The 72,089-nt window shown below is 38.3% G+C and overlaps 2 protein-coding genes across 2 annotated transcripts; one reads left to right on the forward strand and one right to left on the reverse strand.

The window, feature by feature from the left end:
* Positions 1 to 22,009: 22,009 nt before the first annotated feature.
* LOC113324870 lies at positions 22,010 to 23,014 on the forward strand. Its single transcript, XM_026573152.1, has one exon. It carries the CDS (start codon positions 22,010 to 22,012, stop codon positions 23,012 to 23,014), a length of 1,005 nt encoding a protein of 334 aa, XP_026428937.1.
* A 37,867-nt stretch (positions 23,015 to 60,881) lies between these two features.
* LOC113323745 lies at positions 60,882 to 62,241 on the reverse strand. Its single transcript, XM_026572084.1, has 2 exons — positions 61,693 to 62,241; positions 60,882 to 61,353 (listed from the first exon to the last, which is right to left on the reverse strand). Exons 1-2 carry the CDS (start codon positions 61,823 to 61,825, stop codon positions 61,103 to 61,105), a joined length of 384 nt encoding a protein of 127 aa, XP_026427869.1. The 5' UTR covers positions 61,826 to 62,241; the 3' UTR covers positions 60,882 to 61,102.
* Between the last annotated feature and the right edge of the window lie 9,848 nt (positions 62,242 to 72,089).

Below are 72,089 nucleotides of genomic sequence, written 5' to 3' on the forward strand. Positions count from 1 at the left end.
ATTCCTTGTACCAATCAGGCTATTTTTTAATACAAAAAATACATACTTTTAAAACTAAGGGTATTTTCATCAAAAACCACTGTGAGCTTGATTTTTCTTTAGCATGATAGAGGCATGGAACTTACCTAGGCATAGTCACGTCTTGAAAGAGAGATTAGCGCTTCTGGTTCTGCTTTTGGAAATCATGAACCCGAATTCCTTGTTTTGAGCCAGATTCCCTTTATTTTCCCTGAAATTCTGCTTTTCTGGATTTCGTTTCAATCCCGTTCTTCTTCGAACACTTAGAGAACTCAATATTCATGTATATGAGGCCATTGGAATGAGTAGATGAGATCTTGGTCGGTCCCTAGCTGTATTAAGGCTTTTTTATTTGAAAATACTCAAAATCGCAATATAAGGGTATTTTGGTTAAAATCTCCTATGAGCTCGTTTTTGTTGAAGATTAATGAGCTAAAAGGGATTAAGGGAGACTTAGAGAACCGTCCAAGAGAGTGGGAGAGGCTCGGTCACCTCTCTTTTAGAATAAATCATTTTTTTCATTAAATTCTTGAAATTAGGGCTATTTTCGTCAAAACCCTAATTCTCTTCGACTTTGATCCCTCTGTAAAAATTCCGAGAGAATAAATCACGTCCCAATGTCCTAGGAGAGCATCCTCATGCATGAAAATGGGTTGTCCGGATTTTTTTTTTGAAGAAAAGACCTTGGTTTTCTTATGTGAGCCAAATTAGGGCTATTTTCCTCAAAATCCTAATTCTCTTCAACTTTGATCCCTCTAAAAAAATTCCGAGAGAATAAGTGACGTCCCATTATCCTAGAAAACTATTATGACGCATAGGAAGGGATTGGAAATGACTTGGAGGAATTTTGAAAGGAGAAAGGACCTTGGCTTTCTTATTTGACTCAAGTTCCTTTAATTTCCTCTTTTAGTTCTAAATCCTTTCCCTTTTGCTTCAAGGCTTCCTTTTTGAAATAAAATTGAAAATAGAAGTAGTTTTATATGTGGTAATGTATAGAAACCGGTCCACCTCCTCCCATGAATTCTACTTGCACTGAAATTCCTTGTTTGAGCGGAATTTCTATTTCGGTTCTAAGTATAACTGGTATTGCGGGAAACTGTTTTAGTATACTTAATGTTCGAATTTAATTATTGACCAATGAATTATAACTTTGGCATGAACGTGCTGAACATATTCCTCTTGCTTATATGATAGCTTTTTTTGTCTTTCAGAACGATATTAATCTTCAAATTGATGATGTAGAAGCTAATAATAGTTAATGATCTTGAGTTTGTTGATGTAGATACCCATCGTTCATTCTTCATTGAAGCATCCTCGGTAAGTCTTGAAATTTATCTCTCTTTAATCGTCTTTGTACTTCTTCGACCATTGAATTAATATAAGTAGTCATATTTATCAAGGATTCTCTTCGTTTAAGTGTTTGAAAGACTTGCATAGAATAGCCATAAACTCTTCATTTGGACTCCGATTTGAGTCCCCGGCCCCAAAATTTAAAGGTAAGAGGATAATATTTATAATGCAAAAAAAAAATCACTTGATTTAGAGTTTGTTTGGTCAATCATATCTGTGTATACTTATGACTTCAGAAATCCCGTATAGAAATTTCAGGAGTTTTCAGATTGCACTTACTTCGGTGTTAGGACCACATCTCCTAGCTTGTATGTATGTTTGAGGCGCCCTTTTAGTAAGTTTCTGGTAAGATATATAGGAACATATTTTTTTTAGGAAGTACCCCGAAATTCCTTATGGTTTGGCATAAGTTTTCAAGTCTCTGCGCTGCAATGTACATCAATCTGAATTACCGAAGGAATCCTTGTTTCAGTTGGACTCTTAAAGTGTTTTGTTGCTTCAAGCACAACCCCTTGGAGAATTATGACTTCACTAACCTTCCTTAGCTTGGTTTAGATCGTGAATTTTGTATCCTTAAGTCAGAGACATTCCCATCATTTGATTTTATGTTTATACCCTTTGTCATGAAGAAAACGTATTTCCCTTGATCCTTTGTTAAAGTGTGGACCCAACCAAATCCACGAGTATCTATTGAGATGTGAGATGGATTTATTGATAAGTATAGGACTCTAGGCATGAGGGTATGCTTGAAGGGATTAGGAGTAGACAAGGCTTGAAGAGATTAGGAGAGGACAAGGTTTTAGGCGAAAAGACCAGTCTTCATGTAAATCAAACCATAGTCATGTGTTGTTGATCCATTGATTTTAACTTATGTAGTTTGAAATTTGCAGCCTTATCTGAACTTCTCTTTGTTTGTATAGTACTCTTCATGGTGAGAACGAGTTCGACCTTGGTAGAATGCGGATGAGGCGGGCGACGGATTATATCGTGAGAATGATAACTCCGAACGGTCTTGCTTCTGATGATATTGTAAACCTGGGAAACTCGGTGACGACCCGTGAGAATCTTTGCTCTAAATATGAGGTGGTTGCGAGAGTGGCTTGATTTTGTCAGGGTACGTTTGGGTGAATTGAGTTCAGAGAGGTTCTTAATCTAAGTTGCGTATGGTAGATGAAGAGCTGGAACATGCTAAGCAGGCGGCTCGAGATGCAGAGGCCGAAGTGAAGCAGCTGAACATGAAGAAAGAGATTTTTCTAGGGGCCTTTGCTGGATGATTTTCTTCAGTGTTGATATTTTCTCTCTCTGAACCTTTCCCGTATGCATCTGTTAAAGGAATGGGACCTTCATGAGTTCGAACTTGATGCAAAACATAGATTGCTTCGTCAGGTATGCGAGTAGGTGAAAACCCTAAGTTAAATTCGAAATAGATGTTCCTCCTTTGTGCGGACTTCACTCCAGAAGTTGTAGAAACTTCGTTTGACATCCGATTTTAGTAGTTGACCCCAACTATCGAACATAAAATACCTGACTTTCATTTATTAGAGTAAAATTAGGAATTTGAGATTGTTTTTCTAGTAATAAACCCACGTGAAGTTAAACCCTGGAATTCAAATATTTAGCAGCAATTCCTTCAAGTGTTTTGATGACATCTCTTGGACCATATTTTGAAACATCATTCCCTTTTAACACGTGGTAGGAGAGACATGGATAGATATTTTTATCAAATGCGCGTTGTCGACTTCTCTACCCATTTTTCCCAGTTCTTCGAGTTATGTGACTAAAGTATGAGTCGCGTCTGAGTAGAGTGAAAACTATAGACTCCTCTTCAAACTGATTGTGAACCCTAGTTTTCTCCTGCATGCATTTATTATTGAGGTATAATTTGAATGCTTCTGCTACTTGATATAGTTCTGGTGCACGCGTATAAAACCATAAAACATCTTATCTTCAGTCAGGATCCGTGACATGGTTGCACTTGCTGAGTAAAGATGTTGACGGAGAAGAATTCAACGAGACCAAAGAGAGATGCGAGATTTCTCTAGATAAGTCCCCTTCACAATTTTAAAGGCCGATCTATAGTCACCTAATCCCAAGTAAAAACATGTTGTGTTGTGGGTTTGAGGAGTTGAATGGTCTTGGTGTGTCCTGATCTTTTGAGACTCTTGCGCTGATCGTTTTTAAATTTGTTATATGAAAACTGGATGTCTGGGCCACCTCCTGTTGGCCATGCAGGTATGTGACGCACGATTATCCGTTAGTCCCCAGTTTGATATAAGACTACGGATTCTCATTGACTCGGGACGTTTGGAAAATGAAGTAAGACCCTTGTAGCGTACGAGATTGAGTTTTCAAGGAGGTCAAGCGATAATCTGTGGGCTGGAGACGTCTGTGGAGAGTCATGTTGAGATACTGCCGCACATGTCTTTGTGGACAAGATGAAGTTTTTGTTCCGCCTCTACAAGGTGTCTTGGTAGGGATTCATGTGAATTCTGTATATTAAAATTATCCGTTGAGATTTATTCTTCTTTTGGGAGGATGCTCAACTGAAATTGAGGGTAGTATATGCCTTCTAGTCCAATTAGGGTAATAGATACATTCAGGTCCAACTGCGCAGTCGATTTTTGTTCGTTTTATTAATGGAAGAGTTCTCTGGGAATCTTCTAGGTAATTCTTCACGTGGAGAAGTCGTTTTTTTGACATGAGGAAATTGTATGTGATCATTATATCTTGTCATTCGATTATCCCTTTTGAGCCTGACTCATGGAATAATCTGTCACTTGGATTTTCTCGATAGAAGAGACTTTGACCGAGGGAACTGCTAGTATATGCCTGAATGAGTAACGTGTATCCCGAATCTATGGTCTCGGATCCTTCTCTTGTTTTACTTCAGTGACAGTATATGGTTGTAGTTGTATGTCTAGTAACGGAGTTTTATCTTAATTGTTGGCACTTCAGATTTCTTATCCCTTGGTAGGTTCAGGTGCGAAAATATTATCCTTCTCCTCCATGGGTGAACTGAGGTCCCATCGGAAAATGATACTGGATAATTGTTGGTGTAGCCGAGATGGAGGCTCATCGAGACTTAGTCGTACAATTGCTACGACTCTTTTTCTTTCTGACGGGACGGGTGTTGAGATAGCATATCGACCGACGGTTTTGAATCTTTATATAAGTATGAGCTTTGGTCGTGCAATATCTTGGAAGCTAGTCTCATTTTATACTTTGCCGCGTTCTGGTCATGATCCTCTGAAACACAAAAACGACAAGATGCATCTCGGCTGGCGATTTATGACCTTATGTGGCTCTGCAAAGCTTTTGTCTAGGTCACGAATTTTTTGGAACCTTTCCAAGTTTTCGCTAAGTTTATCCTGTAAACGACGAAAAGCCAAATCCGACAGAAAAAGAACTAGGTCAATCTGATACAGAATGAGAGAGTTATAAGTAAAATAGTAAAGTGAAGTAAACTTCCCGAGTCCCCTGTGATAAGGTTGATGGCCCTTGACCTAAACGAATTTTGGAGAAAATATTCGTCAGGATCTCCAAGTTTAGAGCGTCATCAGGTCCTTGAGAGTGATAAGGTCGGATGGATGGTTGCTTTTTTGTTCTGTCGCGTTCGTAATGATCTTTATCTTCTCCGGTGAGGCCGATTGCAGGCAAGATCCTGTCAGTGTTATTCTCAGCAGTTTTCGTACTCCTTCTTTAGGAAACGTGTATTCGATCTAGATTTGTTGGATCTATCCCTACTGGTAATTCAAAAGACGTTTTCAGATAAGTCTGGATGTTGATCTGAGATTTTGCAAGATTTTGTTGAGTCTCCGGGAGTTCCCCTTGGTCCGTATCCAACGTTTTCAAGGATTAGAAGTAGATTTTTATGAAAATAGGTTAGTAGGGCGTTTTGGTTATGCAGGAAGAGATCCATGTGATCCAGGACACACTAACCTATTCACTAAGGTCAAACTCGAAGGAGAGAGAAAGTGCTTGTAGGGTTAAGTCTTTCGGCTAAGTCTGTAATGGATTTACAGAGACTAAATCGATGGAACGTTTTTATGTTTGGATTGGTGGAATCGTCTTCCTTCCTAAGAGACCATGATTGATACCTATAACTGAGTGAACAACCTCCCACTGTGGTCGCCAAAATGTAGTTACCTAAAATCGGTGAGGGGCTAGAGATGGGATTTTAGGGTTTTGAAAGTGAGTTTCGGGAGGTTGTGCACGAACAGTCATCGCCTAAACCACGCACAGTGGCCATTCAAAGGATGCTTCAGTCACATGGATGGAGTTTTAGGGCTGGTCTTAGGGAGGGAAGCAGATGAAGAGAGAGATGAGAACAATTTATTGCTCTAAGAGGTTATGAGAAAGATGATCTGTATCTTGGAAAAATAGAGGACCTATTTATAGATGAATTCTCTAATCTCAGGTCGGTGAAGATAAGGATTGCTTTCCATGCCGTGCGGAGAGATTCTCCCGTCTCTTCAGGAATAGGGATAAACTAGGTTGAGTTTATCTCATTATTCCACCGCCTTTACTCTCTTCTACTGTGAGAAATAAGCCGAGTATTCCTCACACGTGTCGTAGACCGCCAGACCAAAACCCTAATTGATATCCCCTCATTTGTTTGAAGCTGAGTTAGTCTTTTTGATGATGTGTTGAGAGAGAAATATTCTCTTTTGCCGAGTTGGCCAAGATAGAGAGATATTCTCGGATTTGTGAGAATGACTAGGATAAGTCACGTGAAAAGGCATAGAATTCCTCAGGAATCGTGTGCAGAGTGTGGGAGGAGTTGAGGCTGATCTTCCTCGCTCCATGGCCGGTCACATATGTCATGTGAAGACCGTATTATTGTTTGTGGTTCCCTTTGTTGAGCATGCGGAGCTCAAAAGAGCTTATCCAAGTTTTTGGATAGACATGTATAGTTCAGGCTCAATTTACTAGCAGTGAGTGTGTTTGAGAGGCTGAGAAATAGGCTTGAGCACTAGGTAAGGCGTGTGCCTATCATGTGAATCTCTCCGTGATTTTGCAGAGAGATATGAATCTCTCCGAGATTTTGCGAACGACTCAAAATCTCTCTGTGATTTTGCAGAGAGATTTAAATCTCTCCGAGATTTTGCAGAGAGATTTGAATCTCTCAGAGAATTTGCAGACGACTCAAAATCTCTCCGTGATTTTGCAGAGAGATTTGAATCTATCCGAGATTTTGCAGATGAATCAAAATCTCTCCGTCTCGCGGGGACGTATACTAGAAATCGTGGCTAAGGATGCCTTGAGGTCCGAGGGATTAATCTATCTCGTGAGAGTTGAATTCTGTCTATATGGTTGAAATGACACTTTTGCCCCTTATCCAAATTTCACCATCTACACTCGCTTACATATTTCTCGAAATATGTGTTTGTAAGCTTTTGCTTTAACCAAGTTCATCTTTTATTCTTGACGAAATTCAAAAAATGATCATGTGAAAATCGCCTGGTAACATCTTACATGATTTGTGTGAGACAGTCATTTGATGGAGACTCAGAATGTTTCGTATTGATCGTTCGATCACTTGAAAATTGCTTTGAAGCTAATAGTTTGTGTGAGACAGCTATTCTCGTCTTCCAAGAATGTTTCAATGACTAAAATGAGATTTAAAACAATTAACCTTTGATTGGATATAACACAGTATGCGTACTTGTATGCTAACTGTTGCAAGAGTATTCCAAGTTCGTGAATTTGGTATGCATACCCGTATGCGTACTGATTCAACAGTTGAAGTCCTGGAACTATAGTATGCATACTCGTGGGTTAAGTTTTAAAATATTCTATGTATGTTTACATACTCATGAACAAATACATTTATATAATAAGGAATGCAATCTTTGCAAACCATGGCTATAATGTTCATGAATTGATTCGAGTGAATCAAAACTGACTTTGCTTCAATTGTGTCTTGTATACTTCTATGAGAATATAAACAATTGAACAACTCTGTAACTAGTTTCATTTGAGTCATTTGAACTAGTTGTGATTAAGATGAAGAAGGTTGATGTGAAAGTGTTCATATGGCTAACTTCGGTTAACTATTGTTGAGCCAACTAAGTGTACACGTTTAGGTATGGCTACCTATATCTAAATAAAGGTACATTTCATTTATGCGTAACAAGCTAAGAAAATCTAACGATTAAAAGATACTAGCTTGAATCTAATCAGGTTTTCATCTAACGGTGAATATCGAATGCTTTGTTACCAAGGTAGTATTAATTGCAAACCCTGATTTTAAGACTATATAAGGGAGAACTCTAGCAACTGGAAAACCTAATCCCCACACCTCATGTGTGATACTTCTAGGATTCAGAGGCATAAGGAACGCGATTGTACCTTAATCGGTGTGTGATTGGTTAGGGCTCAACTACATTCCAGTTCGAAGTTAACTTGTAGTAGGTTAGAGTCTGTAGCGGCTTAATACAATGTGGTGTTCAAATCTGGACTAGGTCCCGGGGTTTTTCTGTATTTGCGGTTTCCTTGTTAACAAAATTTCTGGTGTCTGTATTATTCTTTTCCGCATTATATTTTCTATATAATTGAAATATCACATGTTATGCGTAGTTCAATCATTTGGTGAATCCAACCTTTGGTTGTTGATTGAAATTGATTGACGCTTGGATATTGGTCTTTGGTACCATCCAAGTTATTTCTCATATTAATCCGGCTCACAGATTTCTATCTGTTCGATTGCAGATTGATTTGAGAAATTGAGATATAACTCTTGGATATATTTTCCTTGATTGAGTCTGAATGTCTAGTTGATTCCAGTCCGAAGTTAGTTCATACAGATAGCCGGATTAATATGAGAAATAACTTGGATGGTACCAATGACCAGTTTGGTCATTGGTACCATCCAAGTTATTTCTCATATTAATCCGGCTCACAGATTTATATATGTTCGATTGTAGATTGATTTGAGAAATTGAGATACAACTCTTGGATATATTTTCCTTGATTGAGTATGACTGTCTAGTTGATTCTCTTGGAATTTTATTGGAGTTAGTCCATACAGATTGCCTAAACGAAGTATTGGGTGTGGTTATTAGACCCCCGCTTTTTCAATTGGCATCAGAGCAGGCAAACACGTTTAAGACCTCATAAGTCTGTGTTTGTAGCAATCAGACTCTATGGACAGAAACACTATCTCTGACAAACACATCACCAGAGACAAAAGTTTTGTTTCTATGAAATATATTAAAGAGAAAGACTTGTCAATCTCACATATAGATGAACATTATGTTCCTACGAAACAGACAAGTATTAATATGTGTTACCCTGACTATCTTACCGACGAATCTGATTCTGAAGTAGAAAGGGAAGCAGCTCAAGAGAGTGCAACGATTCTAAAACTTTTTAGTTACCAGGTAGTTGAAATCAATAAGCTGAAACACAAAGTCAATACAATGGTTGGTATGGTAAAAGATCGTGATTCCCAATTAATGGTTCTTCGTGATGAAAATGATGTAGTTTGTTCCTCTCGAACCTTACTCGAGGCTAAACTCAAAGAAGATTCCCTTGAAATAGAACGACTATTGAGTAATTTCTCTATTCAAGATAAAGGTCGCAATGTGGAGTCATTCATACCAATTACTTCTGATTCTGCTGTGTTTTTAGAAAACACGGCTATTTCTAATCATGTTTTTCTAATGAAACCAGTTTCAGAAGCTAAACTACAAACCCTTCCTATCGCTAAAGAGGTGCACACTAATGCTACACACTCTAATCACTCCGGTGATCAGAAAGTATGTTTCTTTTGTGATTTAAAAGGACATGTGAAAATTGCGGGAGTCTAACAACCACACCCAATAATTCGTATGGCAATCTGAGAGGAGTTACTCCAATATACTTTCTAGAAATCAACTAGACAGTCAGACTCAATCTAAAGTAAAGTATATCAAAAAGTTTAATATCTCTAACTCTTAATTCAATCCGCAATCAGCAAAAAGAAATCTGCGAGCCCGATTAAATAAGAGGAGTAACTTGAACGGTACCAAAGACCAATGCTCAAGTGTCAATCAATGTAAATCAACAACCCAAGGTTGGATATTATAATTGATTGATCTTAACGCACAACATGTGATATTTCAATTATATAACAAAATATAATGCGGAAAATAAATAACACAGACACCACAATTTTTTTAATGAGGAAGCCGCAAATGCAGAAAAACCCCGGGACCTAGTCCAGATTGAACACCACACTGTATTAAGCCACTACAGACACTAGCCTACTACCAATTAACTTCGAACTGGACTGTAGTTGAACCCTAATCAATCTCACACTGATTCAAGGTACAGTTGCGCTCCTTACGTCTCTGATCCCAGTAGGATACTACGCACTTGATTCCCTTAGTTGATCTCACCCACAACCAAGAGTTGTTACGACCCAAAGTCGAAGACTTGATAGACAAATCTGTCTCACACAGAAAAGTCTATAGGATTGAATAAATCTGTCTCCCACAGAAATACACAAGATTTTTTGTTCCGTCTTTTGATAAATCAAGGTGAACATGAACCAATTGATAAACCGGACTTATATTCCCGAAGAACAACCTAGTATTATCAATCACCTCACAATAGACTTAACCGACTAGCGAAACAAGTTATTGTGGAATCATAAATGATGAGACGAAGTTTTTTTGTGATTACTTTTCTATCTTGCCTATCGTAGATATAAAATCTCGAGCCAATTATTTCAATTGTACTCAACACGATAGAAACAACAAGATCAGATCACGTAACTATAAAGATAATAGTTGGGTCTGGTTTCACAATCCCAATGAAGTCTTCAAGTCGTTAACCTATAGGGTCTCGAGAAGAATTAGGTTTATGTAACCATACCTAAACGTGTACACCATGTTGGTTCACAAATAGATAACTAAGGTTAGCCATATGATTACTCTCATATCAACCTTATTCATCTCAACCATAGCTAGTTCAAATGACTCAAATGAAACTAGTTAAAGAGTTGTTCAATTGTTATAGAAAACACAATTGAAACCAAATCGGTTTGATTCACTTGAATCAGTCATGAACATTATAGCCACGATTTGCAAAGATTGTATTCCTTATGATTTAAATGTTTAAGTTCATGAACTGACCTATTTGACAAAGTAACCAGCTCAAGTATGCATACTTAAGCAACCTGATTTGAGTTTATTAAGTTTCCAAACACAACAGAAATTTTGGGTTCGAAAACTTCCACCAGTATGCGGACGGGTATGCATACTTAAGGTGACTAGTTTAGGAGTTTGTAATTCTCAAACTCAGCAAATATTTTCGGTTCGAAAAATTCTGCTAGTATGTGTACGGGTACGCATACTTATCTTGTCTCCTTCACCAATTTCATATACACACATATGCATACTCTTGGTTCCCGGTTTGTGGATTTATACACTAATGCGCGAACACACTATATATGCTTATATCCAAACATGGTTACATCCTCAACTCTTTATTTCAATCATTGAAACATTCTTCTATAATGACAATAGCCGTTTTCACACTGTATCAGCATCAAAGCAATTTTCAAGGTATTGAAATAATCATTATCGAAACATTCCAAGCCTACATCAATAATTGTATCACACAAACCATGTAAGATGTCACTCGGAAATTTTCTCATGATATAATATGAACTAGGTCGAAGTGAAATCTTACCAACACATATTTCGAGAAATATGTAAGCGAGATATACTTAGCTGGGAATCTCAAATGTGTATAGAGAAAACTATATCTTAACACGACTTTATGTCTCAATATAGGAGATAGTAGAAATAGACTTTCCAAGTGATAGATGAGTTCAAGTCTCCACATACCTTTGAAGAAGTTCCACAAGCTCCCCTTAGTAGTTCTTCGTCTTCAAATGATGAACTCTGTGAAATCTAAGCTCAACTACACTATCTATGTCCTAGTCCGAGACATCTATAAATAGGCTAGAAATCAAGACTTATAGTTTTGATCACTAACATTGAAAAACATGCTTGAGATAGCAACGCATGCGAGTTTGACCGAGAAGTGCTCTAACAATCTCCCCCTTTGTCAATTTTAGCGACAAAACTATCAATACATATGGACTACAAAATAGATAGAAATTGTAGTTTTTCATCTAAATGCTTGATCTCCTTGGCATCTTCAACGCGACTCGAAATCTTCGTCACTTCCAAGTACTCCATGATCCTAAAGGTTGTAAGTTCAACATCACAGTTGTTGAATATCCGTAGCGATAATAATGAGAAAATAAAAAGCTCTCAATCATTGTTATACAATGTCATAATATTATTACACAGCATCAAAGTTCAATTGTATCACAACTTTGACAACAATACTATGGTGATATGTATCACTCCCCCTTAGTCAATACTTCATCTCAACATGAAAACCACTCCCCCTTACATAATGATCCGTAAACCATATGTATTTGTAGTATCACACTACACATTAATTCTCCCCCTTTTTGTCAATAAAATTGGCAAAGGTACGAAAATTAGTAGGATCCTAATGAAATTTCCGCGGAGATATTTCATGACCAAAGGTGTATTAACATACCAACAAATTTAGATGAAATTATATACCCGAAGCTAAATGCATTCATCAAGGAGTTAATAAATATACAAGATAGCCCCTATAAAGTTCCACAGCCGCACTCCCCACAAAGATATAGCAATTAAGCACAAGTTCAAAATGAACTCTCCCCCATAAAATGTCATTCCCGAAAGAACAACAAATGCGACCTTAATTTCACGAGAAAAGAAGGATTTCTTTGGACAAAATCAAATCACATAAGAACATGAATTTGAATCCAAAGTGTTCAATTGAATTATCCACAAAAGAATTCACGATTAATCCAATCGAAAAGAATACAACCAAATTAGTCATAAGAAAACCCATGATTAATTCAATTGGAATTACACAAATAAATTAACCACAACGTGATCAATTCAATTGGTCATGCTCGACATAAGAAAACTTATGGAGCAACAACTAAAATAACCAAAGAGAATGATCAATTTATCTGGTCATGCTCAAACATAAGGAACCTTACGGAGCAACAACTAAGTTAATCATAAAAGAATGATTAACTCAATCGTTTATGCTCAAACACAAGAAACCTTACGGAGCAACACAGTATATGCACAAAAATGTGGATCGGAGATCGACCAATACTGCGGAATAAACAAGGATTCATTGTATTTTCATCCCTATTTGCACAATGACATATAATAGACTTAATCCTTGTAAACAAAAGTTTTATCCTTTCTTCCATAAAAACAATGACATAAAAGGCTTTAACTTTTGTAATGTAAAAATTTCATTCTATCTTCTATCAATACATTCATACTGACATAATAAAGATAACTTTTGAACAAGTATAGGACAGTCACAGGTTCACGGACGTAAACAACATATCCTATAACAGTTTGCAATATATAAAATCATAAAGATTAAAATTGCAAAAATCATCTTCCAAAAACTTAGAATTTAAATAAATCTAAAAACATTGAAGATGAAAATTGTTGAACATAGCTATGTGTACTCACAATAATGGCTATTCCAAACCCTAATTATTCTTCTAAAAACATAAAAAATAAGATTTACTAGACATAATAAACCAAAACAAACTCAGAAACAAAGAGTAATCAAAAGCCATAATCAGAGTTCCTGTATGGAAGCTTCACTGGTACCATGACCTTCAAACTCGTGACTAACTTCAACTGCATCTTCGGAGAAGATATCCTCATTGAGAAGATCCTTAACTTGTGACTTCATGAGAACAAGGTCAGAATCAACCTTTTTCAACTCAGTTCGTAACAAGTTAAGATCCTTTACAGAGTTCTCGAGCTTCAGTTGAGTCTTCCCAAGATCAGTGAGAAAAACATGAACTACTTCAACAGAGACCATCTCAGCATTTTCTCGATCTTGATGAGAAAATGCATAATAGCATGAGGCACAAGATTCGAGTTCGTCATACTTAACAAGGGTTCTCTTATTCTTCAAAACAAACTCCAAATAAATCGAATCGTCAATTGAATCGGTTGGTAAATCCCAAGAATTTGGAGTAGATCCCATCCTTAAAAGAGCACAACAAAAGTATATGTACTTTATAAAAGGTTTGGTATTTATAGGTTACACAAGAACCAAATTTTAGGGTTTCCAAGTTAGGTCCGTGCTTGAGTGAAAAGAGATACATGCACGTACATAGACTTACCCTTATACCAAACGGTTGTGAAGAAGATATATCACATATTTGCTTGAAGAGTAACAAAACTCAGCTCTGAAATAAATTTGTTCTCACCAGAGAAAAATTTAGAGCATAGAAAGTTGACACCCCTTTTTAGAAGAAGTAAAACCAAAACAAAAACAAAAGATACTCATGCAACAAAAAGTGTTTGTAATTGATAAACCAGCTAAGAACGATAAGACGATAGCTGGAGATTCAGAAACACATTTTGCCATTAAGTATACTTGAAAAATATCTCACTCTGTCAGGGTTATTATTGAGAGGGAGATTTCAACCTTGTGATTAATTAACACAAGTATGAGCCTTGATCTCATTAAATGAATGTTGTTTCTGGTTAAACCTCTTTTTCCTGATCTTTGGAGGAAAACTATTATGATGTGAAAAGTTATCATAAAGCTTACTATCATCAAAATATGATGCATAGTGCTTATTCTTACCTGAAGATTTTTCCCCAGAGGGAATAGACAGCTTGTTGATAATTTCTTTATATCCTTCAATCATCCTTTTTAAGTTGTCTTTCATACCTCCATTTTTGCTTCCTTCTTCTGGTACCTTTTGAAAAAGAGAGGGTCTAACAACCACAGCCAATAATTCGTTTGGCAATTTTTATGGACTAACTCCAATATACTTTCAAGAGAATCAACTAGATAGTCAGACTCAATCTTAAGAAAAGTATACCAAAGAGTTATATCTCAATTTCTCAATTCGATCCGCAATCAAACAAATAGGAATTTGCGAGCCCGATTGAATATAAGAAATAACTTAGACGGTATCAAAAACCAATATCCAAGTATCAATAAATTTAATCAACAACCCAAAGGTCGGATTCACAATTGATTGAACTTACGTACAACCTGTGATATTTCAATTATATAAAAAAATATAATACGGAACAAAAATAACACAGACACCAAAAATTTCATTAACGAGGAAACCGCAAATGCAGAAAAACCTCGGGACCTAGTCCAGAATAAACACACACTGATTATAAGCTGTTACACCAATTTACTGCTACCTATTCAGACTAGATGTAATACCTGCTTCAGCAAAAACTCATAGCACAACACCGATTGTCTTTAGGAATTCTTCTCGTAAATCTTCTAGCAGAACCCAAGGCTCTCTTTAGAAGATACAACAACATGATTGATACGATTCGATTTTTGTTTGCACAAAATACCGATTTGATTTCCCTTTAGATGTAAATCAAGGTTTTGGAAATCTTGTGTCTATTTTGATAAAACAATTACTAGGTAAAAGTAATATCAAAACAAACTTGTAGATTAAGGTTTTATCTTACAATCAATAGACGTACACACAAAGAGTCCGTGAACCTGATTTTCGTAAGTGAACTTGGGCGATTCCAAAGATCAATTTCCAAGTTAAGAAAACCCTAATAATTCTACAATAAGAATAACTAGAATAAATCTAGAGATATCTTGTTTAAAACTTCTTAAGGATTTTTACGAGATACCTTAATCGAAGTTTTCTTTCTAGCTTCCGATTTCGACTAACAAGTGTTGGTATACAATCGGAAACTGAAATCTATCAAAACCTAGGGTTTATGATCAACAACTCTTGAATGGTTTTATATCGGAAGAGAAAACCTTAGAATAGACAAGAGGTGAAAAACCTAGATTACAAGTTGTATGATCAATCACGAAGATTAAATCCAACTCGGATTTGTGATCCCCAATACAATGACTTTTATCTCACTCTTGTTCACGAAGAACAGAAGACATGGAAAACAACCTTATGAGCTTACACCGATTTTCCAAAAGGGGATGAAAACGTGTAGCATTCACGAACTCTTTATTTATAGTGAAAGGTAACTTGGAAGCTACGCAAAGCAATTTTCCTTTTTCAAGACTCTCCTAATTTTGGGAGTCTTTCCTAAATTACAACTCTTGCCAAAATAATTAAATAAATAATTAATTAGCAAATATTGTATTTATGTGAATAAATCACATTTAGGAAAGAATCACAAACACTTTAATATGGTAACCAAATATATTTGGATTAATAGCCAACTTGCCTAGATAAGGAAACATAACCAATTTGACTAAAGAAAACTTCTAGTCACGTAATTGGGCCCAAGTCCGTGAACCGTTACAAGCAGTCCATGTGTTGTTTCCTACTAACGAACTGTAACAGTTACAACAACACTTATAACTGTGACTTTAATAAATCACTCATAACTTCATCATTATAACTCGGAATCGAGTGATTCTTGGCTCGTCGAATTCGTAAGCTCATTCACTATAACATGAGAACCTTTCCAGGGACAAAGGTTATTGTCACAAAAGTCGTGGCTCAAATAACCTCAAGCATATATACATAAGTATACATTTACCGTTATAGGAATTGTTCCATAGAGTGAGCATTTGTTTCGATAGATTAGAAAGATAGAATTGAACAAGAATCCAAATGAAATCAATTACCACATACCTTTGTTGATGAAGTCCTTGATGATGTCTTCTTGTAATCTTCAGTCTTCGTCCTTAAGAATAGTTCTTCTTAGACCTAATCTAGTCCGAAACTATCTATAGTATACTAAATCAGGAATGCGTTTTGGCAACTAAATTTGACAACTATCTTGACATACCAACGCTAGTGGGTTCAACCAAGCAATTCTCTAACACCTTTTTCACATCATGAACAACATAATCTCCCTTCTTAATCGAAGAATATCCATGAGTTCTTCTTCGTCGATATGGCTTATGAAGACTGTTATGTTTTTGAACATTTGAGGAACACATTGAACTGACTTTCCTGGTGGGGTACACGGGGTGAGTACTAAAACCAATAGGTTTAGACATACGAATGTCAGTTACACCTTTGAGAATTAAATCTAAGGTGTGTTGAAGACAAATAATAGAATTGTTATTCAACCTAGAATTCCTCTTTTGTTTACACGGTCCTTTTGAATCAAAAAAGAGACACACTTTCTGATCACTTGAGTGATTAGCCAGAACAGTCTTAACACCATTGTCGGGAGAATTCTTCCTTATGTGTGATGTGGGATTCCCTTGATTAGAAGAAGATACATGCACATCTTTTTTAACAGAAAGGGTTTTCAGTTTTACTTCTGAACCAATAATTTTTTCAGTTAAATCAGAAGCAATTGGTATGGTGAACTCTTTTGAACACTCTTGAAAAGAGAGTTTACTTAAGAGATGTTCAATTTTAAAAGCATCCTTTTTGAGATTTTCCTCTTGAAGAATCTTTAAACGAGAGTCACGCTCACATATCATACCAACAAGGACATTGACTTTGTGTTTCAACCGGTTGACACTATCAGCATGGATTCTAAAAAGTTTTAGAATCACTTCACTCTCTTTGGATGCATCCCTTTCAACTTCAGAGTCAGACTCGTCAGTAAGATGGTCAGGGGAACACTTGTCAATATATGTTTGTTTCCTTTGAACACAAGGTTCTTCTATATTCGAGATTGAAAAATATTTCTCTTTAATAGACTTTAAGGAAACATAACTTTTATTTCTGGTGATGCATTTATCAGAGACAATATCGTCCATCCTCAGATCACTACAAACACAGGCTTGTAAGGTCTTTAATATGTTTGCCTGCTCTGATACCAATTGAAAATGCGGGGGTCTAACAACCACACCCAACAATTCATTTGGAAATCTGAGAGGACTGACTCCAATATACTTTCTATATAATCAACTAGATAGTCAGACTCAATCTAGAGTAAAGTATATCAAAGATTTTAATATCTCTAACTCTTAATTCAATCCGAAATCAGCAAAAAGGAAACTGCAAGCCCGATTTAATAAGAGGAGTAACTTGAACGGTACCAAAGACCAATGTTCAAGTGTCAATCAATGTAAAAAAAAACCCAAGGTTGGATATTCTAATTGATTGATCTTAACGCACAACCTGTGATATTTCAATTATATAACAAAATGTAATGCAGAAAAGAAATAACACAGACACCAGAATTTTGTTAACGAGGAAACTGCAAATACAGAAAAACCCCGGGACCTAGTCCAGATTTAACACCACACTGTATTAAGCCGCTACAGACACTAGCCTACTACCAATTAACTTCGGACTAGACTATAGTTGAACCCTGATCAATCTCACACTGATTCAAGGTACAGTTTCGCTCCTTACGTCTCTGATCCCAGCAGGATACTACGCACTTGATTCCCTTAGTTGATCTTACCCACAACCAAGAGTTGCTACGACCCAAAGTCGAAGACTTGATAGACAAATCTGTCTCACACATAAAATTATATAGGATTGAATAAATCTACCTCCCACAGAAATATCCAAGAGTTTTTGTTCTGTCGTTTGATAAATCAAGGTGAATAGGAACCAATTGATAAACCAGACTTATATTCCCGAATAATAGCCTAGTATTATCAATCACCTCAGAATAGACTTAATCGCCTAGCGAAACAAGTTATTGTGGAATCACAAACGATGAGAAGAAGTTTGTTTGTGATTACTTTTCTATCTTGCCTATCGGAGAAATAAAATCTCGAGCCAATTATTTAAATTATAGTCAACACGATAGAAACATCAAGATCAGATCACGCAACTACAAAGATAATAGTTGGGCCTGGTTTCACAATCCCAATGAAGTCTTCAAGTCGTTAACCTACAGGGTCTCGAGAAAAAACCTAAGGTCAAAGGAGAATTGACTCTAGTTATGCAACTAGTAACACACATGAGGTGTGGGGATTAGGTTTCCCAGTTGCTAGAGTTCTCCTTTATATAGTTTTCAAATCAGGGTTTGCAATCCAAGTTACCTTGGTAACAAAGCATTCAATATTCACCGTTAGATGAAAAACCTGATTCAACCAAGCTAATATCTTTCAACCGTTAGATCTAACTTAGCTTGTTACACACAAATGAAATGTACCCTCATTAAGGTTTATGTAACCGTACCTAAACGTGTACACCATGTTGGTTCACAAATAGATAACCGAGGTTAGCCATATGATTACTCTCATATCAACCTTATTCATCTTAACCATAGCTAGTTCAAATGACTCAAATGAAACTAGCTAAAGAGTTGTTCAATTTTTATAGAAAACATAATTGAAACCAAATCGGTTTGATTCACTTGAATCAATCATGAACATTATAGCCATGGTTTGCAAATATTACATTTCTTATGATTTAAATGTTTAAGTTCATGAACTGACCGATTTGACAAAGTAACCAGCTCAAGTATGCATACTTAAGCAACCGGATTTGAGTTTGTTAAGTTTCCAAACTCAGCAGAAATTTTCGGTTCGAAAACTTCCTTCAGTATGTGTACGGGTACGCATACTTATCTTGTCTCCTTCACCAATTTCGTATACACACATATGCATACTCTTGGTTCCCGGTTTGTGGATTTTTACACTAATGTGCGAACACACTATATATGCTTATATCCAAACATGGTTACATATTCAACTCTTTATCTCAATCATTGAGACATTCTTCTATAATGACAATAGCCGTTTTTTCACACCATCAGCATCATGGCAATTTTCAAGATATTGAAATAATCATTATCGAAACATTCCAGGCCTACATCAATGATTGTATCATACAAACCATGTAAGATGTTACTCGGAAATTTTCTCATGATATAAGATGAACTTGGTTGAAGTGAAAGCTTACCAACACATATTTCGAGAAATATGTAAGCGAGATATACTCAGCTAGAAATCTCAAATGTGTATAGAGAAAAATATATCTTAACACGACTTTATGTCTCAATATAGGAGATAGTAGAAATAGACTTTCCAAGTGATAGATGAGTTCAAGTCTCCACATAACTTTTGTCGAAGAAGTTCCACAAGCTCCCCTGTGAAATCTAAGCCCAACTACACTATTTATGTCCTAGTCTGAGACATCTATAAATAGTCTAGAAATCAAGAATTATAGTTTTGATCACTAACATTGACAAACATGCTTGAGATAGCAACGCATGCGAGTTTGACCGAGCAGTGCTCTAACAACATGTTCAACGGAAGAGCAAACTGAAACTGAATAACAATTACTCTGGTCGACTTCAACACACCTTAGATTTAATAATCAAAGGTATAACTGACATTCAGATGTCTAAACCTATCGTTTTTATTACTCACCCTGTGAATTCTTCCAGGAAAGTCAGTTCAATATGCTCATCGAACGTTCGAACTAATTGTAGTATTAATACAGATCGGTCAAGGAGATTTCATAAAAATCCTTCTTAACCTAAAGTGAAGAATGATGGTCAAGATGTGAGAAAGGTGCCAATAAGTAGAAACAACAATGGAGATATGATGGACAACCTCAATATGATAATTGAAGGATACAAGGATCTCGAGAGATTTCGACCTCTGCGAATCGGTGCTTCGACCCGGCGACGAAATCGGTTTTTTTCCCCACATATTTTCTAGTTTTGAACGTTAATTCTCTTCATTAATTCAGGTGATTCTTATCATTTCACTAACTCAGGTGAATTTCACTTCGATCAAATGATTGGTGCTTCAAAATATAATGGTATTTAATAAATTCTATGTCAGATCGAAATGTTTCTTTTTCTAACCTAGAAAATTTTGAATGGGAACTTTAATTCTGCTACTACTTCAGAATCCATAATGGATACTCTATCTCTATTCATCCCGGATGATGTTATTGATGATAGTTTAAGCGAATGGAGATTCAGTCTAATAGGTAGACTAGATTTTGTCAAACTGAAAATTGAAACAGCTTCAACAATATTGAAGAAACAATGGGTTTTGAAAGGTTCAGTACAATTGGTTCCTCTGGGAAAAGGTTTTTTATAATTAAACTTGATAATGAAGATGACAGAAGTTTCATTTGGAGGGGACTTTGGATGGTTGAATCACAAACTCTGAAACTTAGAGCATGGGAGCCGAATTTTAATCCAGAAAATCAAAGAACCTCTACAGCTTTCGTTTGGGTAACTTTCCCTGGTTTAAGCATCGAATATTGGAAGGAAAGTATTATCTTACAATTGGGAAATAAAATTGGCAGGGCAGTGAAGGTTGATGAAACAGATCTAAAACGAGAAATTGGATACTATGCAAGTGTGTTGGTAGAAGTTGATTTAGCTAAGTGAATATTGAATCAAAGTATGGTAAAGTTGAACAAACTTTTCAGATTTCCAAACGACCAAAATTTTACTTTCACTGCAAAATTATAGGTCATATAGTGGCAAAGTGAATATTGAATCAAAGTATGGTAAAATTGAACAACCTGTTCAGATTTCCAAACGGCCAAAATTTTGCTTTCACTGCAAAATTATAGGTCATTTAGTAGCATAATGCAGAGTAAAAAGAAATGAAGTGCATACTAAAGAAACACCTCAAGTGGTTCCAGTTGAGATACCAAAGAAACAATGGAGAGCTAAGAATACTTCTGCAACAAAAGGGTTTGATAATTGTTTTCCTTCTAAAGATACTGATGTTGAACATATAATTGATCATATTGATGAATCTTTGTTAAGTGATAATGAAAATATTGATGCCATAATTCCACCAATTCAGCACCAGCAAAATTCTTCTTCAGGGAGATTTCATGTACTACAGGAAAACAATGAAGAATTCAGTGCTGCATTAAATTCTTATAAAGACTTTCCAAGTTTTCTAGTTGATAAACTAATTACTGTGGTATCCAGTGCTCCTCCTGCAAAAAATGTGATTCATCTGCAACCTCTTACAACCATTCTAGATGTTTTTTCTACTCCTTTGGTCAAAAATTTGGAAACTATTATACAAGAAGATAAATCTCCAATACAGAAAAGCTCTGAAACTGCAGAAAGTAGCTCAAAGCAGAATGATGCTCCTCCTATTACAAAAGAAATTCCAACTACTTCTGGTGAAGGGATAAGTAGGAAAGAAGAAACTACTAAACAAAAAACAGGCAAGCTACCAAGAATTACCAGAAAGCGAGCTGCATTATTAAGTGGAAATGAAAGTAAAAACAATCAAGGAAAGAGAAGTCATGCAACTTCTCAACCTCCAACATCTAAATGAGAGTATTTTGGAATATCAGAGGCCTGAGGAGATTAAAAGCCAACGATAAGCTCATAAGTATGATTAATTCTTTTTGTCCTTCTTTAGTTATTTTAGCAGAACCAAAAGTTTGGTTTAATTCTACTTTTTTGAAGAGATTGAAATTACAAGGGATGCAATACAAAATAATTCACAATTCAAGTGAAGAGAATAAAGCGAATATCTGGATTCATTGGAGTGCTTCAATAAGTCCACCAATAATTGTCTCAAATACAAGACAAGAAATAATAGTGGATGTAGGTGGTCCATTAATTACTGGAGTTCATGCAACTACCTTAACTGTAAATAGAAGAAGTCTGTGGGAGGATTTGGTAAATTTGAATTCATTAAATAAACCATGGCTTTTGATAGGAGATTTAACACAGTTACAAGCTTGGAAGAGAAAGTTGGAGGTTTAACACCCTTAAGAATATCAATGCAGGAATTCAATGACTGTTTGAATACTTGTGGTTTAATTCATGCTCCAAAAACTGGATTGGAGTTCTCTTGGTGCAGTAATAGAGCTGAAAGAAAAAGGATAGTTTGCAATCTTGACAGAGCTGTATTTAATGATAAATGGATTGATCTTTATCCAAGTTGGGGTTATAAAGTGGGTGTCAGGGGGATTTCAGATCATGGAGTTCTATATGGAGCTCATGCAGAAATTCCAAAACCAAAAAATGCTCCATTCAGAGCTTTAAAAGTTTGGAAGAGTCATCCTGATTTTCTTAAGATCATTAAAGATTCTTGGCAGGAAGAAATGGTTGGTAATCCTGGTTTTATCTTTATGAGCAAATTGAAAAGACTTAAGAAAACAATACAACTATGGAACTGGAATGTATTTGGAGATGTGAGAAAAAAAATGATACAAGCAGAAGATACAGTTATGCAGGCTTCACTAGCATCTGATAAACATCCAATGGATATTGGTCTGCTAAATAATATAGTGACATCCAAAGGAGTTCAAGAAATATTAACTGATCAACAAAAACAAATTACTCAACAAAAATCAAGAGTGAAATGGCTAAAGGAAGGTGCATCAAATTCCAGATTTTTTTATGTGAATCTCAAAATGAGACAAACACAAAATGCTACGGTAGAATTGGAAAATGCAAATGGTAATATAGTGTCAAATCAAGATGAAATTGCAGATATTTTGATATCCCACTTTGAAAAAAAATTCAAGCATCATGAAGTGAGCTCTGTGCCAGATTTTTTTCAAGATATTCCAAAAGTAGTGAATGAAGAAGACAACTTCATGCTAGATGCAACTCCAACTGATGAAGAAGTGAAAAAAAAAATTTTGATCTTGACCCAGATAATGCTCCAGGCCCTGATGGATTTGCTGGTTGGTTCTAGATAATAGCATGTGAGATTATAGGTAAGGACTTTACTAAAGCAATTAAATTTTGTTGGAATAAAAGCTTTATCCCAAATGGATTGAATTCCAATTTTCTCTTACTTCTGCCTAAAGTTAAAAATTCAAAGAGAGCAAACCAATTTAAACCCATTGGTCTGATGAACTTTAGTTTTAAGATTATCACTAAGATCATAACATCAAGATTAGGGGGGATAATTCAAAAACGGAAAATGGGTTATTTGTCCAAATATTTTTAAAACATGGTTCAAATGGACGAATAAAAATTAGTATGGGTGAAATGGACACTAATAAAATAGGAAGGATGAAACTGGATTCATCCTGACTTAAACTTAAAAAATAGTAAGGATGAAACTGGATGCATCCTGATGTAAATTAAAAATAAGAAAAAGTATTTGAAAATGGGTAGGATGAAACTGTTTACATCCTGGCTATTTTTACATTTTTTTCCATTTAAACGGTATCAAAATCTAAATGTCCTTTTCACCCAGGAATTGTTGATTTTGGTCTTTTTAACCAATTTTGTGATTCAAAAAAATAGTCTCTCCTCAACATGCTGCATTCATCAAGGGGAGAAATATACAAGATCAAATTGTACTGGCATCTCAGTTAGTGAATGAACTTGATACTACAAGAAGAGGTGGCAATTTTGGTTTAAAACTTGACATTACACAAGCTTATGACTCCTTAAGTTGGGAGTTAGTTTTTCAAGTTATGAGGCAATTTGGTTTTTCAGAATAGGGCATTTCTTGGTTACATGGTGTGACAAGCAAAGACACACAAAAGCTTGCAAGTATACAAGGCCAAGTTATGATATAGAAGGTAAGCAGGGGGTCAGTCCACAGGGAGTGGGAGCATACAAGAGAAACCTAAGCTAACAATGGTGACAATGCACTATGGCAGTGAGCAAAGCAAGGTAAATAGCATGAACCAAGGGTGCAAGGTAAAGCAGCAAAGAAACAGCTAAGAAAACAGCAAGGTAAAGCAGCAAAGAACCAAGGCTTGGAAGCCAAGGGCAAGGTGAGGATTGTGCACTGACTTCAGTGCACAAAAGGCTTCAAAGTGCAAGAAAAAAAAGGCAAGAAAATAAACTGAATTGAAAGCACACAGAACTGAAAATGTAAGTGACTGAGAAGGAATTGGTGGGTAAGCCAAGGCTTAGGATCCACCTTGTGTCCTAACCAAATGACATGTTTCTAGGTTGAGTTTGATCCTATGCATACATCTAGAAATAGAAGAATACTAAATTGCTCAATAGTCTTCCCCTAGCATTGGCTGTCTTTTGACAGCACAGCCAATCACAGGCACTATGTGCATTGGTATCTCCCATTTGCTCAAGCAAAACAGAGCATGGAAGTAACTATCCTAGCTTCTAGTCACTTGACAGTGCACAAGGCTTCAGCTGAGCCTTGGCCTGATGCTATTTAGCTCATGCTAAACATGGATAAAGCAATAACATTCATCATATGTGATAATTCAGATACAACTAGCAACATTTGAGATAACTAAAAACATATGCAACTTTCAACTGTCAACAGTTATGCAAAAATCAGAAATTGGAATTGCAAAATTAAAATTGTTCTAATTCTCTACTGGCTAGTCCAGAGAGATACACAGTGTGTTTCACACACTCCACATAACACCAATTTATACCCCCCTATCAGAATTAGGGTTCACAGCCCCTTTTCCCCAAAATCAGAAAATCAGGTGAAATTGATTTACCTAATGTTGATGAGATACTCGCTCCATCTCGTCGACCCACTCTCCAATTACTTCTTCTCGTTCATCTCCTGCTCCAATTGCTGCTCTAACATCAACTTATATCCCCAATTTCTCACCTAGGGTTTCAGTGATGAGAGATGAGAAATTGAGGAGATTAGTTGATGAAAAAGAGGTAAAACGTGATAGTGATGATGGGTTTAGGTGTGGTGGTGGTAGAGTGATTTGGGGAGAAGATAGTGGAGTGATTTGGGGGAAGGTAGTGGTGATGGAGACGGACATGGTGGTACTGTTGCAGAGAGGGGGGGGGGGGAAAGATGGTTTCGATGGATTTGGGAGAAGGGTGTGTTTGGCTAATGGGTGTAGGGTTCGGGTACTAGGGTGTTGAGCAGGTGTAGAGGATTTTGATGTTTCGCGAAGCTGGACCGATGGATGGGAAGATGGTAGGTGGATCTGACGGCGATGCGGAGGCAGGCGATGAGCGACCGTCGGATGAAGAGATACGACGAAACGAACGGTACTTGATGGAGTTAGGTACTGTAGTGTAAGGCGGAGATATCAAACTTCGATGCACAGCAAGGGAGCGACCGTCGGATGCTCCTGAGAACTGATCTGACGGCTGAAGACGCAAGCGGGTATGGATTTGGGTTTTAGGCTTTTGGGTATAGAATATGGGTTTGGGAAATGAGTTTGGGCTTGGAAAACCTTGAGCCCACTTCTTCTTTAAGACAACTTTCTTCTTCTTGAGCCCATTTCCAGCTTTTTGGACGTGCGCTCCATTCTTTGCGGCTTCCTTGCGTAATTTCTCCCGGCTTTTCACCACTTTTCTGCTCTTTTTGCTCCGCAACTCATCCAATCTTTATTTATTACCTAAAAATGCAAAATTAAGTAAGAAAAATATTTATTCTTGAAAACAATGAAAATACAGAATATGGGATAAAATGTAGAATTAATGCATAAAAGATGAGTTAAATGCCAACAAAAAGGGATAAATATATACAATATTTGGCACTCATCAAATACCCCCAAACCTGAATTTTACTTGTCCTCAAGTAAAACAAAACTAAGGAAATCCTAACTATACCACTGTCGCTGGTCTCTCGAATGCATTTAGCGTATGCACTAAGCCTTTTAAACCACTAAGTGTCCCTAGTGGACGAGTTGAAGTCTCGTGAAGGTTTGCTTAGAACGTACCTACAAAGTTCTAGGTCAAAATATAAGCTCAGATTCCATCAAATGTGACATGTGCAAAACAGTTAAGCTCACAGCAAAATGGAGATGTCAATCTAGCTATCGAAGGCACAATCCTAGCACTGATAACAAAAAAAGACATGTGATAAGAGTGTAAAGTGTATCTACACATGTGTAAAGAAAGATCTGAAGTTATGACTACTAATCACCAAGAGATAGTTTCTCAGGCTAAGAACTGAGGTCGAAATCTAGCTAGCTGTCCGGACTTTACGAGAATTGTGAATGAGTTGGAGGTATTTCACAATTACTCGCGTTGTACATCAATGGCATACACCCTCCTTGCTTATTACAATGAAACAACAAAATGACTATTTACATGACTCTTATTTACATTGACTATTCTCTTTTATTTTTGGAACAAGAGATGATGGAATTGATTTTTTTTTTTGTATTTTTTGATATTTTTTTTTTTTTTTTTTTTTTTTTTTTTTTTTTTTTTTTTTTTTTTTACAAGGAAACACTTTTGATACATAACAAAAGGAAACAAAAATTACATGACACTTTGCAAGAGGTAGCCCTTTTTGATGCACCCAGTTAAATTCGATGGTTGTCTTTCTTAATGTAACCTCCACCTTCTATCCCAACCAACCAAAGAACAAGCTAGTCAAGTTTCGTTCAGTATTCTAAAGTGATTGGCAATCGTAACTTCCTATCAAACACCTTGAAGATCGAGGCCATACATGTATTGGTAGATCGTGCGCGTGCAAATTTCTTATCACTATGTGAATTGTGCTAGAATCAGGGTGCCTAAATATCTAGACTAAGACTCCTAATAAAATACATATTTGCACAAGAGTCAACATTTCAAGGTAAATGAGCTCCATTTTTATGATTTTTTTTTTTTAATTTTTTTGAATTTTGATTTTTTTTTTTTTTGGAATTTTTCAATTTTTTCAAAAGAAGAAGGAGTTCGTTTTCAATTATGGCAATTATCATGGTATCTACTCTATACCCCCAAACCTAAACTAAACATTGTCCTCAATGTTTCAAAATATGGAAAGAATTATAAAACAATATATGAAGAGGAACATGCTGAGTAGAGTAAAAGGAGAGAGAATACCCGATTGTACGGCGAAGCTCGATTAAAACTCCGTTATTCAAGGCAAAAATCCATCATATTAGGAGTCACAATGGATGAGCACAAAATATACAAAAGGAAATTTAACTAACACATTATCTACAAGAAAATTTGGTTTTTAATGGGATTGGACTTGGATTTTTGGAAAAAATTTGGTTTTGTTGGGAACATTTGGTTTTGATGGGAAAACGAAAAATTTTGGTTTTTAGGGAAAGATTTGGAAAACTTTTTGGTTATTTAGGGAAAGAGTGGACCAGTTTAGTCCACATAGACTGGGTCCTCCAGGTTGGTTGTTTCAATGTCGGGTGGAAATGGCTCAAGGAATGGCTTTAATCTCTGCCCGTTGACTTTGAAAACGTTCTTGTTGGAGACATCCTCCAGCTCTACAGCTCCATGAGGAAAAACTGTGCGTACTAGGTACGGACCCTTCCATCTGGAACGCAGTTTTCCTGGAAAAAGATGTAATCGGGAGTCATACAGCAAGACTTTCTGACCAGGAGTGAAGGATTTGCGCAGAATACGCTTGTCATGAAAATCTTCATCTTCTGCTTGTACAGCTTGGCACTGTCATAAGCCTCATTTCTCAATTCTTCCAACTCGTTGAGTTGAAGCTTTTTGAATTCCAGCTTCGTCCAGAGAAAAGTTCAGCTCTTTGATTGCCCAGTAGGCACGATGTTCTAATTCCACAGGTAGATGGCACGGCTTTCCATACACTAGACGATAGGGGGACATGCCAATTGGTGTCTTATAAGCTGTTCTATAGGCCCACAAAGCATCATTCAATCTCAATGACCAATCTTTCCTGGACGGGTTGACCGTCTTCTCCAGAATGTGCTTAATTTCCCTATTAGACACTTCCACTTGTCCACTAGTCTGAGGGTGGTAGGAGAGTAGCAACCTTGTGAGTTATGCCATACTTGCGTACTAAAGACTCAAAGTACTTGTTACGAAAATGTGAACCGCCGTCACTGATGATAGCTCTAGGGGTACCAAAACGTGCAAATATGTTTCCTTTAGAAATGAAAGTACCACCTTGTGGTCATTTGTTCTGGTTGCTATGGCTTCTACCCACTTAGAAACGTAATCAACTGCGACTAGGATGTACAACTTGCTGTCAGACATGGGAAATGGACCCATGAAGTCTATCCCCCAAACATCAAAAATCTCCACAATCAAAATGGGGTTCAATGGCATCATGTTTCTCCTCGAAATGCTTCCTAGCTTTTGACAGCGTTCACAAGCAACACAATAATCATGGCAATCCTTGAACAATGATGGCCAATAGAATCCACACTGCAAGATCTTTGCAGCGGTTTTCTTGGCACTGAAATGGCCTCCACATGCTTGGTCATGACAGAAAGATATCACATCTTTCTGTTCAGTGTTGGGGACACATCTCCTAATGATTTGGTCTGGCAGTACTTAAACAAATATGGGTCATCCCAAAGGAAATGTTTGACTTCAGCCAGGAATTTAGAGCGGTCTTGTCTCGACCAACGTGAGGGCATCCTACCTGTAGCGAGGTAGTTAACAATATCAGCAAACCAAGGAAGGTCTGAGATAGACATCAGCTGTTCATCTGGGAATGATTCTCTAATCAGCTCACATTCATCAATAGACTCTAAAGTTAATCTAGACAAATGATCAGCAACCACATTCTCACAACCTTTCTTATCACGGATTTCGAGATCGAATTCCTGTAATAAGAGTATCCATCGAATAAGGCGAGCTTTAGCATCCTTCTTGGAAAGAAGATACTTCAAAGCCGCATGGTCTGTGTATATGATGATCTTAGACCCTATCAGATAAGATCTAAACTTGTCTAATGCGAAAACGACGGCAAGCAATTCCTTCTCGGTAGTTGAATAATTGAGTTGGGCATCATTAAGGGTTTTGCTAGCATAGTATATCACATATGGTAGTCTATCAACTCGCTGTCCTAAAACAGCACCAACAGCATAATCAGAGGCATCACACATAAGTTCGAACGGAAGCTTCCAATCGTGGTGGTCGGACTATAGGAGCGGTGGTGAGAAGGGTTTTTAATTCCTCCCATGCCTTCACACAAGCAGCATCGAAATTGAAGGCAACATCTTTGGAGAGAAGACTGCACAGAGGTCTGGAGATTTTGCTGAAATCTTTGATGAATCGCCGGTAAAAACCAGCATGACCTAGAAATGATCTGATCTCCTTCACAGAGCAAGGTTGTGGTAGATGTTGAATGAGGTCAACTTTAGCTTTATCCACTTCAATTCCTTTTTCTGAGATGATGTGTCCTAGAACTATTCCTGAATTCACCATAAAATGGCATTTTTCCCAATTTAGAACAAGGTTCTTTTCTTTACATCTGGATATCACGAGGGCAAGATGCTTCAAACATTCGTCAAACGAGGAACCAAAAACAGAGAAATCATCCATAAAGATCTCGAGAAAACTATCTATCATGTCAGAAAAAATGCTCATCATGCAACGCTGAAAAGTAGCAGGTGCATTACACAACCCGAAGGGCATACGTCTATAAGCAAACGTCCCAAATGGACACGTGAATGTAGTTTTTTCCTGATCTTCCGGAGCAATGTGAATTTGGTTATAACCGGAAAAGCCATCTAGAAAACAGTAGTGACTGTGTCCAGACACACGTTCTAGCATTTGGTCAATGAAAGGGAGCGGGAAGTGATCCTTCCTTGTTACTGTGTTCAACTTCCTGTAGTCGATGCATACTCGCCATCCTGTGGTTGTACGAGTAGGGACTAATTCATTCTTGTCGTTCTGAACTACAGTAATGCCTGACTTCTTAGGCACAACTTGAATGGGACTAACCCATTTGCTATCGGGAATTGGGTATATGATACCCGCATCAAGTAGTTTCAGGATCTCTCCTTTGACTACATCTCTCATGTTAGGATTAAGTCTCCTTTGCATTTCCCTCGATGGTTTGGCATTCTCTTCAAGGTTAATGTGGTGCATGCAAATGGTGGGACTAATTCCTTTGAGATCTGAGATGGTCCATCCTAAGGCCTCTTTGTGTTCCTTAAGTACTTCTAAAAGCTTACTTTCCTGTTCCGTGTCTAAACATGATGAAATAATGACAGGTAAAGTATCAGAAGAACCTAGGAATGCGTACTTCAACGTACTAGGCAATGTTTTCAATTCAAGCTTGGGTGGCTCAACAATGGATGGAATAAGCTTGGAATCAGAGAGTAGGGTGGTTCCACTTCATATTTCCTTTCAGTGACGTCCATTTGAGGTACAGATTCGAGCAGAGATAGGACGTCACTACAGTATGCATCATCATAGGAATCAGGGTTAAAGTTCTCCATACATGCTTGAAAGGGGTCGACGGATAGAATGTTAGTCAACGAATCTTGCATTAATCCTTCAATCATATTAACTTCATGCACATCATCATCATCAAGATTCACAGGTTGTTGACTAATATCGAACACATTCAATTCTACCGTCATGTTACCAAAAGACAGTTTAACACTCCATTCCGACATTAATGATCGCGTTGGACGTAGCCAAGAAAGGACGTCCTAAGATGACAGGAATGTGACAGTCTGGGTTTTGTACAGGTTGAGTGTCTAAGACAATGAAGTCTACGGGAAAATAGAATTTGTCAACCTTGATCAAAATCTTCGACCACTCCACGAGGAATCTTGACAGATCGGTCTGCCAGTTGTAGAGTGATAGATGTTGGTTTCAACTCCCCAAGACCTAACTGCTCATAAACAGAATATGGCAGTAGGTTAACACTTGCACCTAGGTCTAATAACGCTTTATTGACCGTGTGTTCTCCTATAGTGCAAGAAATTGTTGGACATCCTGGATCCCTAAACTTGGGTGGAGTTTTGTTCAGAATGATGGAACTCACCTGCTCAGCTAAGAAAGCACGTTTTTGCACATTGAGCTTGCGCTTTTGAGCACAAGTCTTTGAGGAATTTGGCATAAGCAGGGATTTGCTTGATTGCTTCAAGAAAAGGAATGTTGATGTTGACTCTCTTGAACAGATCTAACATCTCATTGTAATGGGTACTTTTCTGTTGATAGATCAATCTTTGAGGAAATGGGGCAACAGGAGATGAGTTGGCAAAGGGACATTCACAGCAGTAGAATTGTCAGATTTTCCAACTTGCTCAGATTCTTTGGTTTTCTGGGGTTGTGGGACAGGTGTGATTTTATAGATTCTAGGTTCGCCCACGTTGTTCTCGATGACTTTACCACTTCGGAGGGTGGTAATGGCATGGATTTGATCGGTGAGGTTTCAGTGCAGGATGTTGTGCCTGTTTGAAATATCCTCTTTGGATTTTGTTGGGGTTGGCTCGGAAGTTTACCCTTTTCTCTCTCACATATTTGATCCATCTTTTGATCTAGATTTTTCTGACTTTGCATCAAACTCTGGAACATTTCCTCTAGGGTGGATAATCTCTTGTCGGTATTGTGTTGAGGATATGATTGTTGTTGAGAGTTTGATTGTTGTTGAGGGTTTCTCGGGTGTTGATAACCTTGATTGTTCTGATATCCCTGATTGTTTTGATAGCTCTGATTGGGTTGAGATGGTCCTCCTTGAGTGGGTCCTTTTTACCATGAAAAGTTAGGGTGGTTTCTCCATCCTGGATTGTAGGTCTGTGAATAAGGGTTATGCTCTGGTTTTTGAAACATGGCATGTGCCTGTTCAAGCCTAGACTCCTGGACTGCAATCAAATCTGGACAATTTTGGAATTGATGGTTGGGGTCGTTACAAGCAGCACAAACAGACGAAGCGACATGTTCTCGGAGAGTAGTGGTGGAAGGTTTTGAATTTTTATGTAGTTCTAACTCTTCTAATCTCCTAACTATTGATGCCATGTTTGCTCTTCCCTCAAAATCCGCTTCAATCCTAAAAGCCTTTGCTTCGGATGTAGTCTTTCTGGTTTCACGGATGGATTCCCACTGTTGCGTCTTTTCAACTACTTCAATCAAGAAGTCCCAAGACGCGTCAGCAGTTTTATCTACGAATAGACCATTACACATCGACTCAACCGTTGTTCGGGTGGACACATCTAGACCTTCATACAAAATTTGCACAAGTCTCCATTTTTCAAAACCATGATGGGGACATTGGAGCAATAATTCATTGAATCTCTCCAGGTATCTAGCTAAGGTCTCACCTTCTAATTGCACAAAGCTATTCAGACTTTGACGAATTGTCGCAGTCTTGTGGTTCGGGAAAAACTTTTTGAAAAACTCCTTTATGAGGTCATCCCATGTCATGATGGATTGAGGCTGTAAAGCATAGAGCCAGGCCTTTGCCTTATCTTTCAGGGAGAAAGGAAAAAGCCTTAACTTCAGGGTTTCGTCGGTCATTTGAGTGAAACGCAGAGTTCCACAAATTTCCTCGAATTCTCTCACGTGGTGGTACGGGTTTTCATTCTCAACACCTCTAAAAATAGGAAGCATCTGTATTGTGCTTGATTTCAGCTCATAATGGCCATTAGCCTCGGGCAGCAAAATACAAGAAGGTTGACTGGCTCTAGTTGGGTACATATAATCCTTGAGGGTACGAGGTTCTCCCATTGTTTCTGGTTGATCTGGACTGTCTCCCTCAGAACTTAGAATTTCGATAGGTTCGTCTGGGTTAATTCTAACAAGTCTGTTTGTTTGGTCTCTGTAGGTCACAATCATGTCCTAATAGGTACCTTAACTAACATGTTAGTCAGAGCAATCGGAAACAGTTTTGGCCCACAAGGGTTACGAAGATTTGGTTTTGAATGGGTTTTGGTTTTAATAAGGGATTTTGTTTTTGGTTTAAAATTGGGCTTTGGAAAAGTTTTTGAACTAAACCTAGCATAAATTAGCACAACTCATAAAAGAAAATAAAAACAATAATAATAATTAAGACAAGCCCATAAAAGAAAAAAGAAAAATAAAAATAAAAAACAAAAAAAATAATTACAGTCCCAAATATAAAAAAAAGAAAAAGAAAATAAAAATTATTACAATCCCAAATAAATAATTAAATTAATTATTACAAGCCCGAATTTGAATTTAAATGAGGCCCAAGTGGGTTAACTCATGGGTTAGGCTTACTTGTTTTTTGGAGGGAAGCCCAAAAATAGGCTTTTAGTCCCCTTTTAGTTGCACAGCCCAGTTGGGCTTTATGATCGTCCTAAGAAGCTCACGTCCAAGCCCAGCAGCAACAGGTGGAGCAGAGCCCAGCAGAATCTGCAGCGAAGCCCAGGAGCAGAAGTTGCAAGCCCAGCGAGATTGAGGTTACTAAGCCCAGCTCAGTTGGTTCAAGCCCAGCTCAGTTGGTTCAGATCCCAGCAGCAGAGGGTGCACAAGCCCAGTTGACAGCTTCAGTTGGCAGCCCAGCAGGCTTGGCAGCAGCAGCAGCAGCTTGGCAGAGGAAGCACCAACAGCAGCAGCAACAGCAGGCTTTGGCTTTGGCTTGGCAGCAGCACCAGCAGCAGCAACAGCAGCAGCAGCAGCTCAGCAGAGAAGGCAACAGCAGCAGCAGGCTTTGCAGCAGCAGCTCAGGTAACAGCAGATGGCAGTACCACTCCCCGGCAGCGGCGCCAAAAACTTGGTGTGACAAGCAAAGAAACACAAAAGCTTGCAAGTATACAAGGCCAAGTTATGATATAGAAGGTAAGCAGGGGGTCAGTCCACAGGGAGTGGGAGCATACAAGAGAAACCTAAGCTAACAATGGTGACAATGCACTATGGCAGTGAGCAAAGCAAGGTAAATAGCATGAACCAAGGGTGCAAGGTAAAGCAGCAAAGAAACAGCTAAGAAAACAGCAAGGTAAAGCAGCAAAGAACCAAGGCTTGGAAGCCAAGGGAAAGGTGAGGATTGTGCACTGACTTCAGTGCACAAAAGGCTTCAAAGTGCAAGAAAAAAAAGGCAAGAAAATAAACTGAATTGAAAGCACACAGAACTGAAAATGTAAGTGACTGAGAAGGAATTGGTGGGTAAGCCAAGGCTTAGGATCCACCTTGTGTCCTAACCAAATGACATGTTTCTAGGTTGAGTTTGATCCTATGCATACATCTAGAAATATAAGAATACTAAATTGCTCAATAGTCTTCCCCTAGCATTGGCTGTCTTTTGACAGCACAGCCAATCACAGGCACTATGTGCATTGGTATCTCCCATTTGCTCAAGCAAAACAGAGCATGGAAGTAACTATCCTAGCTTCTAGTCACTTGACAGTGCACAAGGCTTCAGCTGAGCCTTGGCCTGATGCTATTTATCTCATGCTAAACATGGATAAAGCAATAACATTCATCATATGTGATAATTCAGATACAACTAGCAATATTTGAGATAACTAAAAACATATGCAACTTTCAACTGTCAACAGTTATGCAAAAATCAGAAATTGGAATTGCAAAATTAAAATTGTTATAATTCTCTACTGGCTAGTCCAAAGAGATACACAGTGTGTTTCACACACTCCACATAATACCAATTTATACCCCCCCCTATCAGAATTAGGGTTCACAGCCCCTTTTCCCCAAAATCAGAAAATCAGGTGAAATTGATTTACCTAATGTTGATGAGATACTCGCTCCATCTCGTCGACCCACTCTCCAATTACTTCTTCTCGTTCATCTCCTGCTCCAATTGCTGCTCTAACATCAACTTATATCCCCAATTTCTCACCTAGGGTTTCAGTGATGAGAGATGAGAAATTGAGGAGATTAGTTGATGAAAAAGAGGTAAAACGTGATAGTGATGATGGGTTTAGGTGTGGTGGTGGTAGAGTGATTTGGGGAGAAGATATTGGAGTGATTTGGGGGAAGGTAGTGGTGATGGAGACGGACATGGTGGTACTGTTGCAGAGAGGGGGGGGGGGGGGGGAAGATGGTTTCGATGGATTTGGGAGAAGGGTGTGTTTGGCTAATGGGTGTAGGGTTCGGGTACTAGGGTGTTGAGCAGGTGTAGAGGATTTTGATGTTTCGCGAAGCTGGACCGATGGATGGGAAGATGGTATGTGGATCTGACGGCGATGCGGAGGCAGGCGATGAGCGACCGTCGGATGAAGAGATACGACGAAACGAACGGTACTTGATGGAGTTAGGTACTGTAGTGTAAGGCGGAGATATCAAAATTCGATGCACAGAAAGGGAGCGACCGTCGGATGCTCCTGAGAACTGATCTGACGGCTGAAGACGCAAGCGGGTATGGATTTGGGTTTTAGGCTTTTGGGTATAGAATATGGGTTTGGGAAATGAGTTTGGGCTTGGAAAACCTTGAGCCCACTTCTTCTTTAAGAGCAACTTTCTTCTTCTTGAGCCCATTTCCAGCTTTTTGGACGTGCGCTCCATTCTTTGCGGCTTCCTTGCGTAATTTCTCCCGGCTTTTCACCACTTTTCTGCTCTTTTTGCTCCGCAACTCATCCAATCTTTATTCATTACCTAAAAATGCAAAATTAAGTAAGAAAAATATTTATTCTTGAAAACAATGAAAATACAGAATATGGGATAAAATGTAGAATTAATGCATAAAAGATGAGTTAAATGCCAACAAAAAGGGATAAATATATACAATATTTGGCACTCATCATTACACACTATTCTTAAATCAGCAAAAATTTATGTCTTATTAAATGGAGGCCCTGTGGGATATTTCCAAGTGGGGAGGGGTTTAAGACAAGGAGATCCATTGTCTCACCTTCTGTTTGTGATAGCAGAAGATCTCCTGGGCAGAATCCTGACAAATAGAATTAAAGAGAGAAAATTGACTCCTATGGTGACAAGAAAAAATGTACAACCATCTCACATTTTCTTTGCTGATGACATTTTCTTCTTTTGTAATGGTGACAAGAAAAATGTCAAAAAAATTTTAAACATCCTCAAAGATTATCAAGAAGTTTCAGACCAAATCATCAGCTTAGAAAAGAGTACATATTTCATAGGGGGTACAAGTGACTCAAGAAAAATTCAGATTTCAGAAGAATGTAATATGGTGCTATCTAGTTTTCTAGATAAGTATTTGGGTGTCAATATAATTCCTGGCAGAATCAAGACCATTCACTTATGGGGATTTGTGGAGATGATGCAAGAAAGGCTAGCTGGATGGAAAGGGAAACTTCTTTCATTTCAAGAGAGGCTGATTCTGGTAAAATTTGTTCTATGTAGCATTCCAATCTATAAATGGCCACAAAAAGTTCTGAAGGAGTGTGAAAGAATTATAAGAAATTTTCTTTGGACTGGTGACCCTGTAACTATAAAATTGATAACTGTGAAATGGGATTCAGTTTGTTCTCCAATAGATGAAGGTGGTTTGGGATTAAGAAGACTGGAGATAATAAACAAAGAAATGCTCATGAGACTTTTCTGGAGGATACAAAATGGTACAAATGAAATGGCAAGATTCTTCAAGCTAAATACCAAAACCAAAAAGATGAATGGATTGAATACTATAAAAAGTCATCCATATGGCCAGGCTTGAAATGGATAGCAGATGAAGTTTATAATCACTCAAGATGGTTGGTTGGAAATGGGCTTAATATCTCAATAGGAAAAGATATACGGATAAAAGATAAAGCACTGAATGAAATATATCCAGATAACTCTTTTCTTCTGCAATTTCCTGAAATGAAAGTAGATGATATTATTTTGGATGGTGAATGGGTTCTCCCAAGTGAAATGCTTAACCTGATAAATGTTAATAAACTTCCAGTAATAACCAATGAGGATGATAAAAAAGGGTGGACTGGCTCCATTACTGGTGATTTTACAGTGGCTTCAGTTGTGGAATGCATAAGAAAGAAATATCCAAAGCAGAAATGGACTAAACAGGTATGGCATTCCTTTGTACATCCTAGTGTGTCAAGTAATGTGTGGAAAATAGTCAGATCTTCCTGTCCCACAGATGAAAACATGAGAAAAAGGAAATTTAGTTTAGCCTCCAGATGTGATTTTTGCAGAAAAGATGAAGAATCCCTAGAACATATTCTATGGCATTGTGACTTTAGTGAAATAATATAGAAATGGTTGGGTGATATCTTCAGTTTTATTAACCCCAAATCCTTTGATGAAGTTCTAAAAACTGCAAAATGTAAAAGTCCTACAGTGAAGGAAATATGGAAGATTGCAACTTTTATCACTATGCAAGAATTGTGGTTTCTGAGAAATAGATGTGTGTATGATAATGAAAAAGCTCATGCTAACAATCTTATGACAAATATCTTGAAGTTCATTACATAATTTGAAGTGAGAATGTCAGCTCCAATGTGGAACTCAACATATGATCTGCAGGTGTTAAAGAAATTTGGATTCACCTGCAGAAAAGTAAAAACCTCAAGAGTCTAGGAAATATTTTTCACATTACCAAAAATGAATTACTTACTATTGTGTTTTCATGGGGAATCAAAAGGCAATCCAGGTTCTTCTGGATTTGGTTTTATTAGAAGAAACAGTAATGGAGATTATGTGATAGCTATGGCAGGTGGTTTAGGAGTGGCTACTAACTATTATGCAAAAGTCATGGCCATTTTATGTGAAGGGGAATGGGTTATTCAACATGGATTCTTCCAACTGATCTTCAGAACAGAGTCTTAATCAGTAATTGAAGCTTTTAAATCCCAGAAAATGCCTTGGTTTTCTATTTCAAGGTGGAGGAAAATTTGTCAAAGTATCATAGACTGGAGATTCATTCAAAGTTATAGAGAAGTGAATTTCTCAGCTGATTCACTGGCAAAAAAGGGAGTTGATCTTCAAAGAGGTGAAAACATCATTTACATTCACAGACCAACTTTTCTATCTCCCATGGAAAATGATCAACAAACTTACTATAGATTTAGATAGATTTGCTGTGATAATGTAAACTCAGTGGGCTTTTTAGTTGTATTTTTTTGTAACTTTTATAGTACTTATTGGGCTTTCTTTTTTTAAACCTATTTTGGAAAAAATTTGGTAATCAATAAAAATATTATTATCGAGCAAAAAAAAAGAAGGATATAAGGATCTTATCAACAGACTGTCAAAATCCTCCATACAAACTTCCTCTGATAAGGATTCAAACTTAGTCTCTTATTTTGACGACAATAAGTTTTATTATACCTTTTCACATCAAAAAGGATTTCCTCCAAAAGTGAGAAGAAAAAAGAGGATTAACCATGAAGAATATTCATTTGATGAGCATAAAGCTCATACTTGTGCTAATTAATCACAAGGGTTGAATGCTTACTCATAAAAATCCTGTTGAGTAAGATTTTCTAATAAATCATGTATACTTATTGGTAAAATGCTCTCTGACTAGTTGATCCATTTTCTTATCGTCCATAGCTAAACTATCGTCTACAGACAGCTTTTCCTAAGTATTGTTTTGGTTGGAGTGTCTACTTTTTAATCTTGAATAGTATTTTTGCATTTTGAGTTGCTTTTGTGCTCTAAATTTTTCTTCTTATGAGAATATAAAATTTATTGAGCCAAAAATTTGGAAAGAAAATATTCATGTAGCAAAATTTTGATGTGTTCTTTTTCTTTGAAAAGAGGTATTTTACAGTTTTGTTTTGGGAACAATATTAGCTCCGTACGAGTATCCTTTTCGATTTGTCACGAACCAATATTTATAAACACTAAAGTTATTCCCTAAGAAATCATTTAAATACCTATCCTATTGAGTCACATACGTGTACTCTAGGTTATTTTTTTGTGTCAAGAATGTCATCTCCTTCTTGCACCTGTGTTTTTGCAAAAGGTTGTCTTGACAACAGTATTGGTTTTGGGTCCAAAGGGAAGAAGAAAAGAACCCTAGTAGATGTTGATGATATCAAATATCAAAATCCTACGAATTATTTTGATGTCTCATGGTACTATGCTTATACTCATCAAGATGTTGAGAATGATGAGATGGTTTCGGCCGAAGTGTTTCACGATTTTCATAAATACTTTGAGGAAGCAAAACTGCAGCTCATTGATACTATGAAGGGTCCCGATGTGTTGAGAACTGAGTTGAAAAAGGTTAACTCCGACCTTGTGTTCTCATGAAGACACATGTTAAAGATCTTCTCAATGAGGATATCTTCTCTGAAGAAGCAGTGGATGTTGTCAATCACAAGATCAAAGGTCTCAAGACTCGTGAGGGTTTCGGAAAAGCTCTTTGATTTCAGTTCATGATCGGCTTTGATGGTTTAGAAGTCTTTTTGTTTTTAGTTTGTTGGTTTTTATTTTGTCTAGGAAACTTCTTATGAGAATTTATTCTTGTGTTTTTAAGAAGGATAACTAGGGTTTGGAATAGCATATATTGTGAGTACACATAGCTATTGCCAACGATTTTCATCTTACAATGTTTTTAGATTTATTTATTTAAATTCTAAAGTTTATTTGGAAGATGATTTTGCAGTATTAATCTTTATTGGTTTCATATATTGCAAATAATGTTATGGAATATGTGTGTTTACGCCCGTGAACTATGATTGTCTCATATATGTCAAAAGTCAAGTCTATTGTGTCATTATGCAAATATTGATGGAAAATAGAATGAACTTTTTAATTGCAAAGATTAAGTCTATGGTATCGTTATGAAAATATTGATGAAAAATGGAATGAATCTTTGAATATTCAACACTATTGATCTTTTCCTGATCCACTTCTATGTGAAAGTACTGTGTGCCTCCGTAAGTTTTCATATGTTAAGCATTTCTGATTAAATTAATCATTGAGGTTCCTTTGTAGTTAATTTAATTGAGTTTTCTGGATACAAATTCATGTTTCATGTAATTTGTAAATGTCCAAAGAAATCCTTATTTTCTTGTAAAAGCAAGGTCGTTCTTGTTGTTCTTTCAGGAATGACATTTTATGGGGGAGAGTTCTTAATTGAAATTGTGCTTAATTTTCAAATCTTTGTGGGGAGTGCGGCTGTGGAATATTGTAGGAGTTATCATGTATCTTTATAAACTCCTTGATGAATACACTAAGATTCGACTATGTGAAATCATCAAAACAAAGTTGATATGTTCTATTATAATCATGAAATATCTCTATGAGAATTTCATTATGATCCCACCAGTATTCGTACCTTTGCCAATTTATATTGTTAAAAATGGGAGAATTATTGTGTAGCTCACACTACAAATACATATGGTTTACGGATCATTATGTAAGGGGGAGTGGTTTTCATTGTGAGACGAAGTATTGACTAAGGAGGAGTGATACCTATCATCGTAGTATTATTGTCAAAGTTGTGATACAATTGAACTTTGATGTTGTGTAATAATATTATGACATTATATAATAATTGAGAAGAATTGTTTTCTTATTGTTATGGCTACGGATCTTCAACAACTATGATGCTGAGTTGAACACGTCCAGAATCACTGGAGTACTTGGAAGTGACGAAGATTTGGAGTAATGTTGAAGAACCAAGGAAATCAAGCATTTGGATGAGAAGCTTCAAAGTTTATTTATTTTGTAATCCATATGTATTGATAGTTTTGTCACTAAAATTGACAAAAGGGGAGATTGTTAGAGCACTGCTCGGTCGAACTCGCAAGCGTTGCTATCTCAAGCTTGTTTGTCAAGTTTAGTTGTCAAAACTATAAGTCTTGATTTCTAGTCTACTTATAACTATGTCTCGAATTAGGATATAATGTGTAGTTGAGCTTTCGACTTCACGACGTTCATCGATTGAAGACGAAGAACTAATAAGGGGAGCTTGTGGATCTTCATCAACAAAAGGTATGTGGAAACTTGAACTCATATATCACCCATAAGTCTATTTATATTATATATCCTATTGAGACAAAAGTCGTATAGCTATATAGACTTTACATTATACACATTTGATATTTCGAGCTGAGTTTAACTCGCTTACATATTTCTCGAAATATGTGTTGGTAAACTTTTTCTTTAACCAAATTCATCTTTTATTCTTGATGAAAGTCAAAAGATGATCATGTGAAAACGCCTGGTAACATCTTACATGATTTATGTGAGACAACCATTTGATGTAGACTCGGAATGTTTCGTATTGATCATTTGATTACTTGAAAAATTGCTTTGAAGCTAATAGTTTGTGTGAGACATCTATTCTCGTCTTCCAAGAATGTTTCAATGATTAAAATGGGAGTTTAGAACAATTAACCTTTAATTGGATATAACACAATATGCGTACTTGTATGCTAACTGTTGCAAGAGTATTCCAAGTCCGGGAATTTAGTATGCATACCCGTATGCGTACTGATTCAACAGTTGAAGTCCGGGAACTATAGCATGCATACCCATATGCGTACTGATTCAATTGAGTTCGGTCATGAACGACAGTATACGTACCCATTTGCATACTGGCTAACAAGACCAAGTCCGGGAACTTAGGTATGCGTAACCGTTTGCATACCTGAGTGGGTTAAGTTCTAAAATCGGCTATGTATGTTAACATATTCATGAAAAAATACATTTATATAATAAGGAATGCAATCTTTGCAAACCGTGGCTATAATGTTCATGAATTGATTCGAGTGAATCAAAACCGATTTTGCTTCAATTGTGTCTTATATACTTCTATGAGAATATAAACAATTGAACAACTCTATAACTTGTTTCAATTGAGTTATTTGAACTAGTTGTGATTAAGATGAGCAAAGTTGATATGAAAGTGTTCATATGGCTAACTTCGGTTAACTATTATTGAGCCAACTAAGTGTACGCGTTTAGGTACGGTTACCTATATCTAAATGAAGGTACATTTCATTTGTGTATAACAAGCTAAGAATTCAACGGTTGAAAGATATTAGCTCGAATCTAATCAGGTTTTCATCTAACGGTGAATATTGAATGCTTTGTTACCAAGGTAGCATTGATTGCAAACCCTAATTTGAAGACTATATAAGGGAGAACTCTAGCAACTGGGATAGGTTAGAGTCGATTCTCCTTTAACCTAGGTTTTCCCTAAAACCATTATAGGTTAACCACTTAAAGACTTCATTGGGATTCTGAAGCCAGACCCAACTATTTTCTATGTAGTTGCGTGTTCTTACATTGTTCTATCGTATTGAGTACTATCTACTCTAAGATTTGCTCGAGATTTAATCTCCGATAGATAAGATAAAAAGTAATCACAGAGATCTCCGTCTCATTCTTTGTGATTCCAAAATATCTTGTTCCTCTACCATACAATTAAGATTATTGTGAGGTGATTGATATTACTAGGCTTTTCTTCGGGAATATAAGTCCGGCGTATCAATTGGTTCCTGTTCACCTTGATTTCTCAAAAGACAGAACAAAACTGGTAGGTATTTCTGTGGGAGACGGATTCATGTATTCAATAAACTTATTTGTGTGAGATAGATTTGTTTATCAAGTCTTCGACTTTGGATCGTAGTAACTCTTAGTTGTGGGTAAGATCAACTAAGGGAATCAAGTGCTTAGAGTCCTGTTGGGATTCAGAGGTGTAAGGAACACGATTGTACCTTAATCAGTGTGAGATTGGTTAATGCTCAACTACATTCCAGTCCAAAGTTAACTTGTAGTAGGCTAGAGTCTGTAGCGGCTTAATACAGTGTGGTGTTCAAATCTGGACTAGGTCCCAGGGTTTTTCTACATTTGCGGTTTCCTCGTTAACAAAATTATGGTGTCTGTGTTATATCTTTTCCGCATTATATTTTATATATAATTGAAATATCACAGGTTATGTGTAGTTCAATCAATTGGTGAATCCAACCTTTGGTTGTTGATTGAAATTGATTGACGCTTGGATATTGGTCTTTGGTACCATCCAAGTTAAGTCTCATATTAATCCGGCTCACAGATTTCTATCTGTTTGATTGCAGGTTGATTTGAGAAATTGAGATATAACTCTTGGATATATTTTCCTTGATTGAGTCTGAATGTCTAGTTGATTCTCTTGGAATTATATTGGAGTTAGTCCATACAGATATCCTTAAAGAAATATAGGGTGTGTTTGTTAGATCCCCGCTTTTTCAGGACTAATGATTCCACTATTTACCATTATCAAGTGATTCAAATTCACTAATTATAATCGTGCAATTCACACATTTTTTTGTTGATTCTAAATTATTGCAAAAGTAAGTTTTTCAAGAGTAATAATTGTTAATCGAAAGCATGGGACATCAAAACCCTAGGCATGCTCCATCAATTGAAAACACAATTGCTTAACAAAATTATAAAATCAATTGTTTAATCTAGGCAAATAATCATAAATAATCTTTTTTTATCTGTCCTATTTGACTAAGTCAAAATATTAAGGAGACCGAAGTAAATGTCATGATTACCCTTATTAAATGCCATATAATTACTAAAATTAAAATTAATATATATATATATATATATATATATATATATATATATATATATATGGGGTAATTTTATTATTTTTTGGAAAGGTTGTTTGAGGGTGAAAACGGTTTCTGCTGATTTCGGTAATTTCGTGTGTGTGGGTGAGAAACGAGTTTAAACCCTAAACTATGTACTGCAAGGGAGTACTTTGATTCGAGATATCAATCTGTACAAATCCGGCCTAAACCAAGAAATGGTCGTTCCAGACTTGCTTCGGTCACAAAGTGAAGGAGAAGGGTTGGTCTTAGGGAGGGAAGCGAAGAGAATGTTGAGACCAGAATAGTTGGTTCTGGAAGAGTAGTTGTTTGACGACTTGTATCAGAAAGTGAACGGGAAGCTAACAGGTGATTTCTGAGTGTTGTATTCTCCTGACCAAAACTTGTTTTTGGTGGAAATAGGTGACACCTATTTATACAAGTCGCAACGAAACGTACCCTGGCCTCGTAAGAAGTGGAAACGGTTGACTAATGGAAGAAAGCGGTTACACGTAATGCCTGGAATTGATGTTTCCATAATGAAGGAAACGTTTCACCATTAATTTTTTTATTTACTAACCGCCTCACTCTTATGACACTTTCCTGTAACGGGCGTATTGCACGCCGCACGCTGTAAACCGCCAGACAATACCCTGATGAGCATCCCCCAGTTTGTGACATGTTTTGATGTCTCGAATGTTTTCGTGGAAAACGTGTAGCATGTTGCTATTGTTTGGAAATTCAAAATTGAGAGGCTTGCCGGTTCGGTGACGAAATTGTACGGCTGAGATTTGCATCTCAGAAGGAAAGGTAGTCGTTGATTGTTTCAACCTTCCGTTTGGCAGCCAGCGGCATGGAGGCATGTCCGGCATGGCATGTTTTAAGCGTGGACAAATTAGGGTTTTGGCATAAACCACAGAATTTTGCATTGGGACAGAAGTTTCCATGAGTTTGGTAGCGAATTTGTACGGCTGAGATCTGCATCTCAGGAGGAAGGATAGTCGTTGATTGTTGCAACCTTCCGTTTGGGAGCCAGCGATATGGAGGCATGGTCGGCATGGATTTGGCGTGAAGTGGAGCCGCTGGAAGTGTGCGGCTTGGAAGGGAGTCGCTGGAAGCGTGCGGCTTGGAAGGGAGCCGCTGGCGGTGTGCGGCTTTGTCTAAAGGGTTTGGTATTCTGAAACCCTAATTAACACCCTTTACTAGAATCTCTGTAGAATTCTCGTACGGACACTGATTTTGATGGTCCGCCCCTCCATTCTGCACGGAAAAGAATTTCCTAACTTCCTTCGCGGGAATATTTAGGTTTTGAGCTCGGTCGGGAGGTGAAAACATCCCAAAAGTAAAACTCAGGGAGAATTCAGGAGGGATGTTGGCAGACAGCGGCATGGTGGCATGGCCGACATGGCTTTGGCGTGGCCAAATTAGGGTTTGGCACGGTGACCAAAGAATTGGCATTGTAGCCAAGAGGTTGCCACAAGTCGTTTGGTTTGGTGGCGAGCTTGTACGACTGAGATCTGCATCTCAGAAGGAAGGATAGCCGTTGATTGTTGCAACCTTCCGTTTGGCAACTAGCAGCACAGAGGCATGGCCGACGGGGCATTGTTGCGAGGTAAGCATGAGATGGTGACATACAAGGACAAAATCGAAACGGCAAGTCATGATGAGATGGTTAGAAGATCCGGCTAACCTTTTTCGGGAGGTAAAGAGAACCCATGACTCTTGCATTGGTGGCTTTGCGTAAATTCGGCTCGTGGTGCTGCTGGCTAGGTCGTGGAGTGGTAGAGATGGTTGATGGCTGAGGTGAATATTGTTGTCATCAGCTTGGAAGGGAGACGCTAGCATAGATTTAGCATGAAATGGAGCCGGGCGTTGGTCGGCTTAGAATGGAGCCATCAGCATTGGTCGTCTTGGAATGGAGCCGTCAGCATTGGTCGGCTTGGAATGGAGCCGATTGCATAAACTTGGCGCGGGCGCTGGCTTGGGCCTGACATGACGTGAGCGGCTAGCTTTGTCCTAGCTTGGAGTGAGCCGCTAGCGTTGGCTTGGCTTGGCAGGGAGCCGCTGTCGTTGCTTGTCTTGGAATGGTGGAAACTGTCTTCGGTCCAGGTGGAAACTGGTTTCGGCCCGCGGGATGGTGGAAACTTTCTTCGGTCCAGGCAATGGTGTAAACTGGTTTCAGAATTTCGGCTACCGAACGGTGGTGATGACGCTGGAACTCCGGCTATCAAACGGTGGTGATGGCGCCTGGTAAATTCGTTTAAATTAGTGTTTGGCATGCTGAAACCCTAATTAGCGCTCCTTACTAAAATCGTTGTAGAATTCTCGTACGAACCCGGATTTTGACGGTCCGATCCCTCCATTTTGAACGGAAAAGAATTTCATATCTCCCTACGCGGGAATATTTGGGTTTTGAGCTCGTTTAGGAAGTGAAAACAGTCCTACAGCTAAACCCAGGAAGTATTCAGGAGGGATGTTGCGGGCCCGAGGTAGCATAGTCGTGCCCAGTCATCTATTCCCATTCATGGAGCAAGAAGGAATCTCTACTCTATCAAAACTCTAGAAACTCCATCCGCATGGAAAGAGGTATCGAGCCTCTTCTGTTTTCTGTTGTTCGTCCGGATCCGTGCTTTCGCCTGCAGTGTCTCTCCAGTGGATTCCAAAATTTACCAAACTCCATCGGTTCTTGGGGTGTATAGATGAAATATATGCTCGACAACGATCATGTCAAGTTTAATCTTGGAGATTGTGGTTGCATCGTCGGTCTATCCTCGAATTTAGGTTGTTCAGTGCCTGGACTTTCTAATCGCGATGATGATATGTCGTGGATGCTTGTATGGTCGAAATCTTCCGGAGCCACTGGATGAAATATATGGATTGTGAGACTGTTCCGTCGCCGATGTGTTTCTATCAAGTCTTCAAGGACTTTGTTCCAAGCGACATCCTTCGAACTATCTTCTGAGTCTTGGACTATCATATGGAATGAGATGCGCTGAGAAGTCCCCAGTTATACTCCTGTTGGATCCGATGGCATGGACGAATATGTGAGTGTATCTATGTGGCGTGCTTTTGGAGTTTTCGATACACATGTACGGCTTCATGTTGAGAAATTCCTGCGTCTCGTAAAACTTTGACAGTAATGATGTTGAAATCAGAAATAACCTGGTTGAGGGGAGTGAAAGCGTCCCGTATTGGTAGTCCACATGTGTAGCCTACTTTCATTGCATCGCCTTGAATCCACATCCACAGGATTTGATACAAGCTTATTGTACACTTCTGGATGTGACGCTGGGATGCCCAGAATATCACATGGACAAAATATTATGGATAGCGAATAGGTAGAAATGAGAGAGTTATGTTGTTTATCGTGGCTCTCTCCGTTTCTTCAAGAAAATGTTTCAGCCGTGTCTCTAGAGTTATCTCATGAGTTTTTGATGTTCGTCAGGATGGACTGCGATGAGCAGTCCCCAGTCGCACTTTTCTTTAGTTTTTGAAGTTGTTTCCTCTGAGCAGGCTTGGGATCCACCGCGGCCTCGGAAAGAGTTGCAGGCCTCTTCTAGACAGAGAGGTGATGATAGTCTGACCTTGTCGTGGCTATGACCTTTTGGTTGACCGTGTCTTTTGAGCTTTGACAGTGAAGGTATTCCATGTAGATCATCAGTCCCCAAGCATGGTTTACATGTTTTCATCTTGTATGATCGTGCTACGGTGAAGCTCTGTCTGGCATCAACAAACGAGCGGCACCGGTTCTTGGCAGCAGATGTGATCAGAAGAGACTACATTGTCGTGGGAACAAAGTAGGTTGGATGGAATTGTATGGGCGTCCATGTAAGAATGCGTAAGCGAACAAATTGTCCATAACTACGAGCTTTGGTGGGATGGAACAAAACGTGTCCATGGCTACGGAAATTGGATGGATGCGATCATGATCCTTGACATGGGGAGTGTGGCGGCACGATCCTTGGCAGGAAGGAGTGGCGGTTATGGCACGATCCTCGACAAGGAAGAGCGGCGGCTACGACACGATCCTTATAAAGAAGGAGTGGCGGCTACGACACGATCCTTGGCAGGAAGGAGGCGTTGACGCGGCTTCGGTTCTTGGATAGGACGTTGAAACTTATGGGGCAAAAACGCTGAAGCTTCGTCTTCGGATCCTTGAGCAGCTTGTGGAGAGAACGCTGAAGCGGAGCGGCTGCTGGAGCGAACGTTGAAGCAGAGACGCTGCTGGAGAAAATGTTGAAATGGCGCCTTGCAACTCTCAGAGCCTTGACGGTTATAATGTTGAAGTCAGAGACCGCGTCACTCAGCGTTCTGTCAAACTCGGCATCCTTCAAGTGAACAGTGGTTAGGAGTCCCCAGTTCCCTCTATCAATCGTGCTTTCCAGGAGAAGTTGGGGTTTGGGAACGACTTCCCTGGCTGGAAACAGCTGCTTTCCTGATGCAGTGTGGTTGAGGGATACAAACATGTCTTAATGCTACGCCTTGGAGAAATATAGAATCTCACATAAATTTTCCATCATGTACTGCACGATTTTGTGGGCGAAGTCCCCAGAAATCATGCAGCTCCTGACGGGAAGAGGGTATTTGTGAACTCAGGAGGGTTGTTGATTTCCTTCACCTCAATTTTGGAGAAGTCGTTCCTGATCTTTACAAGTGACGAAATTGGATTGCTGATTCCTTCTATTGTGCGTCCAAGAGCAAAATGAGCCTCTTCATCTATAAACGCACGTCCTGCTGAAGTGCCTGCGCCAATGTTAAAAGTATTCCTTGTCAGCCCCCTCTTGGGTTGACGTGACTCTTATGGTGTCCGCTCCGTCAGTGTCTTGAGGAAAATAGGTATCTCTTTCTGATCCTTACGAGAACCTTTTGTCTTTTCATCAAATCAACAGTGGTAAAAGGAGGTCGACTTCTTTTGGCTCCTCCAGTCTCTCATCCTGATGCTGGAGTAGCGGCGGCTCTAGTGACGATTGGAGCTGTCATACTTGAAGAAACGTTGGGGGTGGTGGAAGCGGCTCTGGTTCTTGTGATCGTAGGTGTATCGTGCAGAGATGGCGTGGTTTTGATCACGGAGTGCTGGATCCATGGCGCTGTTTCGAAGGGTGAGGATGGCGCTGCTTTGGATGGTTGTGGAGCGGAGAAGATGGCGCTGGACTTTGGATGGAGCGAAAATATGGCGCTGGAAGGGTGCAAGCTGTTAGCGCTGGAAAGGATGCAAGTTGCTGGCACTTGAAAGACGCAAGTTGTTAGCGCTGGAAGGATGCAAGCTGCTGGCGCTGGAAAGGATGCAAGCTGCTGGTGCTGGAAAGGATGCAAGATGTTAGCGCTGGAAGGATGCAAGCTGCTGGCGCTGGAAACATGCAGGATGCTGGCGCTGGCTAGGAGTGGAGGGGACGCGAAGATGGAGCCAACTAGGATGCAGAGATGGTGCCGGCTGGGGCTTGGAGATGGTGCTGGCGGTCTCTTGGCGCTAGCTTGGCCACGACCTGTTGGCGCCATGGAGCGTCGCTAGCGGGCCCAGTTGCCTCTTCCCAAGTGTAACCAAAAATAGAAAACCTTTCTCCATTCGATCTCCAAAAATATCGTGCTTATAAAAGGCGCTACCCATCTTCTTTATCCCGTATCATCAGTTTTATTCCCTCGTCTTAGATCTAGCGGCAAAGCAGTAGCAACACAACGAGCATACTCCAGGTATGTATTCCAGCGTTTCTCCTTTAGCTTGTTCTTCCATCTTGGTGCAAATCCTAGCCATAGGCATGTCCACCGTAATTTTATGGGTGACGCCGTCCTGACCGTGATAAGTCCCCAGTCACTCCTCGTCGTGTGATAACTGATAACTGAGACACTGATTCCCGTGAGGGGTGTTTGCTTCTACCATCTTGAGATAGGAATTGAAAGGTGAAACTGGAAATTGGATATCGATATTGCAACAGAGAGATTGACCTCCCACTGTGGTCGCCAATTGTTTGAGGGTGAAAACAGTTTCTCTTGGTTTCGGTAATTTCGTGTGTGTGGGTGAGAAACGAGTTTAAAATCTAAACAATGTACTGGAAGGGAGTACTTTGATTCGAGAGATCAATATGTACAAATCCGACTTAAACCAAGAAATGGCCGTTCCAGACTTGCTTCGGTCACAAAGTGAAGGAGAAGGGTTGGCCTTAGGGAGGGAAGCGAAGAGAGTGTTGAGACCAGAATAGTTGATTCTGGAAGAGTAGTTGTTTGACGACTTGTATCAGAAAGTGAAACGCTAGCAAATTGGGAAGCTAACAGGTGATTTCTGAGTGTTGTATTCTCCTGAACAAAACTTGTTTTTGGTGGAAATAGGTGAGACCTATTTATACAAGTCGCAACGAAACGTACCCTGGCCTCGTAAGAAGTGGAAACGGTTGACTAATGGAAGAAAGCGGTTACGGGTAACGCCTGGAATTGATGTTTCCATAATTAAGGAAACATTTCAACATTACTTATTGTATTTACTAACCCCTCACTCTTATGACACTTTCCTGTAACGGGCGTATTGCACGCCGCACGGTGTAAACCGCCAGACCAATACCTTGATGAGCATCCCCCAGTTTGTGACATGTTTTGATGTCTCGAGTGTTTTCGTGGAAAACGTGTAGCATGTTGCTATTGTTTGGCAATTTAAAATTGAGAGGCTTGCCTGTTCGGTGACGAACTTGTACGGCTGAGATTTGCATTTCAGAAGGAAGAGTAGCCGTAGATTGTTGCAACTCTCCGTTTGGCAGCCAGCGACATGGAGGCATGACCGGCATGGCATGTTTTAGGCGTGGCCAAATTAAGGTTTTGTCATAAACCACAGAATTTGGCATTGGGCCAGAAGTTGTCATGCGTTTGGTGGCGAACTTGTATAGCTGGGATCTGCATCTCAGGAGGAAGGATAGCCGTTGATTGTTGCAACCTTCCGTTTGGCACCCAGCGGCATGGAGGCACGGACGACATGGCTTTGGCGTGAAGTGGAGCCGCTGGCAGTGTGCGGCTTTGTCTAAATTAGGGTTTGGTATGCTGAAACCCTAATTAGCGCCCTTTACTAGAATCACTTTAGAATTCTCGTACGGAATCGTATTTCGATGGTCCATCCCTCCATTCTGCACGGAAAAGAATTTCTTATCTCCCCTTTCGAGAATATTTAGTTTTTGATCTCGTTCGAGAGGTGAAAACAGCCCAAAAGTAAAACTCAGGGAGAATTCAGGAGGGATGTTGGCAGCCAGCGGCATGGTGGCATGGACGGCATGGCTTTGGCCTGGCCAAATTAGGGTTTGGCACCGTCACCAAAGAATTGGCATTGTAGTCAAGAGGTTGCCACAAGTCGTTTGGTTTGGTGGCGAGCTTGTACGACTGAGATCTGCATCTAAGGAGGAAGGATAGCCGTTGATTGTTGCAACCTTTCGTTTGGCAGCCAGCGACATGGAGGCATGTCCGACATGGCTTTGGTGTGAAGTGGAGCCGCTGGCAGTGTGCGGCTTGGAAGGGAGCCAATGGCGGCGTGCGTCTTTGTCTAAATTAGGGTTTGGTATGCTGAAAGCCTAATTAGCGCCCTTTACTAGAATCCATGTAGAATTCTAGTACATACTCGGATTTTTATGGTACGCCCCTTCATTCTGCACGGAAAAGAATTTCCTAACTCCCTACGCGAGAATATTTAGGTTTGAGCTCGTTCGGGAGGTGAAAACAGCCCAAAAGTAAAACTCAGTGAGAATTCAGGAGGGATGTTGGCAGCCAACTGCATGGTGGCATGGCCAGCATGGCTTTGGCGTGGCCAAATTAGGGTTTGGCACTGTGACCAAAGAATTGGCATTGTAGATAAGAGGTTGCCACAAGTCGTTTGGTTTGGTGGCGAGCTTGTACGGCTGAGATTTGCATCTCAGAATGAAGTAGTCGTTGATTGTTGCAACCCTTCGTTTGGCAGCCAGCGGCATGGAGGCATGGCCGGCATGGCTTTGGCATGTTTTAGGAGCGGCCAAAATTAGGATTTTGGCATAGTTTAGGCACGGCCAAAATTAGGGTTTTGTCATAGTTTAGGCGTGGCCAAAATTAGGGTTTTTTGGCATTGGGCCAGAAGTTGCCACGCGTTTGGTGGTGAATTTGTACGGCTAAGAGTTGCATCTCAGAAGGAAGGGTGGTCGTTGATTGTTACAACCTTTCGTTTGGCAGCCAGCGGCATGGAGGCATGGCCGGCATGGCTTTGGCAATGTTTTAGGCACGACCAAATTAGGGTTTGGACGGCATGGCTGGCAGGGTTGGCATGCCATTGGCGTGGAGGGCAGGGTTGGCATGCCTTTGGCGCGGAGATGTGGCTGGCATGGTTGGCATGCCTTTGGCGCGGAGATGTGGATGGCATGGCATGCCATTGGCACGACGGTGCGGCTGACATGGCATGCCATTGGCACGATGGTGCGGCTGGCATGGTTGGCATGCCTTTGGCGCGGAGATGTGGCTGGCATGGTTGGCATGGCATGCTATTGGCACGGTGGTGCAGCTGGCATGGTTGGCATGCCTTTGGCGCGGAGATGTGGCTGGCATGGCATGCCATTGGCATGATTGTGCGGTTGGCATCCCTTTGGCATGGAGATGTGGCCGGCATGGTATGTCGTTGGCACGGTGGTGCGGTTGGCATGGTTGGTGGTGCGGCTGACATGGATGGCATGCCTTTGGCGCGGAGATGTGGCCAGCATGGTATGTCGTTGGCACGGTGGTGCGGCTGGCATGGTTGGCATGCCTTTGGCGCGGAGATGTGGCTGGCATGGTATGCCATTGGCACGGTGGTGCGACTGGTATGGTTGGCATGCCTTTGGCGCGGAGATATGGCCGACATGGTTGGCATGCCTTCGACGCGGAGATGTGGTTGTCATGGTTGGCATGCCTTCGGCGCGGAGATGTAGAAATTAGGGTTTAGCGCGTCGAAATCCTAATTAAAAAATGCGGTATGTGTGATTGGCACGCTTGGCTAGCATGTGCGGCTGGCATGTGCGGAGATGATGTCATTCAGTATGGACGACTCTGTCGTGGAACATAACATATACATAAAAAAAAGTACCCTGGTAAATTTTTCCTAGACGTATTGAAAGGATCACTCAATACGCTAGTGGAGATATTGGTACTCACGGCTCAGTTTCCTTACAGAGTGACGTCAAGTCAGACTATGGTTTTATTAAAAAAAGAATAAAGAATAATACGACAGATATTAAATAGTTTTGTTTCTTTATGTATGGGATTCTAGATTTTGGATTGAGTTTATGTTAAAAAATTATTTTATAATTATAAAAAATTAAGGTTTAATAAAAAAATACGTTTATAAACAGAATGGACAGATAAAAAAGATAGACCAGATAGAACAAAGGGTAAAAGAAACAAAAAAACGAAGGGATTAATTAGGAAATACCACTTTTTCATTGGAAAAATAGCTTCTTCTACCGCCCCAAAGATTGAGTTTAGCTCCTTGTGGTGAAAACACGCTTAAAAGATAATTCATAACTCAAAAGGTGTTTTTATTTAGGAAAATAAGAAAAAACAATTAAACCGGGAATTTGCAACGCTTTGTAGGCATTATAGATTCCATGTTACAAAGTATATGTTGCAGATTTGGCATATAGATAAACGACAGTTTCTGCGACTGTCTTCAGCATGTCTTGTTCTTCGTGTTCTTCAGTTTACACCGGCAAAAGCAGAATTCTGCAACTCTTGATTTTGTTTTTCTGCAACTCTCTAAACTCTCCCAAACTCTCTCCCCTCCTTCTAAGATACGCAAACACCCTTCATATACACAACTCAATCAAAATCTCACGAAATAATTCCTCTAAATCTTCACAATTAAGAAAATATATTTTGAAGGGATTATTACCTTTTTCTTTTCTGTTTTTGTTTCACACGAATCTGTATTATGCGGACTCACTCCAAAACTTTGCCAACACCTTCTAAACTATGTCCAACTCCATCCATCCACACACGTAAGCTCCAAAAATAACTCGGAATTTTTTTGAGAATATGCTTCTTCCATATTTTACATAATTCTGAGTATCCAACCCAACTGAATTGATTCTACCACCTATACCAACCATGTCTAGTCTTGACAAGTCATCCCCACAAAAATCAGCTATTGAATCTCATAAAATCACGTCTAATTCTTGAGTCCATCTCTGCCAGTTCACTACACCTATTTTCCCGCCAAAAGTTGAATTTCAAATGGGGAAGAAGAAGGTGTACCCCTATCCAGACTTGGGGTCCCTTTAATAATTGGGGTGTAAATAGTAATTTGGGGTGTGTGAATACTAATTTTCCAGGTACCTTTATCATCTCCTCTAGGTGCCTTTAACACTTTTCTGGGGGCTCTTTAATGATTTTCTCCGGGGTCAAATACCACTTTTCGAACCAATTTTTCACAAAAGTTTATTTTTCCAAAAATACCAACACACATACAAAATAAAGCACTATCAATACAGAAAATTAAGAACAATTGAGACAAAAAAATGTGTCTATCATGGGTAAACATCCATTCATAGCCTTACACAAGAAAAGCTGAATCTTTGGTGGGCACGGTCCAGAGAAAGTTCGTGTTGGATAAAGTATTTTCTAATATTGGTTTTGGGCTAGGCATTTATATCCTGATACATTCGTGGAGTTTCTTTTATGGCTAAATGATCTTATTCGGTAGTCCTTCTTGAGGTAAGTAAATGTCTATAATAACTTTTGCTGCTAAGGGTGGGAGTTGGGAATTTTTTCTCCTGAACCCAAGTGTAATACTCCGATTCAGCAGGTAGGGTTTCTCCAAATAGAATATAAGTAATGGTTCGACATTTGACAACACCTAAGGATTTTCAGCATAATTCACTCTAGAGTCGGCAAAAAGGTTTGTAGTTAAGCATGATCGAGCGAGAGTAATCCAAGGATGGATGACCTTTCGGGAAGCTGTTGCTAGATGACCGCAGTGGTGTCTATTGAAAACCCCACAGTGCTTGATGACCGCAGTTGCTAAGCGGGGAAAATGTCGGTGAATGATCGGGTCATTACACCAAGTGTGTGATACAAAGTCAATAATGTCGACAACTGTTTAGAAAGGTTGGCAATGATTTGGGTCAAGTGGGCCGAATTCTAGTATCTAATTTGTTGTGATATGAGTTGTTATTACATTTCATACATTGTGGAAGATATGATGCTTGATAGTAGGTATTAGAGAAGATTGGCTGATTTGGTTGTGGTAAGGTTGTGAGTAGAAATTAATTGTTGTTAAGGTATGTTTTCCTACAGAAGCTTGCGCTGATGGAGCCTGGTTAGTTATAGAGAAACCAAGCTCGCTTCATAGGTAATGTTTTATTGTGTTTTTCACCTTTCCTGATGCCAATTCGTCCCTAATTTTTGGGTTTAATTAGTTTATCCCATCCCCATGAGTGCAACTTTCGCAACCTTAAAAAACGATCTAAATGATCAACTTGTTTTGAACATGCGTAGAAAAAACTTGAGTTTGCATCAAATGGTTAAAATAAGGGGTTAAGGAAGATTTCATCAGTACTAATCTTCCTACAGAATTTATGCACTTAATCATTAATTATTTTTTCTTCTGACAACGAAACGTTAAATTAGTGGTGTAAATATATGAGTTGAACATCTTTCTTGTTTGAAGTAGACCCCTAAGTATATGTGTGGTATTGTGTATCGTTTGTATATTGAAAAATTGTTGCAGGTCTTCCAACTTCATTCTGAGGTAATCTCTGGTGATGCATGATTATTGATGTCATTGTGTTGATTAGTTTTCCCGCTGATATAGAATAAGAGCGCAACATGTTTATAAGATTTTGTTTACTTACTGCAGAAGCTCTGTATGTGAATATGAGGTCATCGACCTACATGAGGTGGAGGGTTGGCAGTGTATATATTGATCCCCTTTAATGCTATTTGAATATTCCATATTTTCCAAATTAATTGAAAGAATTTCCGCACATATGATGAATATATAAAAAGATAATGGATCACCATGTGCGATTCCTCTAGATAGGCCGATATAACCATGTGGGTTTCTATTGATGGTGACCATATAAGTGTCAAAGGTGATACAAAACATTATATATTCAGCGAAGGTGTTTAGAAATCCCAGTATGCTAAAAGCTTTCTCGATAGATCCCCAGTTTAAGCTCTCATAGGCTTTCGAAATGTCTAGTTTGAATGCAATTTTTGGTTCTTTGGTAATTGTTGAAATTCTAATATGATTAAATATTCTTTCAGGAATTGATAAGTTATTATGTATTAAACGTTGAGGTACAAAAGCACTTTGGTAAGGACTTATCGGAAATGGTAGTAGGGGCATAATCAGTTTACAAGGATTTTGGATATAATTTTTGTAAGATACGCTGCAGAGTCCCATGGGTCGAAATTGTGTTGTTTTTGTGGAGTTCCACATTTTTTGAATGAATGTGAGTTTGTGTGTGTTAGAGCGTCGTTCGGTTGAACTCACTAATATAGGTATGTTGGGCTTGTTTTCAATGTTAGATGAGCAAACATATATCTTGATTTAGAATCAACTAAAGTAAGTATGAACTAGGATTAAAGCATGGTTATTGTGTATCAGATATCACCGAATACCCTCGAAGATTGAAGATTGGAGAACAACAAAGAAATTTTGTGGTAATTTCATCAACAAAGATATGTGAAGACGAACTACCTTATATACTCTTTATTTCTACCATTTTATCTTCTAAAACAATATCATATGGCTTTAGTATATGATGAATTATAAATAAAAAGTTTCGAGTTCAAGCCTATACTTGATAAATCTTGAAACAAGAATTCAAGCATTGGATGTTCATAGGTTTTGTTACTTTTGAGGTTGAGAACAAATTTGATGGTTCAAAAATCCATGTATCTGAAATATAAGAATAAAAACATCAAATTGACTTATGTTCACGAACTAATTTTTTGGTTCGCGAACTATCCAATTTATTGATGTTACTGAACTCCAAGGTACATAAATGTTCAGGAACTGATATTTCAGTTATCGAACGATGTAGTTTCAAGGTGTTACTCGATATTTTATTAATTAATTCTTGCATTCACGAACTATGCACTTTTGGGTGTGTTCCTATATACTCCAAACCAATTAAGGTCGCTAACTAAGATTTCTAGTTTTCGAACTGGTCAGTTTTTGGGTGTTACTGAACTCCAAGTAATACCTTCATCAACCTATATAGTTTTAGCTTGATAGTAAATATCCTACAAGACTTGTTGTTCCTATATTCGTATCATGAAATGTAGATTACTAGACTTTGTCTTATTGGAATTTGGATCTTTAAGGTTGCATACGGACTAGGTTGACCTTGATAAATAACTAGGATACTGATTTGAACGGTTTAGAAAAACTTCAACGGGATAGGAAAAACAATCCAATTTTCCCATTTTACACTTATAGTGGGACTGACAAACTGTTAAACGGATGGACAAACCCCCAATTAAAAGGTTTTGTTTATCGCAGGTTGGGTCGAACGAATCAACCTGAGACGACCGGCCGGCTTATATTGAGTCGAGGATCGGTTCCAGCTGAGACGACAAACGTCCCACATAAAGTCGTTCGGTGCACACTGATCCGGAAACGACTAGTCCATCAAGCATCTATCACTCCCCTCCCTATAAATTTAATCGATTTCAACTCCAAAATCACACCTTCTCTACCTTCTACACCTACAAATTCTTCATAATTCCACTTCATTCTTCACCATTCAAATCTTTTAAAAAAAGGTTATCTGAGTTCGTGGTCCTAGGGTTTCTCTGGAAGAAGATTTAGAAATTTGCACAGCTTATGTTTTTCAAACAAGAGATAATATCCACAATATTACGAATTTTGCGCAAACGACTTTCTGGACAGAAAAAAGTTTTTTATAATGTTTGTTGCAGAAACGGAGAACCTGAAAAACCGTGATCTTACTAGATTATGTGCTCGTTTTCAATCAATTAATCGTGTTGTCAACCAATTTCTTGGTATGGTAATGCAAGTTAACCAAAATAGGTTCAACGGTGATACTGAAGATGAATTGATCCAAAGAGCTGCAACGATGTGGCAGTAAATTAATGGGAGATCTTTTAAGTATTTAGCTTGCCTCAAAATACTTAGAGCTCTTCACAGGTTCGACCGCTTCTGCACTCTAGATGCTCCATCAGACGATCCATGAATGAGGATGTTTTGTTACCTTGTTATTATAAGTTAGTAATTAAGTATAATGTAACGTTTAATGAAAGCTAATGTGAGACTAATGTAATATTTAATGGAATATAACATTATTTGATATAGACATAAGAGTGGTCCAAATAAAAAGATATTTCAATTAATTAAGATAATGATAACATAACGATGTTGTAATCAGTTTGTACACTTAATCAGTCCACTCCAACCTAAAACACGAAGGATGTTCCCGAAATGTTTCACGTATGTGTTTTCTTCTGTATAAGTTTTCAAATGCATAATAAATTTGCAACCAGGACTTGAGCATTCACTAATCATCTGTTTGTAAACTCTAAATTCTCTGCAGTGGTCATACTGTGGCTTCTTCAACCTGGCTTTAAGTTTCAAGTTTTACCGTCATTCTAGGATTTGCAGTCCAATACATTTCTATTATGTTACATAGCCAACTCATTGCGTCACATAAAATCTTTTTCTATTATATTAAGTTAACTGGGAGAGGTAGGATCCAAACCTACGTAGGAAAAACTCCAACAAATTTACAGTCTGTCGCTTTTGACCTCTCAGCCACTCTCCCTCCCATGATTTTGCTACCTTTTAATCTTCTTGTTCCCTCATAACATCAGCTAACATTCGTGGGTCTTCATGACATTTAAGATCTTGACATTGCAAATATCTGAGATTTTTTGTTTGTGATTCAATGACCATTCTGTTAGCCGAACAACCAACTTGCAGACACTTTGAATACATCCAAGAGCATTGCATAAAATTATGGTTATCCATGAAACATAATGGACAAACCTTTTTTTCTTCCATACATACAATTTGATTTTAGAAAACATGGTATTGGTTGAGAACATTTTCGGTTGAGAATGTTTGTGGCTGTGTTTGATAAGTATTGGTTACAATGTATGATTTATATAAGGAAATATATGACTGTTATAATTAAGTTGTTATCTCGTCTCATATTGAGCTGATTGCCTTTGGTTGGTACAACAACGACTTGTCTCTTCCAACGACTCCTACTCCACTCCCTATAATATTCAAATGATTTGAACTCAAAAATGCACCTTCTCTATCTTAATCTTCCATTCTAAAATTTTTGTCCCAAAAATTCTCAAAAAAATGTTTGTTAGAATTCATGGTCCTAAATTTACCGATGAAGAGGATTTAGTGCATGCAAAACCTATGTTTTTCATAGGGTACAAAATGTTATGCGCGATCAAGACATGTCGGACACGTCTTTTTGGCATAACATTTTTACAATATTCGTCTCAGATAAAAGGAACCTAGGAAACCGAGATGCTTGTGGTTTGTGTGGTCGTTTTCAATCAATTAATTACGAGGTCACGCGATTCTTTGACCGGGCAAGTGAAAATGATCGAGAAAAATTTAACGGTGTAACTGAAGCTGAAGTGGTGAAAATAAGTCTAGATGAATGGCAAGAAAACTCACGGCAAACCTTTTCTTTACGAAGCTTGTTTCAACATCCTTAGTTTTGGTCCATCTCAATCACATCTTTACTGCACTTGAAGGGATCTCCCTGTCTTTACTATGGAAGAATATGTTACTCTTATTCTATGTTGGATACATATTGTATCGAGAAATATGACCAGTGACTATTTCAAGTGTTGAAAAGGTTTGTAGTGTTGAGAAATTAATATGTACGAAACAACAAGATCCCGGAACTAAGATTTCCATTTATCGATAAGGATGTCAAATGTTATACAGAAGTTTTATGGATTGTTCACCGTGATAATTCTGGATTTCCAACGAAGAAAGGATGAGTATCTTAATACCTTTATCCTCATTGAACAATTGCATCATAGTTTAATTAAAATCATATTAACTAACTTGTTGTTTATCTGTTTTTCAGAAAACCATGGTTCAAGCCCAGTTTATTGAAGAAAACGGAAGAGAGTTTAAGCATTTCGAATGCTTAATGTTATTATTGTCGCTATGAAACCAAGTTAACATATATGTAAATCTAAATGTAACAATTATCACTTAGTTTATTGAAGAAAACGGAAGAGAGTTTAAGCATTTCGAATGCTTAATGTTATTATTGTCGCTATGAAACCAAGTTAACATATATGTAAATCTAAATGTAACAATTATCACTTAATATAAGGTGGAAATCAACTTTTGCGGTCAAAATATTCTCATTAGTTAATATTACATCCACTTCTTTTACAAGATATGAACTTAGACAAGAATAAGAACTTAAGTAATTACATCAATAAGATATAGTACAATATTTAGCCTCCTGATTTTCTTCATTTGACGTAACTTCCATTCAACGCGCTCGTGAACTGTTTCTCCTTTGTTTTTGAAACTTCGGTTGTTAACTTTCAAAACTGAAGTTGTTCTTTGCTTTTTAACGAAACATTTTCCTGGATTAACTTTTGAAACTTGCAAAAATCTTTCCTTTGTACCATTTTCGATTTTTTTTTTTAAATTACCACATATTTTATTTAGGGCCAATTACAGAATTGTCATACTTTTTGTAATTCTCCCACAAAATGATCATACTTTTGTAATTCATTTACAAAATGGTCTTTTTCCATCTGATTTAACGCTTTTGAATAAAACGGTGTTATCTTTTCCGGAAATACCTTCCCTCAAAATATCCTTCCTAGTTAACTAATTGGTAGAAGTGGTGGTGGTGGTGGTGGAAGTTTAAGAATCTTTGCTAAACCCCGAAGGCGAAGCGGTGAACCCTTTGGGTGAATGCGGTGTAACGATCCTGAATGCGGTGTAACGATATGTAAGCGGCACCACCACCACCTACAAATAACACCACCTTCAAAAAAATATAATGAAAGCAAAAGTTAAAATTGGGTATGGACGGATAAATATGAAGGACACGTAGGTTCTTAAACTTCATTAACATATTTAACTGTAAGTCGCCATTTAATTCTCTTTCTAACGGAAGTATGATCATTTTGTTAATAGCTTGTAACAGTAGGATGCTTTTGTGAATCGGGTCCTAATACTAGGACTGTTTTGTACATTTTCCTTTTATTTACAACAACCTCAAGTTTAATTTCACGGAAAAGAAAAATTGTCTTATGAGACATTTCAAAAGAAAGATTAGTGGAAAAAATTCAAGAGAAGATTCAGTTTTGGTGTGAGTTGAATGTTTGAATGAATTGAATATTTATAGGGGGAAATAGCCGTTGAAAATCCGACCATTGAGCCGAGACTCGGCTCAGTGTGGCAGGTCCTCTCCAACTGCTCCGACTGGCTTATTTTACTTTGATAAATCCTATTCCCACTATTCAAAATTCAATTTTCCCATCCTCCTAGACAGACATACCAAGAAATTAGATTGAATTGCTATTAGAAATAAATTAACTTGCCATATTTGAACCGTTTAGAAGTAAATCAACTTTCAATTAATGTGTATACATACAACTCTTCACCGTAAAGGCATTTCAAAATCCAAACAAAAAGAGGTGCCCTTTAGAAGAAAAAAAGAAAAAAGAAAAAGCAAAACCCAAAGAGCCCCATTCCCAAATCCACACGCCTACATTTCTTAATAGATTGATTTTATTTACACTGGATCGTTGTTAATAGGAGAAGCATTAGACAAATGCTGGCACCATATTTCCTTTGAGTATCTTAGACTGCACAATTCCTTCGTACAGAGCACGTCTATTCTCAGGCATTTTATCTTCATCGGGGTTTATCATTTGGCACTGACTATTGCACAAAGAACTTGATCGATCCATGTTCAATCTAGATCGCTGCTTTCGATATTCTTTATTATTGGATGATGGCTCGATTACATCATCCGCAAAACGGACTTTCTTCTTTTGTTGAACTTTTCCTACACCTGTTAAACAATTAACATAAACTATCTTTAGAAGAAGAAAGAAAACTAAATTTAATACTTCTATATGGAAAAATATAATGTCATGACTCATCATCCTTCAATAGATTCATGAGGCATGAATCTCGCAATTTTCCTACCTACTACGACTTTAAAAAAACTTATGAATAATTTAAAAAAATAAATGAAATTAAACCAAGATTTGATCATCCATTGTTTTGTTGCCCTTGATTCAATAAACATTACGATGAAACAAAAATCTAAGATCAAAAGAACGTCAACATTCTCAAGAAAGCAAACAATTATTGGACCGAAAACAGGAAGGGGTTGATAGAAACTTACCAGCAGCAGTTCCTAATTCTGATTCAACTTTTTTCATGAAATCCGAGAGAAGACGCTTATGAGCTTGTAGAGCAACAAGAACCACGCTTCCTGACACAGCGAAAACCGTCATGAATCCTACCGAATTCTCCATTTTTCTTGATAAAAATATGATGATATCTTTGTATTTCTCCCCGGAAGACTCAGAATGGTATTGCAATCAATAGATGAAATCAAAGAAGAAGTAATAATTTTTATTATTATTATAAAGGGTTGGTGTTTTAAAGCCAGAATAGATGAAATCCATATCAGGCTCGATCAGAAAAAAAAAAAAAAAAAACGAAATAAAGAAGGTGAAAGAAAGCGAGAGGAAAAGAAGAAGAAGAATTTAAGAAGAGTGAACAAAGGATTAATCCGAATAATAATACAAAATGGAATTGAAAGATTTATTGAGAATTAACGTTGGAAAGAATAGAAGAATATATATAAGACTGAAACCTAACATTCATCGACTTTGTGTAGGATTTTTCTTCCATTGAGAACCCTTCCACCATTCTAAACCCTTGAAAGGCCAAAACCGTTTAAAACTAAAATTATTGTGGTACTTTTCCATTTCCCTCTTCCAAACAAAATTGTTAAAATTACGTCACTCTGACTATTTTACCCTTTCGATTCTAGAGACATTATTGTTTCTTTGTCCAAATCTTCTTTGTCGTTGACTTTTTTCTTTAATTAAGCAAATTAAAGATGTCACTGACTTCAAGTTGAAGACGCGTGAAGTTGCTTTTCAGACGGACTTTGGGCGGAGATTACCAAGTAAACGCATTACTGGTCAACAATATGAATTGATTCCAAGGTCTAAATATATGGCCCTTCAAATGTTGTTGCTGTAAATTTTATTTGCACTTTGGTTTCTGAAAAGCCACGGCTCCCATTAGGGTTTTGACTTCAGTGATTTGAAAGTGCATGCATCATGCTGTTGCTTGTGGGCTAAAGTTTGATTAAGATACCGATAGATAATGTGGCATTGATTGGAGCCAAATAGAGGATTAGCCATATAGTCAAATTTGACAAAGTACAAGATTAACATGATAAGAGGGACTGTAATGTCTTTTTGGGTGACGGAAATTGAGGATTTAATAATAATAAAACAAAATCCAGTTAAAATATTAAATGAATGACGTATCTGGTTAGTTGAGTTTAGGATGTGCCTTTAATTGGTGTTCTAGAAGCCGTTCCAACCAACCCTCATGAACAGCGTGTACTTAGGAGAGTGATGGAGAGACACAAGGAAAATTTGACTCGGACACGGCCTCGCTTTGGAGTCCAAAGAAACTGGACCCCTACCTTATTACTGTACGTCATGTGGTTTGTATTAGAATGAGTGTAATGTGATAAGTCCAGTAATGCACCTTCGATGGTGGTGCTCCCTGTGATGAGTACTTCAGTTAAATCTTCGCTTGCAAATCTTTGATTGGAGACTTTCCAATTTCGGTGCACGAATTTCTTGAATGCAGAAGATTATAATGCTTTTGTGAATAAATCTACCAGTTGAAGAAGTCATCTTTTGTAATGCACAATCGGTATTGTCTACTAATATTAACTCTTACTAAGTCTACATTTTTGTTCAACACATTGAGGACTTGTGTCATGGGTTTCTAGCTTCTCGAGATGATTCGCTGAAGTTTGTAGATATAGTTTCTTCAACAATGTGTCAAGATATGAATGCATTACCATATATATGTGAACAAAAATTGTGTTTGTAATTAAACTTTATGTGGTTCAGAAAGACATTCAAATTCATAAGAGATGCTTATGTTTATCTGGTTTAATAAGATAACCTAGTTAATGGTGGGAATCCACCAAATAACCAAAATTAATAAAACTCCTGCTTGGACAACCACAATGTTTAATTAAATTGCCTCACTAAAACCTTGCCAGTAACATGTACTGTTCCGGTATGATTAATAACTATTAGGACTGAATTTGAACGGAATTAAATCGAAAAAAAAAACAACAAGTAACTCTGTCGCAGCAGCCAAGAACACTCAATAAATTAATTTCTTAACCTTCCCACATAGTTTCTTACAGCTTAAATGCAACTAAGATGAAAGAGAAACCCTAAGCTAATCAACTAATCGAGATTGGACAAGTATCAAACCCTCACTAATTCTCTACTAGCCAGTGAATAACGGCCGACACTGTTGATCTAGGCACACATCATCTCTTTTTTAAGGGCACCCACAATGATCAAACAACTAACAAAAAAAGTCACATGACAAGGCCCTCCCCATCAGGAAATCCTTGTCCCCAAGGATGGAATTTAGGAAAATGGTGTGCAATGTGATTTTTATCTTCCCATGTAGCATCCTCAATAGAAGCATTAGTCCACTGGATGAGTAGCTGAGGCACAGAAACACCATTGCGCAATATAGTTCTAGAGTCCAATGCAGCAGCAGGAATTACCAAAATGGTACCTTCGGTATCTAGTGCAGGCAGTGAAGGAGAAGGACTGTAGGAAGCTCCAATGTGCTGTTTAAGTTGAGAAACATGGAATACTGGGTGAATCCTAGCTTCAGCTGGTAATTGCAGTTTATATGCAGCTGCACCAATCTTCTGAATAGTAAGAAAAGGACCATAATACTTGGCTGCCAGTTTAAGGTTTCTTCTGAGGGCCACAGAAGCCTGCCTGTAAGGTTGAAGCTTCAAGTAAACCTTGTCACCCACTGCAAATACTCTGTCAGTTCTTGTTTTATCAGCATAAAATTTCATCCTCTCTTGAGATTTATGAAGAGTGTCATTCAACAGATCAATGATAGCATCCCTTTGCTTAAGATAAGTCTCCACAGAAGCTACATATGTGGTTGCAGAAGAAGGGAAAGCCAGATGGGGAGGCAAGTAGCCATACAATGCTTGGAAGGGGCACATTTTCAAGCTAGCGTGGTAGTTTGTATTATACGACCACCCAGCTAGTGGAAGCCACATATGCCACTTTTTTGGTTGATGACCACACATACACCTTAAATAACTTTCAAGACAAGAGTTTACCCTTTCAGTTTGGCCATCAGTCTGTGGATGGTAGGTTGTGCTGAGGTGAAGCTGAGTTCCCAAAGCTTTGAATAAATCTTGCCAAAAGTGGCTAGTGAAAATTTTGTCTCTGTCAGACACAATAGATGCAGGCAGTCCATGAAGCTTGAAAACATGTGAAATGAACTCTCTAGCAACAGATGAAGCAGTTTAAGGATGGTGCAAGCCATGAAATGGCTATATTTAGTTAATTTGTCTACTACAACTAGGATTACAGACTTCCCTTCACTCATTGGTAAACCTTCAATAAAATCTATGGAGATATGCTGCCAAGCATGATCTGGAATTGGTAATGGCTGGAGCAAACCTGCAGGAAAGATGTGCTCTCCTTTGTTCCTTTGGCAGACATCACAGGTGGAGACATAAAGAAGAATGTCCTTCTTCATTGCAGGCCAGAAGAAATGAGATGTGGCTCTAATGTAGGTGGCTTGCATGCCAGAATGACCCCCAACAACTGAAGAATGGATAGAGCTCAAAATTTTAGTTCTAGTATCAGCTGAACAGCCAATGTAGATTCTGTTTTTGTATTTTAAAATTCCATTGAGGTAAGAGTATTTAATGTTGGAGCAGGGAGTGAGGGTGAGTTGAGCAATTAGGTTTTGAACTTTTGAATCATTGGCATAGCTGGTCAGAATATCTTGAGTCCAAGCTGGAATTGATATGGAGGTAGAAGGACATGTAGCACTGGTATGAGATTTTCTAGAAAGAGCATCAGCCACCTTATTTTCAGAACCCTTCTTGTAAACAATCTCATAGTCATAACCTAATAGCTTCATGAGCCATTTCTGCTGCAAGATAGTAGATAACTTATGTTCTAAGAAATATTGAATGCTCTGGTGGTCTATTTTGATGATGAAGTGTGTACCTTGTAAATAATGCTTCCACCTAGTAAGTGCTTGGACAATGGCCAGCAACACTTTTTCATATGTAGACAATGCAGCAGCTTTGGGGGCCTACGGGTTTGTTGTAAAAAGCAATGGCTCTGTTGTCTTGCATAAGGACAACACCAATACCCAAATCACAAGCATCTGTTTCTAAGACAAATTATTTTGTGAAATCAGGTAGAGCAATAACGAGGTGTCAACTCGCAAATAATATTTTCTACTTCTCTTTATATTAGCAAGTAATATAATGAAAGCAGATTCGTCCCAAGGGAGGTATTGAGCAAAAGTTGTTATGCAAATACTCTTAGCAAAGATGATTTTGTGATTCAAAAATTCTGAAAATTGTAAATTGTATTCAAATATGAGATGAGGTTGATTAAGGATTCATTCTAGACAACGGAACATAAACCAAATTGATATACAACCACGTTCTTTGCATTATCTCGTTACTAACAACCCTAGGATAATTAGTACGCTCAACTATCCCGTTATTATCTCCTAAGCTCACCGGATACGGAAGCGCTCGACTACCAGTTTCTACGTGCCAAGTTCCCTAGAGGTACGCTTACTAGGTGTGACTTAAACAAATGCTTTACGTTTTATGAGATAAGGTTGGTCCTAGTGATGAACTTTAAAGTATGAATCACCTACTAGTGTCAATTTCTACATATGGGTACTTAACAAAGTCCCATCATCAGTACCCACATATTGCTACTTATGTTTATCTTTCTAGACAATTACGGGCCGAAGAAAATCTAAACTAGCAATAAGATTGTGACATAACTATTTGATTTCGAACTTAAACAATTACGGAACAATCCATAAACATTATTAGCATGGTAGAAATCAAACAATAACTAAACTTGCGAGAAAACGAGCTATTGCATATCAATTATGAGTTCATATTTCGGGATTTGAAATCACCCTCAATCAAAAATATTATTAGTTACTCATAGTTTTGGAGTTTATCATCAATAATAATTGAAACAAAGAAGATGAAAATAAATACGAAAGCAAACCCTAGTTGCGGCTATCTCCCAAAAGCTCAAAGTAGAATACGTGATCAAGTTGTAAAAATCCTCCCTTTTATATCTCTTCTTAGGTAAATTCTTCAAAGGTCCAATAGATAAGAGTCCACCAAGCCCATGTGTGAGAAAAAACCATGTACAAACTCCGCCAAAAATCATCTCCGGAAGTTCCTAAAGTTGGCCGGAAATTGGCCGTCAAATAACTCAGGTGACTGGAGAAGTCAAACCCCACCACTTCTGTCTCAGCTGAACATCAATTCAGTGCATTGCATCATTTCCATCAGAACTACTCTATAATCTCCTCGGCCAAGAATACAACTTCCAACACCACCAACAACACTGCCATATTTCTCTTGTATTGCATCATCTGTAACTACAATGTCAGTCCACACTTCTCATAATTCAATAAGTTGGCTACATCCCCATCATCTAGTCTTTATATTCGACTCAAATCCCAGCTGCAACCACAAACAACCAACAACAGCACTAGACCTGACCACTCTGCAGCTTCATTTTTGTTCAAGCAATACCCATTTCTGCAACTTCGGATTTATCTCTCTCAGGCCGAAGCTATCTCCTGCAATCAGTTCACCGCACAGCCATCAATTCCACTCTGTCAATTCCACCTCCCAACTGCAGTTGCGTTTGCACCTGCAACTTCAAATGATTGATCATTGCACCATCTTGACCACTAGCTCCAGCTCTGCATACACAACTCGGTCCATTGACCCACACCTGCTCTACTCTGTCACAGCCATAACTTCTACATCTCTTCCTGCCAAATGCTAATCCATCTGAACAGCTTCTAAGCATTCAAACAAGGCCCGCGACAATCACCAGAAACTGATACTCAACCATCTCAGTTCACCATTCGTTACTCCCTGCATATAATCACCAGCAGCTGCACCTGTTAATCCTAACATACATCTATGCTTCATTTCAGCTCGTTGGTTCCCTGCTTAACTGCAAACCATTAGCACTAAATCCTTTTGCCAATCATCAATCTTATTCATATCCAATCTTGTAACACCTTCTGCTCTGCAGTAACCATGACAACAACCATTAACTCAGTCCGTCTATTCTTTTCTTGGCATCACTCCAACAGAAGCACCACCTCCAAGTTCAACTCAGCAGCAGCTACCACTTCAAGCACCAAAACTGCACCTGCAACTGCTTCTTATTTTCTGCAACCATCACTGTTGCTCAACAACTCCACCAGAATCGGCTGTATCTGTTCAACTGCAACACATGTTCACAGCCATCAAATCCAAGCTACCCTGATCAATTTCTTTGGAAAATTCATGCTCTAAGACTTTAACAACGACCACCATTCCTGTTCCTGTCTCCAGCTTCAAATCCCATCCGAAATTACCATCTCTTGGACCTAATTTCTATGTCTCGGCTTACGAACTCGTCAAATCCCTTCATTTCTCATGAACCCATCTCTCTGATTTCGTATTCTTCACCTGCAATTTCTCGTTCAAAGCCTAACTATAACATAGAATAAACTTAGATCCATCTCCTCTTCCAATTAAGGTGATTCAAACACAAACCCTGATTCCTCTAGATCTACTTCATCTTCATCAGTAGCAACTATAAATTCTTCAGATTCACAAAATATACCACCACATCTTCTAATTTCTCCATTCCCATCTCAATTTCTCTGCCGCTCTTGGTTTCTATGATCTATAATGATGCCACCGCTGTTATCAGATGGAGTGAACGGGCTAATGATAAGAGAGAATGATTACTCCCTGAATTTTAGGGTTGTGTAGTAAGTGAACTAGATACAGCCATCCTGGTGAGGTAGCTAAGGGGTATCCAGAATCATTCTAAGCACCCATAAATAGCCTTTTGTTGACTTGGCTCGAATCCCATGTCACTTGCCTGCGAAATGATGATTCTGCTCTTTATGCTCCCAATTGAGCGCTTTCTTTTTTTCTTTCGAGTTTTTCCACCAACAACATCCGTCTTTTATTTCTTAGATTCACTTCTTTTCTTCAATATCTCTTCATCACTAAACTGTCGTGCTTTTCAGACAGAAATTTGCATCAGTAAAGTCGACATACTTTTCAAACAGAGATGATGAAGAAATAAAAGCGAATAATGAGAAATAATCCGCCTCCAACAGCAGTCGCACATGAGATGATATTTTTTCCCTGTTTCTTCTTCTTTTGTTCCAAATGACTGCAAAGTACCTAAACACTCAAAAACAAGCATAAGATACATAATTTACAAGAAAACATAACAAAGAAAGCATAAACAATAGATAAATATTAAGGTGTTTTAGACACCTATCAAAGTCCCCCACACTTAGACTTTGCTAGTCCTCGAGCAAATCAAACAAAATAATTTTAAAACATACATACAACTCCGTGTCGTCGAGGCTACGGTCACACTTAGCACGTATAACAAGCCTTTGAACCCCTAGGTGTCCATAGTGGATGAGTTTTAGTCTCGTGAAGGTTGACAAGAGGTGTGCCTACAAAACCTTTTACTCCAAATTCCATCTAGAGTCTATGAACGAATCCAAAATGACTACATGAGGAGGTACCTTGATGCAAATCCAAATTAATATATATGTAAATAAAGCTCTACTCAGAAAGTCGAACAAACCACAATACTCGGAATCTATCTAACCACAATCACACATGAGTAGATTAAGAAGATGGATATAGAGATAAATGTTTGTGAATGTTGACTAAGTGAACGATGGTTCCCATATCTGTTTGAAGGTCAGCGCCAAGATAAACCTATGACCTAATGGATTGAGATACTGGTTTGAATTATAATATCAACTCAGCTGGCATATATAAGGGAACCAGCAGTCGACAATCTTAATTATAGATCAACTCAACTGGCATATACAAGGGAACCAACAGTCGATTTTATTAGATCTTTTGGATCCAAGCGCATGCTTCTTGTCAGCAGATTACATGGTAATTCCCGTGGATCCTGCGTTTCACGCTTGCTTAGGCGACGGAGACAGGGAGAACACACACATATTGTTGTCCAAGTGTCATTCTTTTTTTCTTTTTTTTCATATATACTCTGGTTGGTCTAATTGGTCAGGTCAGGTCTTTTTTTTCTTTTTTTCTTAGTAACTCAATCACTCTATTTCATCCTAACAGTAATAACAATTCGATGTTAGTGACCCACCAAATCACTTAGAGAAACAAGAAAATATTGCAAAAATAAAAACAGAAGGTGATATGGTGACATTCCGAGATACGGTAACACCTATCGTATTATTTCTAACACATGAGCTATGTCCGTCCTTTTAGTTAATGGGTTCCTAAACTCCTGTAACCAAAATGGTTCCATCTATTTAGATTGGTAGTGTCATCCTAAATGGACAAGTTTCTAGATTTCGGAGTTTATAAAGATTTTTTTTTTCTTTCTATTTTTTCTATTTTTGTTTAACTAAAGGCATCAAACTCTAAAAACATATAAATGCTCCCCCACACTTAAACTTTACATTGTTCTCAATGTAAAATTTAGTTATTCAAAGTAAAGTTCAAGATGGGAAATTCCGCAAATGATATGCAAAAACAAAGATAAAATGCTTAAAAATAAAAAGATAAAGATACAAAACCGGTGGGTTGCCTCCCACTTAGCGCTTGGGTTAAAGTCGTCAGCCCGAATTTCAGCTCCAATTACTCCTCCATAGGGAGTGGATCACTCAATGTGACCATATCCTGATTCTCCGTCACAAACTGCTCATAGTATGGTTTCAAACGATGGTCGATGACCTTGGAAACCAGCCCTATTTTGGGATTAACAATTTCAACTGCACCATGAGAGAACACATTAGTAACAACGAATGGTCCAACCCATCTGGACACCGGGAAATAATTTAAGACGAGAATAGAATAAAAGAACTTCCTGCCCTACTTCAAAACTTTTTCGGGAAATCATTTTATCATGGAAAGCCTTGGTCTTTTCTTTGTAAATGCGCGAACTTTCATATGCATCATTTCGTATCTCTTCTAACTCATTGAGTTGAAGTTTCCTATGTTCACCAGCTGCATCTAATTCCGTATTACATACCTTGATAGCCCAATAAGCTTTGTGTTCAAGTTCGACCGAAAGATGGCAAAGTTTATCATAGACAAGCCTAAAAGGAGACATAACGATGGGTGCACAAAGTGTCATTGAGTCTATAACTTCAATCCTTCCTTGTAACGTTCACCGTCTTCTCTAGGATGAACTTAATCTCCCGGTTGGAAATTTCAGCTTAAGCGCTTGTTTGTGGATGATACTGTGTGCCAACTTTATGATAAATGTTATACTTCTTAAGAAGAGCGTGAAAGGATCTCTTGAAGTGCGAACCTCCATCACTAATCACCACTCGAGGTGTACCAAATCTAGAAAAGATATGTTCCTTCACAAACTCACAAACAACTTGAGAATCATTAGTAGGGGTGGCTTTAGCTTCCACCCACTCAAAAACATAATCTACAGCAAGAAGTATATAAAATTTCCCATTGGAATTCATAAAAGGCCCCATAAAATCGATACCCCAACCTTCAAAAATCTCAACAACGAGAATTGGTGTTTGCGGCATTTGGTTTCTAGCACCTAGATTGCCTGTCCTTTGACACCTATCACAAGCCTTGCAAAATAAATATGCATCCTTAAACAATGTAGGAAAATAAAAACCACTTTCGAGAACCTTGAGGGCTGTCCTCTTGGCTCCGAAATTGCCACCACAAGCATATGAGTGACAAAAATTCAGAATTGATTGGAACTCGGATTCAAGTACGCACCTGCGGGTCATTTGATCGGAGCAATTCTCCCACAAATAAGGTTCATCCCATATATATTGCTTGGGAATCTTCTTGAGCTTGTGTTTCTGAAATGTAGACATGGAACTAGGTACTTGTCCCGTCACCAAGAAGTTAACAATATCAACATACCATGGAGTTGTGCCAACAACCGCAAAGAGTTGCTCATCCGGGAAGCTATCATGCAAAGGAATCGCTTCTTTGGACACAACCAATCTTCTTAAATGATCCGCTACGGCATTCTCACTGCCCTTCTTGTCTTTGATTTGCAAGTTGAACTCTTGAATAAGGAGTATCCACCTTATGAGCCTTGGCTTAGCATCCTTCTTTGTGAGCAAGTATCGTAGTGCAGCATGGTCGGAGAAGACAACCACCTTTTTACCCACCAAGTAAGATCTAAACTTCTCTAGTGAAAATACTATGGCCAAGAACTCCTTTTCAGTAGTGGAGTAGTTGATTTGTGCTTCGTTGAAAGTTCTAGAAGCATAATAAATTGCATATGGAACTTTACCATCTCGCTGTCCCAACACAGCTCCAATGACATAATCACTTGCATCGCACATCAACTCAAATGGCTTGCTCCAATATGGTGGTTTGATGATTAATGCGGTAGTCAACAACTCCTTCAAGGT

Source organism: Papaver somniferum, chromosome 11, assembly GCF_003573695.1.
Source record: "Papaver somniferum cultivar HN1 chromosome 11, ASM357369v1, whole genome shotgun sequence".
Classification (NCBI taxonomy): Eukaryota; Viridiplantae; Streptophyta; class Magnoliopsida; order Ranunculales; family Papaveraceae; genus Papaver; species Papaver somniferum.

Bases quoted from the DNA above. Each gene is read 5' to 3' on its own strand.
- LOC113324870 (XM_026573152.1), top strand. From the start codon at position 22,010: ATGGCTTTTGATAGGAGATTTAACACAGTTACAAGCTTGGAAGAGAAA.
- LOC113323745 (XM_026572084.1), bottom strand. From the start codon at position 61,825: ATGGAGAATTCGGTAGGATTCATGACGGTTTTCGCTGTGTCAGGAAGC. The intron at 61,354-61,692 runs GTAAGTTTCTAT...ATTGTTTAACAG, and splicing joins AGAATTAGGAACTGCTGCTG to GTGTAGGAAAAGTTCAACAA.